We start from the raw sequence: 53,703 nt of genomic DNA on the forward strand, positions 1-53,703 counted from the left end.
CACACATACCACTGGGGGGGACACACTGAAGCCCTGTCTAAGCCATGGTACTTGCTCTCTATGTTTGTCAGGGAGAATGGCCCTTTTGGACTTAGTGGACCTAACACACACTAGAAGAAGCCTGTATACATCTGCACAGAACCACCTGCCCATTCTCCACATGAGGAAATAATACAAAGAGAGGACACACAGTCCCCCTCCCTGTGAACACAGGACAAACAGGACCCTAGGGTGGCAGTGAACCTCTCTTACTAAATAGATGCCACCTCTGTGTCCCTCCAGAGCTGTCACAACATTGAGATGGCTGTTTCTCAACCATGACTTTTCCAATGAATGTGTGCCATGCTTTGAGGTGAGGAATGAGAATTACAGGAGGGATACAATATTAGTTTAGGTGATTCTAGCCAACATAGCAGAACATCACTGGCATCTGCGTGGCTCAGAACAATGGCAGACTCTTCTTATTCAAGAACCACCTGTCAGCAGAGAGTGGGAATGACTCTGCTCCATGCAGTCACAATGAGATCTAGGCTGCCGGGTACCCTCTTCTGCATCAGCTTCCAAGTTCATGCCCGCTGTCCACACCAATGGGAAGGAGAGAAGAGAGTCTGTGGGATCATGCATGTCCTATGTACATCTCTTAAAGTGGCATCACTATTGCACACCTTGCATGGCAGGTCAGTATTGGAGCTGCAGGGCCAAGCATAGGGTAAGACGCAGGTCTTTCCTCCCCAGTATCTCCACAGTCCCTTCTGGCGCTATGAAAGCCAGTCAGCATGGGAGATCTTTCTCAAGTGTCCCTATTGGCTTGAGATTGATTTCTATATGGGGAAGAACATGGGAAGCCCCACCCCTAGCTGTGGAGCATTTGGTAAATGAGAGCAGCTAGAGGAGGGGATAGTTATTATTTCCTTGGGGATATGGCCACTAGTATGTTGTACATGCTTCCATGGGTGACCCCACACGCATGCACATACAAGCAGCACTAATTGGACACAGTAGGGTCCAATATAAATATAGATATATAGATATAGCTATAGATGTAGATATCGAGAGATAAATAGATGATAGATAGATAGATAGATAGATAGATAATAGGTAGATAGATAGATGAGGTAGGAAGAGGGGCATGTTGAAAGTGGGAGCTGGAGAAGATGAATTTGATCAGAATGCATTGTATATAACTATGAAGTTCTCAAATAAAACATTTTAAATGATAATAAAGAAAAATAGAGATGAAGTGGCATACATCACTTCTCTCTCTAGTTCACTGAACAGATTTTAGACCCAAGGCCACACATAATGAACAGTAATGGGATCTGAGAAACAGTGGAGCCTGACCAGAAGGGGATGTGGCCTCCATCAGCAGCTATTCTCTTGGCCACAGAGAGATGAGACCCTCCCATAATACCAGGGCTATGATTATTTTTACTTTTATTTTCTTCCTTCTTTCTCATTTGGATCTTATTTTCCCCAGAGTCTCCTCCAGGGAGCTTGCTGCCCACTCAACCCACCATGCTTCTTCCAGGACCAATTTTAAGCCATGGTGATGATAATAGGCATGCCATGCATAAAGATTTGCATTAGGCACAACTACCTTGAGGGATGTAGTTAGCCCAGCCAGCCATCTGCTAAGGGCCCTTTTAAAGCAGGTGTCCTGGACCTCAAGGAAAATCCTTCAGGCAATCCTATAGAAATCAGGGATTTGAAGACACTGACTGAGACCCTGCAGCAACAAGAAGGGCCCCCAATAGTGGGCCTGGAAGGTAAGGAGCTCCATGGCAGGGGGCTCTGCTGCTGCCCACAGGTGTGTATGTGATGAAGGAGCAGAGAGGTACTGCCCGGATGTGCTGCTCTGAGTGGCTGCCACTCTCAGCCGTAGAAGTTAATGTGCTTTCCTTAACAGAGCCACTATCTCATAGCAATCCTGCCTTTGTGCAGAGCTGTGCAGTATCCAAAGCCACTCACAGACAGCATGGCATTGGCTTCTCTCAGAGACTGACTCAGTGCTTTGCTCTGCTCCTATCTCTGCAGCGCCTCGGGGCTCTCTGCTCCAGTGCTTTTCCATAATCCATTCTCTGCACTGCAGCAGAAAGACTCTCCATCACAAAGCAAGCTGCCCCATTCCCTCGGCCCTGATGCTCAGATGCTCTCCCTGTGCTTAGAATAAAGTCCATGTCAGCAGCACTACCCATGAGGCCCTGATAGTGTGATCCCAGCCAGCCTTCCCATTTTCGTTCCTTTCTACTGCTAGTCATGCTGATCCCCTAGGTAGTGACACATTTGTGTCTCTACCCTGATACCCTCTGTTCCTACAGGGCTACATGCCCTGCTGTTGGTTCTCTGACTTCTCCTTGAATCTTAAGACCAGCTGCCTTTGGAGAATACATTTCCCCCTAACCATGCACACATGCATGTGCTTGTCATGTGCCCAGCCTGCACCAGGCAGACCTCTGTCACAGTGCAGCTTCCTCGGGAGGCTGTCAGCTCTCATGGGGACTGGCTACTGCATCTTGACCTGCTGACTTAGCACTGTACCCATTGTCTAGTAGATGCTCAATAAATGACCAGGGCAGCATTATTTCAAGAAGCCTGCTTTTGCAACTAAAGTAAGTATCAAGGGCTTTAAGAGATTTGTTCAGGACATAAACTGATAAGTAAGCTGCCATGATTAACCTTGATTGGCTTAAGGACTTCCTGGGAGCTTAGTAAGGCAGGCCCCTGAGTGTGTGAGGGAAGGCATCTCTAGAAATGGTTAGATGATGAGGCCACCCATGCAATGAACATATTACTGATTTGTTGGGTTCATGATGGGATGGCATTAGTGGCAGGTGGGGCTTGGAGTCTAGTTGGATAAAGTAGGTCTCTGGGGAGCAGTCTTCTTAGGGGGCTTTGTCTTGTTCTACCTCTTCTTGTATGCTGTATGATCTTTTCTTGACTTTCAAGAAAGAAGAATCTTTGTCGCATGCTTCTACCGCCAGGATGTTCTTCTGCCCAAGCACATGAAACATTTTGAAACCACAAGACCAACTAACTTCCTCCTATTCATTGTTTCTGTTTTGGTAACATGGACAAATAAACCCTTTCTCCCCAAGTTCCTTCAATCATGGTCAATATCAGAGCAATAGAAAACACACTAAAACACACACCCAGCAGCTGATTGGACAGACAGAATTGCCAGCTTTGCCTAAACCTCTTTTAAGCTACATGAAGAGCCTTTGTTGTGCATTGAAAGATAAATGTGTTCCAGGAGCACAGTGCCGTTGTGGTAAAACCGTGAAACTTGGCGTTGGCCATAGACCTGGGTGTAGGCTGCAAAATTCCATCAGCAGAGGTCAGCAAGTGGATTCATATAGTGATGAATTTCTACATAGAGTTTAAAGGCTTAGAAACACATGACCCATTTTAAAGCTCCCCTGTGATCAGCAATAAGAGCTATGGCCCCTAGGACAGTAGCTAGACCAGAGGGCTGATGAGGTATTATCTTTTCAGCAAACCTGAAGCAATGCTGGCACTCTCTAAGAGCAGGACAGAGCTTCTGAACGTGAAAAGACACTCTAGAGGTCAGAAAAAAATCTTATATCCAGCAATGGATTGGCTGCCAGCCATCTGTGGAAGCAGCTGTAGATCCCCAACCTACAGGCACAGGGGCAATCTTTGCTTTGTTGGTTTACTGCTGATTTCAAACAGGATGATGAACAGGAAGACTATGATACTGCTAAAAACCTGGCCGTGGAAATGTGTGTCATTATCTCTGCAATTGCAGGCTACCATCGTCCCACATGACCTCAGGTGAGGAGCTTGGAGAACCCTGGAGGGTGCTATGAGGTTCATATTCCAGGAGATCTTTTAGGGACCAAAGGATCTTACATCGGTATAAAACAATGAGTGGTATTTAATCCCCTGAGGCATTTATTCTGGGCAAGCATAGAGGTGAGAACCTGTGATTCATTCGTGTAACTTTGACTTTTAGGTTCCTGCATGGATGCTTGTCAGTGAGTTGGTCAAAAGGAGACCCTTACTGTATAAGGATTTGATTCCTCTTACATGGTTTGTGCTCATTAGTTTTTGTGGTTTTTTGTATTTTGGTGTTTGTTTGTTTGTTTGAAAAAATGTGACCATCAGATTGACCCATGAAATATTTTTCTTGATTAATGTTTGATGTTGGAGGTTCCAGCCCACTGTGTATGCTGCCACTACTGGGCAGGTAGGCCTGGGTTGTATTTAAAAAAAAAAAAAAAAACCAAGCTAAGCAAGCCATGGAGACAAGTCAGTAAGCAGCATGCCTCCATGCTCTGTGCTTCTGTCCCTGCCTCTGGGTTCCTTTGTTGAGTTCCTGCTCTGAGTTTACTGCATGATGGACTGTGATTGGGTTGAGTAAGCCTAATAAACCCATTCCTGCTTTGGGTAGTGGTTTCTCTATCATGACAATAGAAAGCAAACTAATACACACATGGATGGGAACAGGGATAGTACTTGGAACTCAATTTTCTGCCTGCTTACCAATGATTAACTGCAGCAATCAATTGTGTCAAAGTTCAGACCGACTGCATCCTTGGGGATGTCGGCAAGACAATGCCTTGTGCTTGAGTTTATGGTGACTGTAATATGAACAGGTTGGTCTACTGTAGAGCATGTGAGGGACCACTATCTTCCCTAGATGTCCCTCCACCCCTTTTCTGCGTGCCCAACCCCAGCCTAGTTACTCCAGTAGACACAGAGAGGTGGTAGCCTGGGAGAGCACCCCAACTTACATTCGGAAGTTAGGTCATTCAAACCTGGAGACAACCTATGGAATGGATGTCAATGAACATTTTATCAATAAGACAGTTTTGGAGAACACCAAATGTTTTTTCTATCTCACCCTTGTGTTACATGTCACCTCTCCCCGCCGAGGTTCCTCACCACATTCGCAACTCACCCAGCATCTACCCTTTAAAGAGTTGTAGGTTCCTTGACACCATTTGATGAAGATAATTTGTGATTTGATTTTAGTTCATTGATTCTTGAGGATTGGGAAGGCGCTTCTTTAAGCTTCGGTGTTTGCATCTTGCCTAAGCATTGCACAGTGCACTTGTCACACACACACACACACACACACACACACACACACACACACACACACACACACACGCTCACCCTGCCACCCAGTGCTGAGATCTTTACCACTGTCTCCAGGTTGGAATCAGAACTGAAATATATAAAAACCCACCTCACATCTGGTCATGGGCAGCCTGGCGGGTGCTTCTTTTCCTTCCTCCCTCCCTCCCTCTCTCCCTCCCTCTCTCTCTCCCTCCCTCCCTCCCTTCCTTCCTTCCCTCATGTGTTGTGTGTGTACAACCATATGTGTACAGAGGTCATAGGAGAACATTGGGTGTTGTCCTCTGTCATTCTCTATCTTACTCCTTCAAGACAGGGTCTCCTGATCCTGGACAGGTGCTTGTGACCATACCTAGTAGTTTGTTTGGGTTTTTTCCCCTTCAAACATGGGTACTAAAGATCTGAGTTTAGTCTTTCTGTTTGCACAAGTACTCTTACACATTAAGCCATCTCCCTAGCCCCTGAGAAGCATTTCTAGAGGTTTTGAGGTGAGTGGCTGAGTAGATTGTGCTATTTCTAGAACACGTCTCTCTGGTCTTTTCCTTTAAGTTGACTGAACGGGGAGGGTGGCAGATGAACCTGGGAGCCATCTTGAGCAACAAAAAGCTATGGGAGAGGGGGCCTGTCTTCCTAGGCTCCAATAGTATACTGATGGTTGTGAGTGATACCTGCCTTGGCTGGATTCATTCCCAGAGAAGGAATTGGGGTTTCCATAACCTGGCAAATGAGGGAAGTGGTAGGTGAAGAGTCTGGTAGCCACTCAGGTGTATCAACCGTGGCTCTCAACAGTCTCCAGCAAATATTAGAGACAAATGTTGAATTTTCCTGACTCAATCAGCTGCTAAACTTACTTCCCAACAAGGTTAGAGCTGAGTGCCCAATAAATAAGACCCTATAGAAGCCATGTCGATGCAGGAATACAGATTAGAATATTTTCTTGAAATTATAATTTTTACAATACCTCTTTGCATGACATTTGCACATTTAATATCTCATCTGATTCTTCTGGTTCTGGGGCATTTTATCAAGAGGAAACAGAGAATATCAGGTGCATATGGAGAATACATGATACCTGCCTTGCATTGCTCAATGCATTCTGAATATTTAGATTTACTCATGTTTTATTAGCATATAATCATCATCATAATAATGGGTTTCATTGTAACATTTTCATGCATGTTTATAATGTTTCTCCTGTCACTCTCCCACTGACTGAGCACAGCACTGGGAGATGGGCACTATTGTTATCTGTTTTATAGAGGGTAGTATCTATTCTGGTGACACAGCAGAGAATCATATGGAAAGAATTTGAACTCAGGAGGTGGAAATTATATAGAAAGAATTCAAACTCCAGTGGCTGAGGTCTGGAGCCCTGCTCAGAGTTGCTACACATCTGGGACTCAGACCCAGTCCCATTTGACTTCAGATGCTGCACTCAGTTTGTTGAGGACAGGAGGACATGTGTCTGAGTACCCACCATGTCCTGGTACACACTACTTTCCCTATATCAATTTATCTAGCCCTCACCATTTGGGGAGGCTGAGGTATGTGCTTCCTGAGGTACTCAGGTAAGGTAACTTGCATGAAGTTAGTTTTTCTCACTGTCTTTGGTTTGCAGTGTCACAAGTGAGCACATTTCTGCTGTGCAAAGTCAGCTGAGGTCCCAGGCAGTGGCTTCTGTTTGCTTTGCTGAGCTGTTTGCTCTGTGGGAACAGAACTGAAAGTAGCAATAGTGAGTAGGCTTTTCAGACATTCGGGGACCTCACCGGGGACCTCACCGGAGCTCCTGTCACACAGACATGAAGACAAGGGCCCAGCCTTGGAGGGCACTGGCAAAGTCATGTCTTCTCTGTGCTGCCCTAGGATGTCTCCAATTCTCTGGTTCCAGGTAAGTGATGGGTACAAATGATTCCCTGATCAGTTACATGGCAGAGAGTGTAAAACCACACAATGCTGACCAGCTCTGCCACAAGCCTGTGGGCAGAGGAACATCTCTTGAAGCAATTTGCATGTGTCTGATAAAATAAAATCAACAACTCCCTCTGAATTATCATGGACCCAAGTGGCTGGCTTCAACAAAAGTGCCTGTTAAAGAACTGACATGTTTAAATGAATTTTGCCACGCTGAGAAGAATAGGATGCATGTTTTATATTCTGAGTGAAGCTTTGGTCTGGCTCTCTATGCAAAAGAAGGTTTATTATATATGAAAAATGAGCCAGTTCACATGAATGATCCTAATAAATGGCAATGTCTTGCTCTACCCACCCAGCAGCGCAATATATCTAGAGTGAGTGGATCTCTCAAACTCTTTCTTCCTCTCTTTCCCTCTCCTCCTCTCTCACAGATGTTTGTTCCCAGGAACTAAATAACTAATTTATTTCATCCAAAATTCCACTCATAGGATGGGAAAGAGCTAAAGAAGGTAATCTTAGTCAGCGCTCAAACTTGGGTTCCAGAGAAAGATGTACCAGAACCTTGGCAACCTGACCATCCTCCTTGTGCCTGAGCAGTTCCCACCATGAGATGTGGAAGTGCTCAGGTACCTGAGTGTTCATGAGCACTTGTTGCTGGGGTTATCTCCAGTCCCTCCCGGACCCGCAGCCACTCAGATCCAAATAAACACACAGATGCTTATATTATTTAAACTGTTTGGCCTAATGGCTCAGGCTTCTTGCTAGCTAGATCCTACATCTTAAATTAACCCATTTCTATTAATCTATAAGTTGCCACGTGGCTTGTGGCTTACCGGTACTTTTACATCTCACTTGCTTATCATTGTGGCAGCTGGCAGCGTCTCCTGACTCAGCCTTACTGTTCCCCAAATTCTCTTCTCCGCTTGTCCTGCCTATACTTCCTGCCTGGCTACTGGCCAATCAGCATTCTATTTGTCAACCAATCAGAGCAACACATTCACAGCATACAGAACGTATCCACAGCCAGCACTGCTATGGGAAGAGAGAGAGGTAGAAGTTTTTTTACTCTCCAACTGCTCCCTGATAGTAACTTTTCAATAGTGTGAGCAGCGCCACGTGCTCCATGGGCCTTCTGTTCTGAGCTCTGCATCATGCCAGTCAGCCTCTGTCGAGCACCTTTCCAGGGATCAGGATTGTAAGTCCTCACTCACCAAGTACTCCAGCATTCACCCTTAGAATTAACATGACCCTCAGCTTGGCAGAGAGATTAACTATGCTGCTAAGGCTGCCCATGTTTACTTATTAGCCCAGAGAACCCTGCAGTGCCCGGTGAGTTGTGCCTGGAGGAGAGGGCTCATACAGCCCTCTCAGAAGCAGCATGTTCCTGTACGCAGCCCCTTGTTTATGACAGCATATACAGAGCTGAACAAGACCCCAGACTCATGTTCTCGGGGAGCATGGCAGTGTGTGAGACTTGTGAGAGGTGGTGTAGAGACAAACATCACTCAAGGGAGAGAGTGACTAGTTCTCCTGAGCAGGGGTCCTGGCAAGGGGTAAAAAGGGTGCATCAGGCATAGGAAACTGCATACACAAAGGCCTGGAGGTATGAGAGAGCCTGGCTTGATCCCAAGGCTCTAGGTACATTTCAGTCTCATTGAGTAGACACCAAGGTGAGAACTGTGAGGAGGAGGAGGAAGAACAAGTAGCTGGGGATGCGAACAATATCCTCCAGGTATAGAAGGTTTGAAGTGAAGGGGTGACGCGATGGGATGTATTTATTGGCAAGTTCTCTTTTAGGTAGGGGCTGGAGTTTCAGCAGATAAGAAGTGCAGGCTATAAAACTCGGAGCTGTATCCTATGAGGAGGGGGAGTGTCCCTTTGTTCCCACTCTGTGGAAGGACAAACTGATCCCCAGAGGAGGGAAGAGAATGGCTCCCACTCAGTGGGCCTCCAGCCCTTCCCTGACTCCTGGTTGAATATTCTGCTCTCCACCCATGATCTCTACATGCCATCCCTGAGCACAACATGCCTTGGAGTATCAGACACAAAAATCAAAACAGAAATATTCTGTGTAGGAGCAGAAAGTGTTGCAAGCTCCTTCATATCATAAACTTTGTCATTTCGTTTGCTCAGGTCCCATTGTCACATGGCCTATTGATCACTATTGATTGTCACTGTTGCAGGCATTCACTCTCGCCCTCACAGTCAATCTACCACTTACAGATGTAGAGAGAAGGAAACTGAGGCTCGAAGACTATGTGACTCTCAAGGCTATTGAATCCATTGTGTGTGTGCAGAACTCAAGCATTCTTGCTGTTTTCTGCCTCTCATTAACACACTTCCCAAATCCACCTGACTTGCTAGACACCCAGGATGTTTCTGTAGGACACACATTTGCTGCTTTGAGATGTTGCTTTAAATTCCATGTCTGCAACAGCAAATGACAGAGAGAAATGGGAAACCTTTCCCCCAGAAACCACCCCCGCCCCAGCAAAGTGGAAGATGCTGTTTATACAGGGTTGCAGCAGCCGAACAAATTGTGTGTGACAAGAAAGTTGTTGTGTCAGGCCATTTCCACAGAGAGCCAAAATATATTGATGTGGCCCATCCATATAAGCTGAGGGCTGGAAATTTACTGCTGACCTAATCCTGCTGTGCTTGATGGATCCATCTTTATTTTGATCAGAGAAAGAGAATAGGCGACCTGGACCCAGAACAATGTGTCCTAAGGCTGGCAACAAGGTTCTGTGCACCCCAAAGGAAGGCATGTCCTTGCCTGTACTTCCTCAAAAGGGGCATATTTCCAGTGAAGTATAAAAGGCTGCTTATACTAACATTTTTTTTTGAAATTGCAAAAGGTTAGGATATGAATGTGACTCAGAGGAATCAATGACATGCAAGAGATGTTCTAGGAGATAACATCCAGATGAAAGCGGCACACTAGGTCCCTTCAGGAATCAATGTGGGTCTGGTTGACGTGGGTGGGCAGAAGCACCCACGTCTGAAAAATGGTGCGCAACAATGCACAAGGTCAAGGCAAAGCACAGGAAGGTGATGCTGCACCCGGCACACATCTGTGACAGCATTCACAAGACGCTGGACTGACACACAGCATGTCTGTGACAGTTGTTGGCCTCACAAACAGGACTGGGGCTGGTGTGGTACTCAGATGCCCGATTCCTGGAGATGCCATTTAGTTAAAGACCATGCAAGTGTGGCGAAAGATTGGCAGGGGGCAATGTGGGTGTGGGGCCCTGAGTGATTATTAATTTTCAGTACTTCTCGAGGCAGTTTTATGTTACAGACGAGTTGGGCTTTGCATTCGTGTCTGTTAATTGCATGTCGGGCTTTCATTATGGCACTTTCATACATGCTCATAATATACTTTGACCATGTGCACCCCCTCTATTACTCTTTCTTATCTCCTCTCCCCATATGGAGGCATCTCAGCAGCAGCCAAGCCAGTGGGTTTGTTTCCATAGAAATTCCTCAGGGTGGAAGGTGCACATAGTCGCGTGCAAAGGCCTCGGTTGAACCTGCCATTTATGCAGCTCCATGCCATTCTCAAATTGAAGATGTGACTAGACACTAGCCTTTCCTTTAGATTTGCATTGTGTGGCACTAATGAACCACACTTACCCGATGTAATTTACAAACATACTATTTATTCTGCTGATTATTTCATTATATTGCCACCCCCGTAATGGAAATTGGGTGTAAAAATGAGAGATCCGGTGGTTATAACTACTTCTTGCAAGTTCCCTCTGTAAGCCATCATCTTGCCCATTAACGGGCTCTCAAATCTCGGAGAGGAAAATAATTGTGACTCTTAATAGCAACTGTGCACATTACTTATCCACTTGGTCTCCACTGTGGCCCCGAATTGGGGTGATACTTGGGGAAAAAAAAACAGTGTAACTGCTTGGTAGTTGAAATAGGAAGAAGGTACCCTGCAGAGCTGTCAAATACATACTTAGGAGAAGCCAAATCACAGACAGTATTGTTTTGTCAAACCCGAGCAAATTAGTAGATAGGAGCCCATCGGAGGGCCCCTGCTGGTGTGCAGCATCCTGCCTCAGTAACCACTTTCAAGTACCCACCTGTGGTTTCCAGTAGAGTCTTTGACCTTTTGCTAAAGATCCAACTTTACTAGGCAATTGATTTTTGCCAGTCTCTGGGGCAGCCATGGAAATGGAGCTCACAGTAGTTAATATTATCCTCCTTTTAGGACTTTTGCCAAGTGAAAATGTGTCGTTAATGACCTTGTTTGGAGTGACATCCTGTGTGTTTGACAGTGGAAGCTTTGTGATGTTCCTCCTAATGACTTAATCTTAGAGACCAGGATGAAACAGGCCTTGCAGACACTTACTGAGATGGTGATGGGAAGCAACTGGAGTGGATCCAGGTTGGATCTGCTTCCAGACGTCATGGGGCAAGGGGAGACTGCATGCTCAGAATCAGACAGGCTTAGATCCCAGGACAACTACATCCCGGGTTCACTGCAGCAGATACGTTGTGTCTCTCTGAGCCATTTCAGCATCTGTCCAGGTGACCACAGTCCATAGCTACCATCGAGCACATCTGTGGGATGGGATAAAAACATCTAATACAATGCTTAGGTCTGACATCCTAGCCCCTCAGTAAATCTTCATTCCTTTCTTTCTTGTACCTCCTCTTTAGCTTAAGAAGTACAAGTTACAAGGGCGCTTACACTGATATGCATACTCACGGGAAGAGATGAAAAAAATCATAGCATGTCTACCATGTTCTAGGTAGGGAAACTGAGGCTCCCATAGTTGAAATAATGAGTTCATTCATTCACTTGGCCCAGCTGTGTGCCAGGGACTCAACAAGTAGCTGACTTTACAGTTTAGACATGTTTCAGTTCTCGTGTGGCTTGTCTGCTCTGAAGGTGTGGCTCCTCTGCCCTCCACCCCATTTCCCTGCTTCACTCACCCCCTCAGATGCTTCCTGACCTGCATGGCTCAACCTGATACTGGCCCCCCTCCTCTTCTGTGTCCCTGATGCGCCCTAAGCACTTTTCATGTTGTGGTAGTTTGAATAAGAGTATCTCCCATAGGCTCAGATGTTTGAATACTTGGCCCCCATTGGTGGTTGTGTTTGGGTAGTCTTAAGGAGTGGGGTATTGATGGAGTGCATCACTGTGGCCTAGTTTTGAGGTTTCAAAACTTCATGCCATTTTCAGTTAGATTTTTCTTCTTCCTGCTTGGAGTTCAAGCCCTCAGCTTTCACTCCACATGCTGTGTCTGCTGGTGGCTGCCACAGTTCCCACCATAATAGACGCTTAGTCCTCTGGAAATGTAAGTCAAATAAACCCATCCGTAAGTTGCCTCGGCCAAGGTGTTTTATCACAGTGATAGAACAGTAACTGATACACTTGGCCTGCTTCTCTCAAAAGGGATTAGTCACTTCCCCTCCTCACCTTCTCATGACCAGATCTGTTTCTCTAGCACAGAACTCCCTTCCTGATTTCAGACCCAGGTAGGAACTGTGCCCTGCGTGAGTTTATGTGGCTATCCCATGGGCACCTAGAGCTTAGCCTGCCTCGGCCATCTTCCACAACATCTTGGGCCTCCTATGTTCCCACCACCTAGGCATTCAAGTAGGATACTGGCATCAACCTAAACCGTTTCCTTCCTCTCAGACCTTTCCAGTCCATCCATTTGCCGATCACTTTCTATCGCTTCCACCTGAGACCTTTCTCACCCATTCCTCTACCCTGGCCCTGCTGTAGTTCAGGTTCATATCATGTCACGGGGACTCCTACACCAGCCTCCACCTTCTCCCCAGCCTCCAGACTTAACTAACCTATAACTAACCTCTGCACATCTTCAAGCCCAGCTCTGGCCATGGGCCCTGCATGCATTAAAAATTGCCAAGACACAAGACTTGTTTCTCTCTTAAGTAGATCCTGTGCCGCATACCCAGAAGCCTGGTGTCTTCAGTATCAATTGTTCTTGGCAAATGTTTCGTGGACATTTAAGATGAAAAGGCATCATCTAGTACAAACCCTCAATCTTCAGAGGATAAAAAGGAGGCCCATAGATAGGGAGTGTGTTGCTGAGATTGGATTTCCTGTGTATCCATAGCCCATGAGAGTTTAAGTGCTCACCTATTGGCTATAATTTATAATCCAGAAACAGTTGTGTAAGGCAATACATTTCAGCCACTGTGTGGAGGAAAAAAAATGAAGCTCCTACAGACTGGAAATCAGATCGCACAAGTGGCTGAGACACTGTCTTCTAACCAGAGTTCAGTACTCTTTACCATGGTAGTCCTCATGCCAGGCACTTCCTGGGGGCTCAATACATATTTGTTAGATGAATTAACAAGCACTGAAATGATAAACTACCTGCCTTGCATTCGTGATCTGATCTACATTTATGGGATGGGTGATTGATGGGTGGCAGGGAATGAATGTAATTCGTTTAGGATATGCAACTCTTCTCTTACAATGATTCTTAGAGGGGAGCATCCAGATTTCTTCGGCACAAATGCAGTCAACCAGAGCCTTGCTAAGAGCAGACAAGTACGGAGTGTGGACGTCACCCCAGCACCTGTTGACTGTGAGCTATCCAGCTGGTCCTCCTGGACTGCATGTGACCCCTGTCAGAAAAAAAGGGTAAGATCCCAGGCCTTGGGTGAGTGCCAAGCTTCTGGGCAGGGGTGGGAGGTCAAGAAGGAGACTAGTCTTCAACATTGGTGGTGTCTGGCCATAGTCTATCCTTTAAGATGCAAGCTGTTGGAATGATTCTCCTTTCTCTGTGCTTTCAAACAGCAAACAGTTGCTCCCTTTGGTATTACAGTGGTTTTTACAAAGCTGTCTTTTCTGCATCCTGCCTCTGACCTGCTCTGTCTATCCATCATTCACGGTATAGCCAGGGAAGCTACCCCAAAGCTACATCTGACTAGTCTTTCCCCAAATGAGCCCTAAGGATCAAAGCAAGACTTGTGTGTCACCTAACCTGGCCTCATCTCTATGATATACCAGCTCTTGTAATCTTCCACCTCTGTCACTCCCTCTGTACCTCTGTTCATGTCCCTTTCTCAGCTAGCAATAACCTTTCCCACTGCCTTCACTTTCTAACATGACTCAGACTTGATTCTCTGCTCCAGGCAACCTCTTCTGTGAAGCCTTCCCTGACTGCTCATCAGCCCTAGATCCTCATAAAGCAAATTGTGCATGCTTCTCCAGGTCCCCCTACCCTATATCCTATATCCTAACATATATCACACTGTGGCCTTTACTATTTACTGCCATAAACAGAAAACTTGTAAGGGTGCATGCATGTAACAGGTGCTTCATAACACCCTTATATTTGAGCTCACTCTGCTCTCTGATATCTTTGCAAGGAAAATAAGGTGGCTGTCACATATTCTGTTAGACGGATAAATGAAAACTTAGAGCAGGTAAGTGCTTCTTGGAGCCCTCTGGTAGCAGATAAGCCTCAATTCAGGCCATGAGGTCCTCTCCCTTGTGATGGAAGAGCTGACCCAGGACCCCAGTCCTGAACAAAGCAGATGTACCAGAAGAGAGAGAGAGAGAGAGAGAGAGAGAGAGAGAGAGAGAGAGAGAGAGAGAGAGAATGGTTGCCATTCCTTTAGCTCCTTGAGAACCCAGACCTATCATGGCAAAGACTCTGGAGAGGCTGAGGAAGCCAGCCCAGGGCAATTGCACAGTTAATTGGATCAATGGGGAAAGCCAAGCACTATCATTCTGTTTCCAGAGTAGGTTTTCTTGCTGAAGTTATCAACATTGATCCAATTATCTGGATAATTGCTTCATCTGCACCATAAACCAGAAGGACTGAGCATGAGCCAGCTAGCCAGAGATGCTCACTGTGGACTTCCTCAGCTGGATGGCTGGGGCTCAGTGAAATCTCTCAGCCCAGACTTAGAGGTGCATTTCCTCCATCCTTTCCATCTTCCTCAAACCTACTTTGCCTTAAGAGCCTGGGGGTAGTCTTCTGAGAATCTCCTTGTATATGTGTGGCTTTATTTTTATCGTTTAATTGATTTACAGTCTTTGTGCTTTTTTATGGAGTATAGTTTTATAATTTGATACCTGTATGCACTGGGTAATGATCAAGTCAGGGTAATTAGCCTTTCCATCACTCAAACATAATTGTTATCTTTTGCTTGCATGTAAAGAAACTTCAACATCAATGTTCCTAGTTACTTTGAACTATACAATTATTGTGGACTTATCTTCTGTATTATAGAGCATTAGAGCCCCCATCATAGTGTTTTGATAATCAATAGCCACCCTTCTTCTTTTCCCCTTCTTCCTTTCTAGTCCCTAGCAACCTCTAGTCTATTCTTTACTTCTGTGATGAACTATTTTTGCTTCTACAAATGAGTGAGAACCTGTGATTGGCTTTCTCTGTCTAGCTTATTTCCCTTAACATGATGTCCTCAGATTCCATTCAGGTTGCCACAAATGACTGGATCATCCTTTTATACATGACTAAAATTCCATGGTCAGTTATATCATTTTAATCCATTCATCTCTTGATGAACATCTTTGTTGATTTCTTATTTTTGTGATGGTGAATCTTGTTATAATAAACATGGGAGTTCTGGTCTATCTTTGATAAAGTGTTATTACCTTTGGATATATACTCAGTATTTAGACTGTTGGCTCATATGGTAAATCTATTTTCAGGATTTTAAAAATATTTTTGAAAATTCTTCTTTCTTCTTTGTCTTTGTCTTCATGTCCCTCCCCCTTCCTCTTCCCCTCGTCCTCCTTCTTTTGCACAGCCTTAGTACTGTTTTCTGTAATCCATGATGGTTATATTATCTTACGCTCCTATGGACAGTGTGAAAGACCTTCCACTTCTCAGCATTTCTGCCATTAGTATATTATCATTTAAACATATATGTAGAGATCATAGGTCACTTGCCCATTTAAAACTCGGATTATTAGGAATTTTTCTGTTCTTTGAATTCCTTATATATCCTGGGTATTAGCTCCTTGGCAGATGAAGTTCGCAGGTATTTTCTTCGTTCTCTTTTCGTCTCTTGAAGCTGTTGATCATTTCCTTGGCTGTACAGACATGTCCTAGTACAATCTGATCCCATTTGTCTAGCTTTGCTTTTGTTGCCTCTACTATCTGAAATCCTGTTTGCTCTATACTTAGGTGCTCAAGTGTTTCCCCTGTGGTTTCTTCCAGTAATTGCATAGTTTGCGATCTTACATTAGGTCTTTGACCAATTTTAAGTTTTCTTTACTTTTGTTTTGGGTTTGGTTTGGTGTTTTCTGTTTCTTTGTTTTGTTGTTGTTGTTTGTTTGTTTGTTTGTTTGTTTCAAGACAGGGTGTCGGTGCATAGCCTTGGCTATCCTGGAACTTGCTCTGTAGTTCTATGGTGGAACTGGCCTCCAACTCAGAGATCTACTTGCTTCTGCCTCCCAAGTGCTGGGATTAAGGGCATGAGCCACCACACCTGGCAAGTTAGATTTTTATATAAGGGTCTGTCTAGTTTCAGTTTTGTACAGATACATTTCAGTGTTCATTCATTTGTGCTCACTCTCTCTCTCTCTCTCTTGTTCTCTCTCTCTCTTTCTCTCTCTCTCTCTCTCTGTGTGTGTATGTGTGTGTGTGTGCTTATATGTACTTGTGTGTATGCACACATCAGGCTCCATCTACCTTTTTTGGCATAGGGTCTCCCACTTGCCTGAAATCACCAAGCAGGGTAGACTGTAGAAGTAACTGTCTTATTAAATAAGAAACACAGAGCCGATGTAAAGATAAAAGCCCAAGAGGTCAGAGCTAAGAGCCTTACCCTTCCTGCTTCAGCAATCCTCTTCCGCCAAGAGAGACCTACTTCCTGTGTGTTTGTCTTTATATAGACTTTCTGTTCTGCCTTCTCATTGGTTGTAAACCCAACCACATGACTGCCTCGTCACTGCCTGTCTGTACAGACCTCCAGGTCTTCTATGGTTGGTATTGAGATTAAAGGCGTGTGTCTCCAATGCTGGCTGTATCCTTGACCATACAGAGATCTACCTAGCTCTGCCTACCAAGTGCTGGGATAAAGGCGTGCACCACGAACACCCAGCTCTGCTATGGCTTACTATTAGTTCTGACCCCCAGGCAACTTTATTTATTAACATACAAATAAAATCACATTTTAGTACAAATAAAATATCACCATAGTAGACTGCCTGGCCAGGGAGTCCCAAGGTTATGCCTATATCTACCCCTCACCTTTGTCACTACAAGCACATACCACCACACCTGGCTTTTTAAAAGTGGGCTTGGGGTATTGAGCTCAGGTACTCCTGATTGCAGGATAAACACATTACCTACTGAGTGATTTCCCTTGTGTACCCAGTTTTCAGCACCACTTATTTTTAAGAGCTGGTCCTAGAGTAAGTGTTCTTGTTCTAGAGTAAGTGTTCTTGTTCTAGAGTAAGTGTTCTTGTTCTAGAGTAAGTGTTCTTGTTCTAGAGTATGTGTTCTTGTTGCCTTAGAAAACTCTGCTGGCTGTAAGTATGTGGAGTCACTTCTGGGTTTTCTCTCTGTGCCATCAGTCTGTGAGCATGCTCACATGTCTGCCCCATAATTTTTTGACCACACTAGCTTTGTAGTATGTCTTATGTCTTGAGTTGTGATGCCACTTGCCTTGTTCTTTTTGCTCAGAATTGTCTTCACAATGTTTTCTGGATGGTTTGTGCTTCTAGATAAATTTTTTAATCCCCCCCCATACTAGCTCTGTAAACATAGTAATTCATGTGTGATAAGATTCCATCAAATCTCAGATTTACCTTGGGTAGTGTGGACGTTTTAACATTATTTCTTCTAACCCATGAAAACAAAATGTCTCCTGTCTTCTTAATTTTCATTATGATAATCTTTTACTTCCTACATTAAATTTATTTTTACCTGTCTTACTATTTTTGAGCATGTTGTAAACTGAATGATTTCAAGCTCTTTTTCAGTGTGTTTGTTTGAAGCATACATAATGCCATTGGATTTTGTATCCTGCAACCTTACTGTATTTATAAACTGCAGCAGTGTTTTGGTGATGTCCTCAGAGATTTTACATACAAAAGCATGCTACTGACAAATAGAATCAATCCGTTTACTCTCCCCTTTCAATTTATCTGCCTTTTATTTCTTTCTTCTGCCTGATTGTTCAGCCTTACACTTCCAGTTCCATGTTGGATAGGCATGTTATTTTGTCCCAGATTTTTGAAGATACACCTTGAACTTTTCCCCATTTAGTATGATGTTTGCTATGGGTCTGTCGTATATGGGATGGACATTGCATGTATATTGTATGTGTATCTTGTCGTATATTGTGTGTTCCTTCTGTACTTCATTTGTTGATGGCTTCCTAGTTTGTTTGTTCCTCAAAGTTTTATTTAACATCTGTGTCTACCTTCTAGGAAGAATGAGTCTCTAAGGATAAGGGGGATGGCTGTCTAGATTCCCTTTTGTATTTCCAGATCTACTGTATAGATGTCATTTAAGGAGTAACTATGCCTTATGTCACTCTGAAGGGGAGGGTGGCACTCTACTTATTTTCCACACATTTCATACCAAAACCTTGACTGCTAACATTAGAAAACCACCTAAATGTCATCACTTCTTTCTGTCCCCCCTCACCCAGCTTGGGGTCCCTGGTTGCCTGCCCTGCTCTCCCACTCTCCAGCTCCCCTCATTCTCCTTCTTGTATTCCTCTCCATCCATAATGAATTCATCTCTGGTTTCTGGAATAAGAAAACACATCCTTTAGTCGATCAGTGTGACCAGAAACCTTCCTCTACCCAAGTTGTTCTTGGCCGTCCTTTTCCTGCCCTCCACGTCTACCTGATGGTCCTCCTCAACTCTCAGGTCTCAGCCCTGATGTCCTCACTAGAAACCAGTCGCCATCTCTTCCCTTTGCATTGGGAATTTCACCATGAGATTCCAGAGCACGTTGCTGCACTTGCTCAGTTCTGCACCCGCTCTCTGGCCTGTGTTGTCACTGCCGGTGCCTCCTGCCACCAGGGGTGACCCTCTCCTTTGGAAGGCAGGCCAGGACACTTAATCATGATTAAAAACCAACCAACAGGCAAGCAAGCAAAAATACCTACCCTTTTAAATATGAGATAGATTAATCAATATTCTCAGAATAAATGAACAAGATGAGAGAGATGGCAATATTGATTCCTAAAATTGTGGATAATAAAAATGAAAAGTAATGACAAGAAACTGGGTACCTACTTTGTGCCAGAAAAACATGAGCTTGAGATGATATATAATGATATATGATACGAATGAATACATAATTCATAATAAATATATAATGTAACAAATATATAATTACATCATTTAAATTCTAAACTGTACATTTAGGTAATTCATTGCCCCCAGCTTACAGATGAGTAAATTTGGACTCCAAAGACAAAGCTACTTGCCCAACATCATACAACTAGGAAGTACTAGCATCAGCTGGAGTTTCAGAGCACATACTTTTTCATTTATATCACACTGATGCCTTAAGCAATACATGACAATACATGAATCTCTCATTGGAATAATTAAGTGGAGAGTCAGTTTATTGTTAAACTGACTATATGAGCCCCTTTATTGACTTTTTATTCCAAAGCCCGGGCCTTTTTCACACTGAACAAATCTTGGCAGGCCACTGCAAACAGAGATTCAAGACGAGTACCCCAAACTCAGGGAGGATGCAGTGCAGTGGGAGAAACAGTCAGAAAACTGCCAGCCCTGCACAGCCCCTCAGTGTATGTGAAGGAAGCACAGGAATTGGGCACGTAGCCATCAGCCAACTGTATGCTTTCCCTACACCCACAGCTTGGTTGGTGACCATCTGTATACAGTATCCTTAGCTCCTGAGGTCTCTGAGGTCCCATCATTGGCTCACTGTGTTTCTGTCTGTTTCTACAGTACAGACATGCTTACTTGCTCCAGCCCTCCCAGTTCCATGGAGAATTGTGTGACTTCTCTGACAAGGAAGTTGAAGACTGTGTTACCAACCAACCATGCAGAAGTCAAGTGCGATGTGAAGGCTTCGTGTGTGCACAGACAGGTATGAATGAGTGTGGAAAGGAGGAGAGAAGCTTGAAAAGCGGAGAGTAGCTTGTGATGATAGAGGGCCAGACATACAGGGTTCATGATCAGGGTTGCAGGACAGGTCAGGGAGACCCCTTACTGCAAGCCTCGACCTCCTTTTCTGTGTATCATCCCATGAAAACATGCCTACAGTAAGGTAGTATCATTATTATCCCCATTTTGCATCCTGAGAAAGTGAGGCTCAGAGAGGTTACTTGCCACAAATCATCCAGCAGGTCAATAGAGGAACATGCAGGTGAGAATCTGGAAGCTTGGCTGTATTTGCTGACTTTAGAAGTTAGGTATGCTGGAATCAAAAGTCCTAAGTCAGTCTAAATCTGACTGTGTGCGCTAGAAGATTTTATTTAACCTTTTTGGATTTTGATTACATTAATATAAATTGAGTGTTATATTAGTTACTTTTCTATTGCTAAGATACCATGACCAAGGCAACTTATAGAAGAAAGAATTTAATTGGGCTTACAGTTTCAAAGAGTTAGAGTCCATGATAGTAGAACAAGGGCATGGAGCAGAAACAACTGAGAGCTCACATCTTGATCTGAAGGCAGGAGACAGAGAGAGCCAACTTACAATGTCAGGAGTCACTGGAAATCTCAAAGCCCACCCCTAGTGACATATCTCCTCCAACAAGGCCACACCTCTTAATCTTTCCAAATAGTTTCAACTGGAGATCAATTATTCAAGCATATGAGCCTAAGGGGGGACATTCCCATTCAAACCACCACAAGGGTGATGTTAATACCTTATAAACTGGTCATAGCATCATATGACATACGGAGGTAAAAGCTCTCTATCACATATTAGCTCTGCTACTGCTCTCAGAGCCCTAGGGTAGGGTGAAATATGCCAAACCTGAAACAGTTGAGAAGTATGAACAGGATCACTTACCAACAAAAGGCTTTGGAAACATGGGCCTTGTTATTTGCATTTCGGTATCAGTGAGTCTACCATAAGTCCAAATGTGTGATGGAGTCAGTAAAAATGTTGATTTTCCACAAAGAAGAAAAGGGAATATGGAAGACAGATGGGAAGATTGACCGAAGGAAGGAACATCACACAAATGAATGATTATCTACTGCAGAAGCAAGTGAAAAACTGTTTTCTCAACTTATGCACTCATCTAATCCCAGTAAGTCTGTCTCCACGTCGTCAAGTCTCTCACACAAACAGACATACTTTGCCCTAAAGTATCTGGAGGGGAGTTCCATTCACTGTACTCATGTGGATTATGGTCTAGAGCTGCCAAAAGACAGCAGGGATTATCAGAGCGATTTCCAGGGCTTACTGCAAATGTAAAATTCCATCCAATAAATCTGAAAGACTTTTTTACAGTGTACCCAAGGACTCATTATGGCCAGTGTTCCATGGTTTTGCCTAGAGCTATAATGGCTATTCATGCAGGCTTTACTTTAAATGCCTTGTAAGAAATATTTGAAGACCCGATTGTTATTTTTCTGCCTTTTATAACCGAAGGAAATCGGTTAAAAATGACTTGATGTGTCTAAGGAAGCAGAGCTACCTGTCTTGTGGGCTTTATCTCCCTGAGAATGCACAAATACAAAAGCAAGTGAAGTCATATGAGAAAAAGTTGAAGGGGAAAAACAGATGCTGCAGCTGAAGGCAATGTGTGTCAGGGAAAGGATTCACAATTAGGCAGGTAAAGGTCCCAACTGTGCCACAAGTACTTACTTGGCTCTCCAAAGCACTAAGTCTGGCTATGATAGGCTTTTGCAATAGTTTCCATGAGTTGGTTCTGTTTTATTCACTCACTCACAGCTGTGTCATGGCGGGATAGCTGTGATAACTTCTCTCCTTTACAGATGAGGGAATTGAGGCCGGGAGGTTGGGTCAGAGACACAAGATGGCTTAGCTGGTGCCATTCAGAGAAGCTACCCACCACCTCTTCCTAGCCTCAGTGACAGGAGGAGGGGTATTTTCACACTATCAACCCGGTGGTCCGCCCCTTCCCTGCTTCTTAGGCACATTGATTCAGTTTCACAGGTGGTTCCAGATACTCTCTCCTCGGTGCCTTGAAAACTGTGGCACTGAACTCCTTGGGGGAGAGGAAGGGGATGAACTATTAGTGTCATTTTCATTCAGGGCAGATACACGAAGACTGATCAGCACAGGCACTAACGGCCTAGCCACACACCTGGTACCAGCAATGCCTCTCCTCTTATCACAGCCATGTGAGTGTGGTCCCCTCTCTCCACCCCAGGGAGGTGTGTGAATCGCAGACTCCTCTGCAATGGGGACAATGACTGTGGAGACCAATCAGATGAAGCAAACTGTAGGAGGATTTATAAAAAATGTCAACAGGAAATGGAGCAGTACTGGGCAATTGGCAATCTGGCTCATGGGTGAGTTGCTGCAGTCCTGCTGGGCAGATGGGAAGGCACAGTGTTAAATGGAATTCTGACGGATGGACAGGGGAGTGGAAAGGGACACTTATTGCTCTCCTTTCTGGAATAGAAAAGCTGTAGTTTAACTAGGTCCTCTATATATTCTCTGAGGTCAACTATATGTTGTTCTAGATGCCATGCCATGAATAGGCATGGGTCACAGGAAGGTTGACCTAGGAACATGAAGACTGTTGAAGGACTAGGGTGAGCCTTGTCCTTAAGTCTCACAATTTGTTGTGTCAGAGGAATTCTAAGCATGACTCTTGAATCTTACTGACAACTTATGTCATAGGTTTAACCTGGGTCTGTCCCTAGTTCGCAGCATGAACCATGCTGAAAAGAAGGGGGTTCTGAGCACTTTGTGAAGTAGTGGGTTTCCAAGATAGGTCTGTAGTCCATGTGTGTCTCAGCCTCTGGGGACATAAGCATTGGTCCAATCTTCTGTAAGGTCAAAGGAGCAAGGTCAGAAAGGACCAAACAGGCCCAGCATTCATTCTGCTTACTTGCCACATCCTGCCGCATCTAAGCCGGCAGATGGATGAGTGAGACCATGACTTTCTGCATGATAAGAATCACTGTAAAGGATGCCACTGGCAAGCAAGGCAGTGAATGGGAATAGAAGTTACCTCCTCCCTAGACAATCTTGCCTATCTTGACCCTTAAAGACTGTCATTAGAGAGAGACTCTTCACTGGGATGGGAGCTCTTCTCAGGATTGAGGCCCTCAAAAGTTAAGTGAGCCCGAGGGATCACATAGTCAGAAAGAAGCAGAGAAGACATCCAAAGTCAGTAGTGGAGTCCAACTAAGCCTATAGGAGAGGGGCTTCCCCTGGGAGGAGCAGAGCACACCAGCAAGAGAACAAAGGGCAAGAGACAGGGCTGGGTAGGTGTGTTGGGAGTGGTCTAAGATGAAAATACTAAGCTTGTGAGACTAAAGAAATGGCTCGGTAGTTAAGAACTCTGGCTGCTCTTCCACTGGACCTGGGATCAATTCCCAGCACATACAACTGTCTAAGAGGATGTGATGCCCTCTTCCGACCTCTAGATACTGTACCAAGCATGCACATCGTGTACAGACATATATACAGGCAAAACACTCTTACACATAAAATAACAACACAAGGTTTTAAAACAGAGAGTGTTGAGTTGGCATGAACCAGACTCCCAGGGCCTTGCTTGTGGAACCAGGACTTTTGCGTTTCATCCAGTGGGATCTGCTAACTGCCAACAAAGGTAACCCAACCCTAAATCCTAAGCTTTCCACCCCGTCTGTGCCTTCCTTCCAGGATAAACCTGTTCACAAACACTTTTGAGGGCCCCGTTCTCGATCATCAGTATTATGGTGGAGGATGCTCCCCGCACTACATCCTGAACACCAAGTTTAGGAAGCCGTACAATGTGGAAGGCTACACCCCACAGGTAAGGGACAGCCAGGCAGCTGCTGCTGGCAGTGAGGGAATCACTGAGCACTCTGAAGCCTGCTAGCTGTGCAGCTTTTCTGTACCCCTTTCTCTTGGAGCCCCGGTGTCTTCTGATATCCAGTGGGTGTGCTCTAACACAAGACTTTGTGCTGACAGTGTGCCGGGTAACGCAACAGCAACAGGAACTATAATGGCTGTAATGTTAGTACAATAGTATCAATAGCTACACTAAAGAAGGAGCTTAGGATTTGGCGTCACATAAGTGTACTGGCTTGTCTGCTCATTGCCTACGAAGTCCTAAATGCTCAGCACCTCTCTTGTCCTATCTTTATATTGGAAGTTATAAACTTCCTCCCTGAAGTGACATGGTAAGTGAGATTATGTGGCTGAGCGGACAGCATCATACCTGCTGTCACAGGGAGTCCTCAGCTCATGTTAACACTTGTTCCTATTGCTACCGTGTCTTTGCCTATCAGGCCAGGCATTGATCTGAGTACCTAAATTCATAAAATGATGTCCTCCCGCCGGGGCGGGAGCAATGGCTCAGTGATTAAGAGCAGGAGCTGCTCTTGCAGATGACACAGGTTAAGTTCCCAGCACCCACATCAGGTGGTTCACAACCATCTGTGACTCCAGTTCCAGGGCATCTGGCAGCCTCTTCTGGCCTCTGTGGACACCTTCATTTACAGATACACATACATACACAATCATAAACACATGCACACACAAATAAACCTTTAAATAATTAAATAAAAAGCTGCACCCATATAAATCTGTACTATGACTCCTATATACTCCCAGACACACCAATCACAGAGTAGACTATGGAATACACTATGTAGATACACTACCAGAACCCTTGCCATCTAATGGGAAGACATTTTACTTTAGGCCAAGTTCCTTTTCCACTCTGCCCTCAGGTATCTCAGCTATAAAGTAAAGGGGGGTTTGACTGAGAAATACATCTTGGTGGTGGTTTCCATGACCAAAAGCATATAGTTCTGAAGGCTGGGCAACTTCCTTTCTCCTCATCCTCCATTTCTGGTCCTTTATGCAATACTTATTGACCATCAAAAGGAGGAAACAGCCTAGGACTAAACAGACCTTCCATCAAGTTGTCTAGTCCATTCTCTCAACCTCTGCTTTCCAAGGACATATTACAGGAGCCAGATCCCATCATGTGCAGCTTCCAACTGTTACTCTCCTTAGCCAGCATTTAGTAAAAGCTCTGACAGGCTCCTGTGTGAGCCCAGTCCTCAGAACAGGTCTAATGAGAGGGACAACTGTCATCTCCATTTTGTATATGGAGAAACTGGGTCCTAGAGAAGCCAACTGTTCCAAGTCATCCACCTTCTGAAAGCAGCACCAATATTCCAGAAGCCCCCCTTTAGGTCACAACGACATCATTGCTGTTCCCTTCCTGTGCTGTGGGACTTTATAGAAATTACAAGTATCCAGATGCCCATGGGAATGGAAGTGGGGATGACTGGTCAGTTCCCCTATTCAAGGACAGTGAGCACTAATGACTTAGCATACAGCTCTGTTGAGTTCTCTAAGACAAGTGGTAACTCAGTCTCCCTCACTCCCCTGCTGCTGCCTCCATCCCACATCATCAGTGCACCGCACTCCTCCTGGCACCTCCTTCTTGCCTTGTGACTTCACATCTAGATTTGCTCCTTCCAGCTTAACCAGCCAGCTGTCCCAGAATGACTCTCTTGGCTCATGCTCACAGTAAGTCACAGTTCAGAACAAGAGTTTCAAAAGCCTCCATTGTCCAGAATGTTCTTTCACGACACCCACTCGTTTCCCTCATTCCTGCACCTTCTGATTCATCTATACCAGTGTCCCAGCACTTGCTCAGACCCTCCTGCTTTGCTTCACGCCTCTGTTGAAGACCAATCCACAGCCCCGACACCCCCGACACAGCTTGAACTGTAGTATTGAATGTGTCTGTCTCTCTGGCTGGAGCAGGGGTCCGGAGGCAGGGATGCAAGCTGTCCCTGATAGTTTTGTGTTTGCAGAGTCCCTAGCAGAGCTCTGCTGTACAGCAAGAACACAGTGACTACCTGATGACAATTTCAACCGAAGCATATTAAAAAACACATTTTCTTTTCTTCCTACAGACCCAAGGCGAATATGAATTTGCATTTATAGAATATGAATCATATGCAGATTTTGAACACAATGTGACAAAGAAAGAAACCAGCAATTCCGGTTTCAAGTTTGGTTTTAAAATAGTTGGCATGTTTGAGTTTGGAGTTAAAGAAGAAAGCAATGGAGGTAGACATTACATTCAAAGAACCAAACGATTCTCCCACACTGTAAGTACCTGTCTGCGGCTTTGATTGGCTTATTTTCATTTATTCTTTGAGAATTTCATAAACGTATTTTGACCATGTTCATTTCCTTCCCCCAACTCCTCCCAAGTCCCCCTCCCCCCACACCGCGCCCCTTCCCACCCAACTTAGAGTTCTTTCTTGTTCTTGAAAGAAAATCAGTTTATTGCTTTTAAATGTATGTGTGTTCTTTTATGCTCACAGATGTGTCTGAATTCCACATTATCCCTGGTCCAAGTAAACAAGAAAGTTTCTGTTGTCCTGAAAATACCCTCGTAGATAACATCTTAGTCTCACATTGACTTGCTTTTTGGAGATTGTCAAGCCTAGTAATGTTATTTTCTGGGTTTTTTGTTTTTTGTTTGTTTGTTTGTTTGATTTTGGTTGGTTTTGTTTTTTGTTTGTTTGTTTTATAAGCCCTTCCTTTGGTTTTCAATAAGTTTATTGTGTAGATTTGCCCCCAATGAAACCTATCCTGGAGGTTTTTCAACCCACTGTAATTAGACTTTTGTTTGAGATAAGTGTCTAAAAAGTGACCCCACTCTTCTGTGACTTCCTAGACATCTGGTGGGGTTGCCTTTACCATCACCCCCTCTTTCTCTTGCTTTCTTTCTACCTCTTATCAGCTCCCTCACCCCAGGTTACTAGCCCAGGCTGCTCTGCCTTGTGCTTCCCTCAAACACAGTGGCTTGACTCTCACCTCGCCCCAGAGATATTCCACAATACTAATCTAATCCTTGTCTAGTCCTTGACCACGAGGTAAGCATAAAGCCAGTATCCTGGTGGGAGAAAAGCAGTGGTGAGGGAAGTGATTGGGGTAATGTGTTAAAGAAATGGGTGATAGGCTAATAGGCAGACTTAAGACTTCGAATTCTGGGGTAAAGAAGTATGAAGTTTTTACTAGTTACTGAGAATTTTCACACAGGAGTGATGTAATAGACAATTAATCTAAGGAGATATGAGAGAAAAGAAACCAAGACCTAAAGTCTACAGTGGTTTATATGAAAACAAAAGAAATTGTGAGGGCCTCTGAAAGGCCCCTGCTGCAGATATAGTCAGCAGCAGGAAACAGGTAGTCGACATTAATAGTCTGTCACTGTCTTCCGTCTATTGACTTGTCATGTGGATCGGGCCCTTTGGGGGACAAATCTGTTTCCTTCATCTCTAGACAGGATGGTACATAGTAGGCACTCCCCACTGAGCTATAGGCATGAAGGACAGGACTGACCACAGGCATTGACTTTATTATGAAGGGAAACAGTGGGGACCCCATGGCCTGCCTTCTTCTCCTCCCCATCCTTACCTCTCTGATTCACATAGCCAGTTCTGCAATGCTAACATGTATATAATTTGACATGAGTCTTGGGTCCTAAGACAAATTTTACAAGGTTTGTTTTGTTCACTTAGATGTATTATCTCAAAAATCAGGTATCTTTCTGGGTTACAGTGTGATGATTTGGTTCATATATGCAAGGTATAGTGACCAAATCCAAGTAATTAGCATTTATGTCTCTTTGATTTGTAACTTTTTTTTGTTGGGCACCTTCAAACTTATCTCTTTGAGCTCTTTTTAAAATATATAACAAATTGTTCTTGCCTTCATAGTCTCAGTCTAGTGGGAGATGTAAGCTTGTAAGCAATATATCACTTCATCATTTATATCAGCCGCAATGTAGCACAGTGTAAGTTCTAAAGGAAATCAGAGTGAGGTGTTCTGCAAGCTTAGAAAAGGAGAGTTCCTGGGACTTCCAGGGATGGTATTAAATAGGCAAGAGCTAAATGGAGAATTGAAAGACAAATAAACTCATATCCAGAAGAACTTAGAAGCAGAGGAAATGGTCATTACACGGTTACCTCATGCAGGTTTAGGGGTCAGTACAGAGTTGGATAAAGGCCGATACACAGTGTGGCTGATGGAAAATGGACAGGCATGGAGAGGAACACTCAGTGTCAGGGCAGCTGACAGCAGACAGAGAACTGGTGGATGGAATGTGAAGGTTATGTATCCAAAGTAAGAGAGCCGATTCTCTTGGAAGGCAACAGTGAGCTAACGCGGCCATGTTTGCTTATTTTTGTTTGTTTGTTTGGTTTGGTTTTGGTTTTTTGTTTTGTTTTTGTTTTTTGCCTGAAGGAGTATTGTCATAATGTTTTCAGAGGTTTAGGATCTTGGCACTGAAAGCAGATTAGTGAGAAAAGGGAGAGCAGAGAGGAAGTTTTATAATAATGTGTCAACTGTAATAACAGTCAGAAAAGACTGTCAGAGAATGCCTTTGTGTATGTGGGAACCGTGGACTATCGCAACGGGAGTGAGCATGCTCTAGTCAGCTGTGTTGTTCTCAGGGGATTAATGCAAGGAACATTTTTAAAGGCAAAAATAAGGAGGGTTGCAAACAACAGTCCTTGGCCACAGGGTTGGTTCTAGCACCATGGGTGGCACCATTCTGAAGCTGGGCAGTAACTGGTCAAAGGCCCCGTGAAGTAGTGTATTTTTGTATGTGGTTGCTGTGGCTGTCTTCCATGGCAGCTCCTATTATTAGGCAATCATGAAAGAGTACCCTTCCTTCATAACTTCCAGGCCTGATGTATTTTTACTTTCCTTCTGTTAGAGCTGCCACAGTCAACTCCATTTTGGTTCTGACAACTTACATAAAGCTGCAGAGAGGGATAGAGCAGAGGAGATTTGGCAAAGGTGTGAGCCAAGTACTCAGTGACTGCTTAGGCAGTCATGGTAAGAGAAAAAGGGTTCTGAGTCACTGGACAGGACTAGAATGGGGTGACAGCAAGCCAGGTTGGACCAAAGTTGGTGGTTTTAGTGACAGTTCATGCAAGGCTGAATAGCTCTTCGGAGCTGAAGGGATCAGTTGGAATAGAGTAGCCCCAACCCCCATCCCTGCTTTCCCCCATGCAAGGACCTAGATGTAACCCCATGCAAGTCCCATCACCTCTCATGTGGTGATACCAAGCTCTCATCTGGCAACACCAGCATTCAGTGTATGCCATACTTCCAGGGGACTCCAGACTTTTCCTGGAAAGGACCAGAGTAAATAATTGAGACATTACACAATACTGAGGGAGGGTCTCTGTTGCAACTCCACAACTCTGCCACTGCAGTGTGACAGACGCTGCAGACAATATGTAAGTGAATGGGAATGATAGTGTTTGCAAAACAGGCAGGAGACATGTTCTACAGGCCATGGTTTATGGATACCTGCCATGGTCACCTTCCCAAGGAACTATTGTTCACCTTGAGTGGTATAGGTTTTTGTTTTCAAAAGACATAGGTGAATGGTTGATGCTTACAAGTTAGCAAATGCTGGCCCTATCTGTGTGGCCTCAAGTGGCCACATTCTCCCTGTAGTGCAGGTTTCTGATTCTCCTTCACTATCTTCATTTGCTCCTGTAACAAGATGCAGTCATCCAAGCCAAAAAGGATGCTGGAATATTTATGAGAACTGAAATCTTCTCAGATATCCTAAAGGAATCATAAGCATGATGACCCCGGGCAAGAACAGTGGATGGTATTTGTAAAGTTCATTTTCCCATTCACAATTCCTAACTGTAAAGGTCTGTTTTTCCCATGTTGGTATTTCGTCTAGAAAAGCAAGTTTCTGCATGCACGCTCTGTCCTTGAAGTGGCCCATTACAAGCTGAAGTCTAGAAGCCTCATGCTCCATTATGAATTCCTCCAGAGGGTGAAGAGCCTTCCCCTAGAGTACAGCTACGGGGAGTACCGAGATCTCCTTCGTGACTTTGGGACCCACTTCATCACCGAGGCCGTGCTTGGGGGCATTTACGAGTACACACTTATCATGAACAAAGACCTCATGGAGCGAGGAGGTGCATTGCCCAAGGGACACACCTGTCCTGGACAGCACAGGGATAAGTGACAGAGTCTTACACTAAAGCTTGGGTGGAAGAGTCTTGAACTGTATCCTCATTTTCCTCCCCCTAACCTAGCTGTACCTCCATAGAGGCCTTGGTCTTTATCCTTCTCTTTTGGGCTTGGCCATGTTGGTCCTCCCAGACCAACTCTCTCTCTCTTTGGGTGATCCTCCTTTCCATAGCTTCTGTATCCAACAGGATCCAAGCTTGAATACCAGGTCACATATTCATCCTGGATCACTGGATCACTGCACCTGGTTTCTTCTGTGGTTTCCACATCTCCGAAATGGTTCCACCATCCAGCCAGAGGCACAAGCCAAAGGCTTAGGAATCAACTTCAATTTCTTTTCTATTCTCCAATGAGTTTCTTCAGATCTACCTCCAAATTTCTTTTCCATTTTTCATGTGTTTATATATGTGTGTATATACATCATGGGTTTTTTTTGCATGTGTGTGAGCACATGCATGTGTGGGTTCATGTATAAATAATTGCACATGCATATGCAGGCCTGAGGTTGATGCCAAGAAACATCCTCTGTGTTCTTCCACAATAGCAATTGGAGCACAGTCTCTCAATCAATCCTAGAGCTTGTTGATATGGCTAGTCTCCCTAGCCAGCCTGCTGTGAGGATCCCCTGTCTCCACATTTAGGAGCTGCAATTACATGCAGGCCATGGTGCCCACCTCGCCTTCACATGGGTTTCTGGAGATCCAAACTCTGTTACTTATTTTGTAAGACAAGCACTCTGACTGTCCTTATAAGTCCTAGTCCTTATATTTGTTTTATAGTTAATACCATAGGCTCATCCTGTGACCAATGGTTCATTCACACTTGAATTAGTTAGGCAAGATCCAAAGTTCTGTCTTTCTACCACCTTTGGAGATGATGCCCAGCACTTTATTTATTTTTTTTTTTTTTGGTTTTGGTTTTTCAAGACAGGGTTTCTCTGTGTAGCTTTGAGCCTGTCCTGGAACTCACTCTGTAGCCCAGGTTGGCTTCAAACTCACAGAGATCCACCTGGCTCTGCCTCCCGAGTGTTGGGATTAAAGGCATGTGCCACCACTGCCCAGCGATGACACTTTCACTAGTGAGGGCTTATACTACTGTGGTTTTCCAGACTAATGGTCAGTCCCAACACTCCCCTCTCTTTCCATCTTGCCCATAAACATTCCAGATCTTTCCAACTGTCTTCAATTACCAGTCTAGGCTGTGAATCCTGCTTTCTATTCCAGTATTCTGCCTCAGGACTGAGCACTTGCTTGGTTCTGTGAACTGTTTTAGGTTACATGGTTTTTATCAGCAGGGCCAGGACTTAGACTTCCAATGTACTTGCAAGAGGACATAGGATGTAAATGCATGTCTTCAGGACTTGGGTCTACCAAGATCAAAGGTAGTGTCCTCCAACAGAGTTGTTGCAAAGGTTCTGTCCATGGTTTCTAAAACTGCCCCCTATAAATGGCCTAGAGAATCATACAGTTCAGAAATATTCAATTGACGTCACCCTCAGAGTTCTCCAGAGTGCTGCCAAAGACAGAGATTAAAACCCTGCCTCATTTCATGCACAGTTAAAAAATTTGCATGGCCATGGAGGCTCTTTTTCTTGTAATACCTATTATCTCAATGAGATTTGTATTTTAAGGGTTCAGACTACTCTGGGGAAAATTCTGTTCTACATTAATAATGCTAAAAAGCCTAGTAGTCAACAAACCTCTCTTCCTCAGCCAAATTTAAAACAATTTAGAAAGGTCTTACATAAATTTCAGCAAGCGCCAGGGAAGAAGATACCTTGGGGAGAATTTTGGGAGGATGAGGTAGGAAGGGATCCTCAAATAAGTAGGGGAAATTTGTACACCCACCCCCCCTGGTACTTTCAGACTTATATATGCATTACTTCAACCAATTAACGCAGACCTCTTCCTCCTTTATCAAAGATTAGAGAAATGTATACCAGGGCAGGCAAGGGTTGGAGCTAGCTCATAGCCACTGGATCCGTCACTAGGTACCTGTGCTGGCTAGTCTTGTGTTAATTTGACACAAGCTGGAGTTATCTGAGATGAGGAACTTCACTTAAGAAAATGTCTCCATAAGTTCCAACTGTAAGGCGCTCTCTCTCTCTCTCTCTCTCTCTCTCTCTCTCTCTCTCTCTCTCTCTCATCTTTTTTACTTTATTTATTTATTTATTTGCTTTTTAAAAAACAGGATTTCTCTGTAAAACAGTCCTGGCTGTCCTAGAACTCACTCTGTAGATCAGGCTGACCTCAAACTCACAGAGATCCACCTGCCTCTGCCTCCCGAGTGCTGGGGTTAAAGGCGTGCACCACCACTGCCCAGTTTGTAGGGCATTTTCTTAACTAGTGATTGGTGTGGGAGGGCCAAGCCCATTGTAGGTGGAGCCAGGCCTCAGCTGGTGGTCCTGGGTTCTATAAGAAAGCAGGCTGAGCAAGCCATGGGGAGAAAGCCGGTAAGCAGCACTCCTCCATGGCCTCTGCATCAGTTCCTGCCTCCAGGTTCCTACCCTGCTTGAGTTCCTGTCCTGACTTCCTCTGATGGTGAACTGTGATGGTAAGCTAAATAAACCCTTTCCTCCCCAATGTGCTTTTGGTCATGATGTTTCATCACAGCAATAGTAACCTTAACTAAGAGAGTACCTGATGAGGAGTCTGAGTTTTAAAGGCCAGCTCTGAACACATGACCTCTTTGAAGGCTGCAGCTACCCTCAGAGACACTGAGGAGGAGGCTAGAGCAGGAACTTGGGACTGATCTCTGTGGGGTCTCTGCCCTGCCCCCTGTACCTCTTGTCTCCAAATTGAGGACATGTTTATTTGAACCCAGGACCCTAGGACACCAGGAAGGGTTAGGGTTAGAGTCAACCATAGGAAAAGGGACAAAGTGAATGACCTAGTAGATCATGGACATCTTTCCTTTTTCCTTCAGATTACACGTTTGACGATGTTTCTGCCTGTGCTGGAAAAGATTTCCGAATTGGTGGTGCGGTCTCTAAAGTCTACCTCAAATTGGGTGTGTCGGAGAAGAAATGCAATGGTATTCTGAAAGAAATCAAAGGTAAGACAGGCTCATGTAACTTCTGCCCTTGTAGCCCTTTCTCTCCCTAGTACCATTGGTCGCAGGCTTTCTTTAAGCATGGGATAGTCCAAAGCATTTCAATGAAAATAATAATCTAATAAATACTTCCTACTAGTATAATGAATAAACACAAAAAAATGAATGAGGTTGAATTCCCATTTTCACAGTGAGCATGTGGGGTAGGTAAAAGGCAAAAAGGCCAATATCTAGGCTGAAACTTTAAGGCTAAGTTTCCAGAACCATGAATTATAACCAGAGTGTGAGTACTACTGCACATAGTGCTAATAACAATCACTCTACTCTAGGGGCTGGGAGTGGTCCTGGCTAGAGATAGAATGCTGGGGGCCAAGGCAAGGTGGCAGAGGCTGGGCCTTACCTGACATAAAGCATGCCAAAGAGATTAGGAAATCTGGCCCAGCACCATCCATATGGCAGAGGCCACAGGGCAGAAAAAGCCAGGCTAGAGTTGGGGGTAAAGGCAGCCTGGGTGGAGAGCCAGGGTCTAGAAGCAGATACCTGGATGCAGTATGGGGAATTGGGAAGCTAGCCTGTGGAGAGTAGGACTGAGACTGTGTGGCAGTGTTCTGATCCTGCTTTCCCCCAGTCGTCTTTGTACGGGTCTGCCTGCCATGTGAAGATTCCCACAGTGGCAGCAGTATACAAGTATGCAGCAAAGCACAAAAGCAGGAATTAGCTGCTAGCTGGAGCAGCCACTTACACTTGAGAATGAGTTGCTGATATTGTTGATTATTTGTGCATTGTGGTGGGGCAGGACACATTAGACTCTTCTAAGGAGTCTTGTAGCATAGTGCCTATACAGGTCCCTGAACAGAACATCGCCATCACCCACAAAGCCTCACTAATTACAATGCTTTTCTCCCTGTCTGCCCACTTGCTTGCCAGTCTACTATTTTTCCATATCTATCTGTCATCTATTTATCATCTATGTGTCTATTTACCAATCATCTTTCTGTGTATCTATTATCTATGTACAACTCTCTTTGCCTATCTATCTATCTATCTATCTATCTATCACCTACTTCTCTCTGTCTCTCTCCCATATACTAATTCAATAATTAGCATGTGTATATGTTCATGATGAATCTATCCTTGTTCTCCTCATTTGTACTATGCATGATTGGGTAAGTTTCTAGTTGCCCTATCACTTCCCTATGGTCAAGAACAAGTCTTCTTCTCCCATGTCTCCCAGACAAGCTCACTAATAATCATGGGATCTCAATTGTTTCTTTAGCTGAAGTAAATTCCAAGGCACAAAAGTAGACCCTCTGATTCTGTGCCACTCTTCCTGTCTGTTGCAGACAGAAACAAGAGGAGCACCATGGTAGAAGACTTGGTGGTTCTGGTACGAGGAGGGACCAGTGAGTACATCACCACATTGGCCTACAGGGAGCTGCCAACAGCTGAGCTGATGAGGGAATGGGGAGATGCCGTGCAGTACAACCCAGCAATCATCAAAATGAAGGTACATGTGGCCACTATGCCCACTCCACTTCTGTGTGGAACATGGTTCTGAGAATCTACTGTGAGCTATGTATGGAATATGGAGATCATCAAGACACAGACCCCTATCTTGAGCTATGTGTATTATAATAGAAAATAGATGTGAGATGGTTAGAACACACCACTCCATGCCACCTAAAGATTCTAAGCACCTCCCTTGGTCCCCAATTTACTAAGGAAATTAGCATGTGCCATGCTGTTAGAAGATGCCAGAGGAACACAGAGATGTGACAAGATGAAAGAGCCACCTAGGAAGGACAGTAGGTCAGCAGCATGCATACCCATCTATTAGGAGAGTGCAAGATGTGATGATAATAACCAATGTGCTTGAAGCACCTACTGAGTTCACAGCACTGATGGAGCATTAGGAATGGTATCTAGAGTAATGCTTTCAGCAGTCTGCCTGTCAAATGTGCTTGCCTTCTTTTGTAACAAGTCAAGGGTCAGGAAGGTCATGTCCATCTGTGGCTGTTCAAGAATCTGTTAGGTCTAGACAAGAGAGTCTGTCTTCTTTCCTCCCCCTATGGGCTTTGGGGAATAGAAAAAAAATAATGATTCTCACCACCTGACTCCCACACGAGAAGAATCCTGCAACTGTAAATAAACTAAACAGATGCTTGTTAAAACAGGACTGTCACACACATCAGCAATAGTAGGTCCTTGCCTGTGGGGACAGCTGCACAGTACCCATAGCATGCCTGACATCACTCTCTTCTTGCTGGTGCCTGTACTGTCATTGATGGACCATTGTCCATCCCCTGAGAGTTCTCTTTGCATTCAAGGAGGGAAAATGGGAGACTGGACCTTGATGCGAGACTCTGCAGTCCTGACCCCAACCATTTTTCCAACAGGACCTGCATTTATGTGTCAAACACAGATCTCCACAGAACACGAAGGCTGTCACTCAATTCTTGCGTCTGTATTTATTCACTAATGACACTCACAGCACAGTCACTGACAATCACAAGAGAGATACAGCTGGCCATGGGTTGCAGGCAGCTCCAGAGAAATTCAAGCTTGACTGATGCCATGGTGACATTGCATGGCATCACAGCCAGGTGTGAGAGAGAACGGGGAGTTCAGAGGAAAACAGACATCTGAATTTTTGTCCTGTACTATGATATCCTATCTGGTAATTGTTAAAACTGAGACCTAGGGAGGATGGCTTGGTTTCCCAGTGAGGCCAAATGTGCCTGTCTGGGCTAGGGACTGTTGAGGTCAAACTGGTTGCATCAAGTGGGGCATGATAGAAGAGAGTGTTTTAAGATGCACAGCAGGACAGACACAGAAGTGCAGGAGACTTCTATGCACCTCTGTGCATGTCACCTGCTCTGCAAACCCATGTTTATCCGTCTCCCGCTTCATGCACTCTCTGTGGTCTCAGAAACTGCAGGCTGCTTTCACATTATCTCAGAATAAGGCTTCTCAACAGAGGCAGCTTTCCAGGAGGAGTGATGGCTGATTTTCAGGACAGCAGAGCCCACTGGATAAACAATTCCTATGCTACTGCCTGAATATAATAAATTGTCCTATGAGAAGACCTGAGATGAGATTTCTGCAGATGCAAGGTATGCAAGCAAGAACTAGCTCATGTTGTTTCCTGGTAAACACAGACAGGGAGAGGTGGCATCTTGTTAAAAGAAGAGTTAGAGATGGCAATGGATAAATAAAGAGATTTTTTTAAGAACAAAAAAGATGGAAATTATGTTCAAGCTGCAGAAAATGAGCATATGCCTATAAAATAGAAAAATAGAAGTAAATTTGAGAATGCATTTGCTTTGTGACAACAATAAAACTCAAGAAAAACGAGGAATTTATGGAATAAAAATAGAAGCTGAGCTGTTTAGACACTAATCAGATGAAAAGAAAGTAGCTGGATGTGGGGAACCAAGAACTCAATGGCAGAATTAAAACCCACATTGGAAACTATAAAGAACAGAATTGACACTGCAGAAAATTGAGTCAGTGATGTGGAAGGTACTATAAAAATGCTCTTATAATGTAGAAACAAAAGACAAGGAGATTAAAACAGCGATGGAAAAGAAATATGATGGATAGAGTACAGAAGTAGAAACCGAAGCCACAAAGACTCCTTCCTGAGCAAGCAACAAGATTGAATGTGCGCATACATCCATCAGGCACATAGTAGAGAATCTGCCTTGCCCTGACAACCCAGGATGAACACGGTGTTGAAACCTGAGCAGAAGTACTGGAAACAAAACAAAACAATACTGCAACACCCTGCTGACATGTTTTGCTTTTAGGAACAAATGGTTCCCCAGGAGTAAAAATCAAATGCCGAAGCCATTCCAACATGCAGTGTACCAGCAACTCTAGTCTTTAAAGGAAAAAAAGCTTTGTGACCTGGTGAAATGTTCCTCAGTGGGTGAACTCCAAAGGCATTTTGAGACAAAACAAAAAGGGTTGTCAGATTTAGCTGATAAAAATACAGAGTAGCCGGCATTGAACTTCAGATAAAGAAGGAATGATTTTCTTGGTATAAGCATCTCTTGTGTGTTGAATGGAACATAGTTATTCTTGAATTATTCCTTATCTGACTTTTGAGTGGAGCTGGGAGTCTTGTATTTAACTGGTAATCCTAATCATTGGTCTGTCGTCTGCATATGTTTCTGCAGTAGTGAGGTATTAGGGTTGAACTAAAGCTTATGAAGACATTGCATCACCTAGGGCAGAAGGAGAAAATGTAAGTGGTGCTCACACAGAGTCAGAATAGCCTAGGTCATACTGCAGAGAAGCAACCATACCTGAGCATCTTAGTTCAATATGAATCAACTTCCCAATTACACATGCCCAAGAAGCGTTGAGAAGAGTGCTCTGCCCAATATGGTCATTCAGACACCCAGATGCAGCTGATAATGGCTCTGAAGATCACTAGAAGTCTGAAGTTACTTCACTCTGTTCCTGCTCACCTGTCAGTGGTCAGAACAAGTCACACTGAAAGCCTGCTTCTGGGGACCTACAGCCCTACTGTGTGAAAACCTTCCTCTGAAGACTGTAGCCCTACTGTATGAAAACCTGCCTCTGAGGATCTATAGCCCTACTATGTGCAAACTTTCTTCTAAAGAGATGTATCCCTACCCTGTGCAAACCAGATTTTGGAAGCTACAACTCTCTGTGTTCCTCTGCTGAGATGCAGCCCTACGATGTGCAACCCTGCTTTGGAGGATCTGCAGTCCTATCACATGTAAACCTGCTTTTGAGAGGCTATGTTCAAAAGAAGAGCCGAAATCTTTGATAAGCAGAAGCAAATTCACTCAAAAGATTTTCTTAAAGCAAAAGAAGATATAAAATGCAATGTGTTAACACTATTCCAGTGAAACCATGTCAGTTAGGGACACAGAAGGTAAATTTCTCATTGTACAAGCATCAAGACTTGAGTTCAGTCCCCCAGAACCCTTATTTTAAAAAAAAAGCTGTGTGTGGTGGGCTGTGTTTGTAACCCCAGTGCTGAGAAGGCAGAGACAGGCAGACTCCTGGGCTCATTGGCCAGCCAGCCTAGCCTAATCAATGAGCTCCAGGCTAGTGAGAGATGGTCTCAAAACAACACAAGGTATATGGCTCCTGAACATCACACAGGGTTGACCTCTGACCTCTATGTCATCAACATGAACACACACACACACACACACACACACACACACACACACACCACAAAAACAAATGTTAATTAGTAAGTAGATAGATAATTCACCAATAATGATGATGACGATGATGATGATGATGATGATGATGATGATGATGATGATTTACCACAAATAAGAGCCTTATTATGTGAAAAAGACACAATTCATAAGAAGGATACAATCTCTAGGAAAATGGACACCCATCAGTTTGCTAATCAATAACCTCTCCCAATAAAAGTAACATTATAAGTCTTATTTTCACCTACCAAATCACAGTGATTTAAAAATCTGTAATCCTCAAAGCACTGTGAGGACTGAGGGGCCTTTTGTGGGGTAGGATGACTCTAGTCTAAGAAGATATTTTAAACCAGTATCTCCATACTGTTAAAAATGTTGATGATATTTGATCCAATTTTAATTTTTTTGTAAATAAATATGTATAGAGACAAATTGGCCTTAGATGCTTGTAGTAGCATAACCTAAAAGGGCAAAGGTATCAATTGGAGGCTGAAAAAACAGGAGCTGAATAAATAACCAGTCCGTCCATGTATCCTGAAGCTGTAGAAAGACATTTATCAACACAGGCTGAGTCACACAGAGAGAGCCTCATAGTATAAGTGAAAAGATGAGATATAAAATTGCATTTATGCACCAACTTGGTATGATTATCTAACTGTCCACAGGTCTAAAAAAATATCCTGATTAACGGGCAACAAACCACGATATTAACAGTCCAAGCTCACCCTTTGTCAGTCTACTTAGCTTTTCTGTGCCCTAGCTTTCTCAACTTTCCCAGGAGGAGACACGGGACTACCCAATTCTCAGAGTGCTGTGAAGACTTCTGGGATGTGTATGTAGTCCAGCTTCCTGTGGTGGCTAGCTGTGGTGATGATTATTTGACATGGTTAAGAATAGGGTGCACTGCAGAGATTTGCGTAGAGCTTAATAGACGTTCTCCAGCCTCACCTCTAAATGGTGTGATAAATAAAATTTTCCGAAGGGCAAGTATGTTAAAGACCCGAGTGACCATTGTTCTAAAGACTGAGGATCTAAGGGAGAGATGCAGAAGAAAGAGGTAGCGGATTGAGGGGAAGAGAGAAGAAAGGGAGGGAGTCAAAAGGAGGCAGGAAAACACACTGTAAGCAAATAATGGGCACAGCCATATTGACCGAAACGTAAAGGGTTGCCTTGAAGCCCCACTGCGGTTTCTGCTTCACCAAAGCAAACTGCCATAGCCTGCAAAGTTTGGAGGACCCATGGGTGAGACTAGTGATGGGAACTCCTGAGTCACCAGTATCAGTAATCAACCTAAACTAGTAGGGAACACACAGGCTTTGGACTCCAATTCTGTGGTACCAGGATTGTCATCTTCGTGTTCTTGTTTGTTTATCTGTTTGTTTGTTTTTAATGAGTCGTGTAACCACCTGGAGTTTCCCCTCAGCCGACAACTGCGCTAATCATCATCATCTTGTGAGGATGGGCCCTTTTCTAAAGCTCTTCAGCTCCCGAGGCAGTGTATGTGGAGAGTTTATCAGGTTTGGCCGCTGGCTAGCGCTGTGTCTTGGTAGGAAAACACCATGGTGGTTAAGGTAGGCTTTTCAAGGGGCTCGGAGCAAAAGCCAAAAGCTGACTGTTGAGAACCTTATCAGTGGAGTAAAGCAAGCGCCCTCCCTTCACCCTCCCCCCATGTGTGACCAGCAGGCTGGTCTCTCTGAAAACAGCCTCTGGATCAATTCATTGACCACAGACCGGTGAGACAATGGGACCTCCAAGGGGCCTTGCTTTGCCCACTGGAGCGAAGGTCAGCATCAGATGCATTAAGAAATGGAAGCAATTTTCTTCCCACTGGAGGCTTCTATTAGGCATGATTGCCTGCATTTAGACAGACCCTAAACTCTCCAGGGCTGAATTAGGACGGGATCACAAACAAAATCTGGAGAGGAACCAGGCCCTGGAGCTGCATCCCTAACCGAGAGGAACAGAACACTACCAAACAGCAGTTTGGCCCTGGTTCTCCTCCCACCCTGAAGTCACAGCCCCTGACGCGCATGTGCAGTGACCAGCACCTGCGACGTCTGCTTGTACTTTTCTAACCTCTGCCCCGTCTCCTGTGCGCACTGCCTCGCGCAGACCCACTTCAGCTAGCCATCCTCTTTACCGTTAATCTGCGGCTGTGCCCAAGGACAGAGAGGGCGGCTCCAAGCCTCTCTCCCTTCCAGCTTACTGTCAAATCGGAGAAGAGAATGGAGACTCCTCATGGAAAGGTTTAAGGATCATAAAGGAACGTTTGGAAAGCAGAGTAGTATCAAATGACTAGCTCCGAGGCCGCTGAGGGAAGGGTCTGGGAGCCTTGGAGTAAGGTTTCCTACAGTGAGCTTTTGGATTATATGAGTGATTCCAATAAAGTTCAAGGGAATGATGCAGGGAGAGCCTAAAGTATGCCAAAGGGTGTCGAAGGATCGCCTTCCAGGCACACCGAGACAGATGAGCCCTCTCTGCTCCCCTCTGTGAAACCATATGGGGCAGATGCGCCTCGACCCACGGTGGGGTTGTGTCCAGATAAACCTATCATGAATCGAAAAGACCAAGGCAGAAATGCATTCGACACACCTGATCTGTGGAGCACAGCTTGGCAGCACGGTAGCCTGGGAGCTTTGGGCTTCTCATGACCCAGGAGCTGACTGGGCCGGATCCCCTGACGCTGGCTCCCGTGTGGTACTCCCAGGAGAGCCTGTCACTAGCCTGGAAAGCTCACAGTGCACTTCAACTAAATGGGAATCACCCTCTTGCCTTCCGAAGGTGGCAGCGAGAGCTTTATGTTGGATCCATGTAAGTCAGAGACTGTCTGTAAGTCTCTAGTGTACACTAGTGTCTATCTTCATCTCTGGCTTCGGACGTCCCTGGGAATAGAGATTCTCATGTTACAGTTATTTTAGATTTGTGCCTACCCTTTAGTCCGTATTTCTTGTTAATTGATTTGAACTTGAACAAATGAACTTCTGTCTCCCAGGTGGGGGAGACAGAGAGGACAGGTATCTAGCTGCAGGCTGGAGCACCTGTCCTGTCCTGCCGGGATGATCTTGCATTTTCTGTGTACTGCCCTTCCTGTCCATTCCCTGTGGCTTTGCTTTGGCCTCTAATTGATGTGTGTTGTCTCTTCTGTCCCAGGTTGAGCCCCTGTATGAGCTTGTGACAGCCACAGACTTCGCCTACTCCAGCACAGTGAAGCAGAACATAAAGAAGGCACTAGAGGAATTCCAGGTGGAGGTCAGCTCCTGCCACTGTGCTCCTTGCCAAGGCAATGGAGTCCCTGTCCTGAAAGGTACCACCTTAGAGAGCACTGGGGTCCTTTGTGGAAGGCGTAGTTTGCAGGGAGGCTGATTCTGGGGGCCGCTGTTGCCCACTTCTAATTCTCAAGGAGTCAGAATAGTGGCTGAAAGAGGGGTCTGCTTTGGCCGTCAGAGCACCTGTACTCTAGCCTCAGGGTCATCAAGGGTGACAGTAGCATTTAGCTGAAACTTGGAGCTGTGAGCCTGTGGTCTACCTTTAGGTCAAGTATCGATTTAGCCAAACTCTGGACAAAGAAGAGAGCCTGGGCTGACCCAAAGAAATCCTTTGTGAATGTCCTCCCCAATGTGAGGTGAGAAGATTTGCAAGTGGCATCATGGACAGACTAATAGAACTTGACTAACTCTCAGGGTCATGCCCAGGATCCCTACAGTGGGTGGGACAAACCGGGAAGAGTGAGGTTGTAGTCTCGGGCTTATTATGGTGGGATGTCAAGACAGAGGAAGGGTTCATTCCAGCACCCTAAACAGGACAGCAGGAGCCTTGGTTACTCCCCAACTTAGGGAGCTAGCCAGAGTCAGGCAGGGATTATGCCCATAGAGCAAGCCCAGAAGGTCACAGGAGAAAACATGTTTGAGGGGAGGGAGATTCCAGGCCAGCAGTGGCACTGAGGGATATGTGTGGAGTTTCTCAGATGGGGCGGCTAGGAGACAGGGTATGGCCTGCAGTTTCCTCCATCAGATAAGGTCCCCTCCATGGTGGTCATTTCCCAGGAAGTGAAAGGAGATCAGCTCATCAGCTCAGAGTTTGAACCTAGGATTACTATTGTCTTTCTTGCCTTACAAGAAAGTTAGAACTAGAAGCTCTTGTCCACTGGCTTGTGGAATAGAGGCAAGGGGTACCATGGAGTCAGAGGAGGACATTCACAGGGTCTGTCCTGAGGAGACATTCTTCATGATCAGATGAGAGACACCCGAAGGGGGCAGATTCCAGATCAACATAGAGAAGTACTTCCAAAGGCTCAGAATTTCCCAAAGGTAGGTAGGGTGAAACTCAAAAGAGTGGGAAGCTCCCTCGAGGCACTCAAGCAGAGACTAGACTATTACTTGTGAATGATGACTGGCCTCAGCGACTGCTAATGCAACGTCTGATCCTGAAAGCTTATAAATGTGAGTCAAAGGTCAGCTAAGGAGCAATTTTCTCAATAGCCCCATATAATCCTCATGATGGCAATGAACACCCCTTGATGAGGACCCCCCCAGGAAAGGAGCTAGTCTTGACACTGTACCTTCATGTTACATACATCCCACCCACTCTCTGATCCACATAGCTACCTGATGGAAATGCAGTTGCTTGGAACTGAGCTCCTGAGTCCTGATTTCACTCTCTCTCCCTATTTTCTTTAGGATCACACTGTGAATGCATTTGCCCTGCTGGTTTCCAAGGTGTAGCCTGTGAGGTTACCAATCGGAAAGGTAATGAGTCTTCCAAAGTTCGTTGGGTATATAGACTCTAGGAAAATGTAAATAATGACTAAAAAGAATAAGAGCAAGGTGGTGTGTAGACTAGGAGACAGCTATTGTGGTGTTTAGGATCCTGGCTCCTTCAGGATTTTATCATTTCTACTGTTGAGAATGCACCATGGTGTAGGACTGCTAATGTGTGAAATTCCTAAGCCTTCTTGTGTTGTTGTGGAAATCTTATGTTCTTTTTGTGTCATTCAACTTTCAAAATCCAGGGTGTGTGTGTGTGTGTGTGTGTGTGTGTGTGTGTGTGTGTGTGTACATCTGTGGAAATTCCTATAACATGCCCCATACCTCAGGGGAATTAGTCAATTCCTACTGTAGATGCCCACAGGATTTTGAAGATATGTACACATAGCCCTTTTCACATTGTGTCTCCTCCCCTCCTTCTATAAGTAATGCCATATCCCATTGACTTCTGCACCTCCATGACTCAGGAACACTTGTCTCTCAATGATTGATAGATAGATAGATAGATAGATAGATAGATAGATAGATAGATAGATAGATAGATAGATAGATGTCCCTTCCATCTCTCAAATTCTTTGCCCATTCTGTCATATAAGAGTTATCAAGCTCATATTTCTCTCTCATTTTTATTCCTTTCTATAAGTTTTTGATGATACCTTTAAAATTGACATATCATATCTAATAAAGCATTAGACATCCTCTGTGCACTTTGCTATGTACTGGGTACCTTGGCTGGGTTCTTGAACTCAGCTTGAGTTCAGATTTCATCACCGTCATTTAATAACTCTGACTTGAACACTTGATCTCTTTGCATCTGTGAAATGGACATGATCCTATTTACTACCTCACAGTTCTGACTTAAGTTTATAATGAGGCAAATAAGTCATTTAGAATGAGGGCTAATACACCGGAAAAGCAAATTAAGCATAGTAGATAACATAGCTCCCATCCATGAAAAACTATCCAGTATCTTATAACTGTGAAGTGTCTAATCTGGAAACCATCCATCTACCCATTTCCCTCCTACACTCACATCTACCCATCCATCCATCTGTCCATGCCTGTGTCCACCCACCCACTTGTTCATCATCTACCCACCCATCTATCCCCCAACATATTTTATCCATCCGTCCATCCATCCACCCACTCACCCATCTATTCACATATTCATGCATTCATTCACCCATCCATCCTCCCACCACCTATACATGCATCTACGCATCTACTCATCCACCTATCCATCTATCCATCCACCCACCCACCCCCACTCACCTATTCATCTTCCTAATATCCAATACATATTTGCAGAAGGCCTACTATATGCCAGCCTACATGTTGTGATTCATTGTAACTAAATCAGGTACAGCCCCTGTCATCACAAAGATTGTGATGTAAGAAGAAAGAGTAATGCTATTTGAATTATTTCACAAACACATTTAAAGTTTCTATGCAATAACTGCTACAAGTGTTCTGAGAGCTTAAAATACAGAAAAGTGATGCAGATTAAGGATCCTGGGCTTCTGCGAAGAAATACGTGTTTACTGGGAGCTAAAGGGCTAATAGGATTGATAATGCCAATGGAAAGGCAAGAATACCCTGGGCAAGGAATAATTGTAGAATATGTAAGTACCCTATGATAGGAGAGAGCAAAGAAAACAGTGGCCAGAGAGAAAGAGCCTTGTTTACAAGGGAGATATCAGAAAGTCAGATTCCCAAAGCCTATTGGCTTATTTACCCAGCCCTAGCCCTCCTCCTAGAGCAAGAGAGTTTAATAAGGACCAATTCACTCTCATTGTCCTTCTTTCTTATAGATGTCCCCATTGACGGGAGGTGGAGTTGCTGGTCCAACTGGTCTGCATGCTCTGGAGGAAGTAAAACAAGACAAAGACAGTGTGACAATCCACTCCCTCAGAAAGGAGGCGGGCCCTGTTCAGGCCCTGCTTCAGAAACACTCAACTGTTAGAGGAGGGAGAAGGACCCAGCCGGTGGGTGACCCAGCACAAGCTCTGGACCTCATAGACTTCAGCTGGCTTCCCACACACCATCTCCCACCCATGGCTGCCACAACAAAAGGCAATGCCACTCTGTCCTTTAAAGATTTTAGTTTGTTCGATGCATGTTAATTTGAATAAAGAGTGGGTTAAGCAAAACCCTCAGTCCTTGCCAGGTAAAGCATTCATTGTAAACCTCTCTTTGCCCACTCTGCACTCTGGCTACCCTCACGTAGTCTAGGAGCCAGAAACTATCTTGGTCACCACATAGTAGGTGTCTAATCATGAAACAGTCAATAGATGAGATGTTGTTCATCCCTTGGTAAGCATAGTCTTGTTTAGTAATAAAGACAGCCAATATCTATGAAAGGATTTCCATGTGCCACTGATCCATTCCCATGACAACCTTGCAAGACAAATAAATGGGAAACAGACTTGGGAGAATATAGTAACTTGTTCCAGGTCAGACAATTATGAAATGGCAGAATCGTGCTGCCGACGAAGCTCCTGAATTTTAAATTCTTACCTAGGAGGCTTGTCTCCTTTTCTGAATGAGCACGTGGCTAGCAAAGAGCTGTTCATGGAATACAATGCAGCTGAAAACTGTATTCTGTGCGCGTGTGTGTGCATCCACATGTGAGCATGTGTGTGTGTATGTGCTCTTGTGCATTTCATGGTACTGCCCTGCCTCTGGCTGCTACCTTGTCAGGAGAGTGACTTTAGCTTTGATGCTCAGTAGAGGAAACAAAGCGTGTGGCAGCAGAAATCAGGGAATTGATCTGGATGGTGATCAATAACAGAATGTGACTGGGAGCCAAGGGCCAGAAAAATGATTGCCGCAAGAGAAAATGTTTACAGTCAAAAGAGGAGGTCACAGTGGCTGGAAAATGGGTCAAGGGGCTGTTGGCTGTGGGGTAGTGTGCCCTGGGTCCCAACCCCACCCCAAGTGTAAGAGATGATCTGCACATTCCCCTTTGTTCACTGGACTTTTGTGCAAATACTATCGGGGTGGGGGGATGGGAGCTTGAAGAGGTCAATAGGATGGTGACTGGTGTCCAAGCTACCAATATCTTCTTTTAAATTTTTTAAATGCTAAGTAGTTATGCTCTGTATTTCTTATACATTCCCTCTTTTCATTGCTTTGGTTGCCCATGGACACATCTCCCTGATTGAGGAACTTCAGGTGAGTTTCTTGAAATAAAATGGATGGGGAAAAGCAGTTTGCTAAAGGTAATTTGGTTCATCAGATTCATTTGCAATCAATTGTTTTCAGCCAAGTCACTTGCCTTGCATCTGCAGCAGCTGGATTTGGTCCTGGGTCCTGAAAGCTAAACACGTCCATGGTACCGAAGCTTTTCTCCAGTCTAGCCTTGGCCAGCTATCTCCAGTGGAGTCAGGAGGAAACTGGGAAGGAGCTGAGGACTCACTGCCTGGGGCAGGAGCAGGCAGCATGGCAGTTCTGTCTGCTTTCCTGCATCCCCCATCCCCTGCAATCGAACTGACGGGTCTGGGCCCTTGTTTAGCTTAATATTATTGCTTTGCTGTCTGCTGTTATTTCAACAGGATAATGCAATAATGTTTTATCTCTTTCATTATACGGAGGCCGTATAATTTTCTTGAGTTATAATCTATCTTCTTTTAGGATTCCCCCGAGACAGGGAAGAGCCACTCTGTCTTTGGTTGACGGGAGGCTCCCAGGAAGCTGACAGTAGCACATCGAAGCAGGCACCACCAAATTAAATTCTGAATCTCAATCACAGCCACCACTTCTAATGGGAAATTTGAGTTGATTATGGAGATGACAGCCCAGGTTCACGTTTATTGCATTTAGCAGAAATTGTTTATCCTATTAAATGTGGTCTTGAAGGAGAGACAATTGAATTGTGAAGTACCACTGAATACCCGGGTGACGCCCAAGCACTGCTAAACTGTGTAATAATTATATTCTTATTTGTGGGCTGAACTTCCCCACGTGGCTCTTTCTGCAAACAAATGCACTTAGGAGGAGGTTGAAACATAATGTAAGAATTAAACAAAATAAATGCAGACTGTGCTCTTGGAGTCTTGGCAACTGTGGCTCCCCACCCCCCCATATACCTGTGCTGAGCCGAAATATTGTACAGGCAGAGCCCAAGCCGTGTGGTTTAGGAGTGGCCTTGAACTGTGAGTTCAAGTACAGCCCAAGGAATCTGTGTTTGCATGTTTGCATCCAAGAGGGGGATCTTTGAAAGGCCATGAGCTCCTCTGCACACTGAATGCCAGGCTAAGAGGCTTTCCCGGGTGACCTTGTAATAGCATAACTTCTGTGGGGATAATAACTGTTATAATTACTTTAACAATAGTAATAATAATAATAGCTGCCGATTACAGTGGTTTCCAGTTTATGAAGTCTTTAACCTGAATCATCCGTTTAATTTTTATCTAGGTTTAATGGGGTAGAATTTATGCAAGCAGCAGATGACAGAGCGAGTTTCAGATAGAATCCAGATCCTTACCAAGAGTGGGCAGACAGCAGCAAGAGGGGATGCGGGGCCAGGAGGGAGCTCCTGAGGCTGGACCACAGGCAGAGAAAGGGCCATCTCTGTCTTGACACTGAAGCCAGGTGGTGGTGGTTCATGATCTTGATCCCAGCACTTGAGAGACAGAGGCAGGCAGATCTCTGTGAGTTCAAGGTCAGCCTGATCTACAGAGTGAGTTCCAGGACAGTCAGAGCTAAACAGAGAGAACCTGTCTTGAAAAACAAAAAGAAGAACAAGACACTGTAGCTCTCAAGCATTTATAGGAAATCCTTTTGGAGAGAATGTGCCTGGTGCAGAAAGCCTTTAGCAGGATCCTAGGGGACCCGAATGCTCTCATCAATGGAGAAATACCCATAGGAAATTACACACAGCAGCATGAACTTATCCTACTCAACTCATCCATTGGACCCCACTCCAGATTAGCCTTTTGTTTTTGTTTTGTTTGTTTGTTTTTAATTTTTTGTGGTGATGTGCAGGTGTGCATAATGTGTGTTTGCCTGTACTTGTGCATGGCATGTGGTTGTCAGTTGTTTTCAAATGTCTATCTTTTTTTTTTTTTTTTGTAAGATAGGCTCTGCTATTTGATTTGGAACTCAAGTTTTGGCTAGACTGGCTGACCAATAAGTCCTCCAAATCCTCATTTTTTCTGTCTACCCCTGACCCAGGGTTACAGATGCCTAACCCAGGTTACAGGTGGTAACCCAAGGTTATCACTATGGCCAGCTCTTATGTGGGTGCTAGTAGTCTAAATTCACATTACCTACTGAGTTATCTCCATAGCCCCTAGTTTTCCTCAAAGCTCGACTACCCACATACAACCTAACAGTAGCATGTTGGAATACTAATGGTCAGCTCTTTGAGACACCCTGTTTACTGAATTTACTGAAAGTCCTTTCCTCTTTGAATGACCTGTCTGTCTTTAGTGCTGGACAGATGCTTACATGAGGTATTCAAATGCTTAAGTGTTCATTCATGGAGACAGAGGCATGAGATCACACTTCTTAGACAGAAGTAGCGACATTGTAAGGAGAGGCTGCGTAGCAGAGCGTGCCACAGACATGTTCTGAAGCCAGTGCTGATATCTGGGGCTGGGCTTAGTGATGGATTACTCTATGGCCTTAACATGCTCTGTACAGTAGGTGCTTTTTTTTTACTTGTATTTTTAAAAATTTATTCTATGTGTTTTTTTACACCATGTATCTTGATCCCATTCATTTCTTTATCCCTTCACATCTGCCCTCCAACTCTGCATGCCCACCCAAGTAAAGCAAAATTTAAGGTAAAAAAATTAAAATAAAGGAAAAAAATTAAAAAAATCTCATCATGGAAGCTGCAGTGTGACACAGTGAGTCACACCGTAAACCCTTTGTCCATATATCTTTACTTGCAAGTGTTCATTGCAAAGAGTCATTGGTCTAGTTCGAGGTTTCTGGTTTCTACTACACTGTCAATGCTGAGCCCTCAGTGGACATCTTCTTGGATATCTTGTTACCTTGTGTTGTGGAGATCCTGCAGCTTTGGGTCTGCAGGTCAGGTTCCTTCACGTGTCCCAGCAAGTCATAGATGGGGTGGATGTTGGGGTGGACCAACTCATAACCCTGGGTCCGGGCCTGGGCAGCTGTGGGGTTGGTCTGGCAGATGAGAAATGGGGACAGCTCTTCCAGGTTTACAACTTCAGGACTGGCTTACCTGCACCCGCACTAATAGGGTTGACTCTCCTGTTCTTATGACCACAGGATCAGCTTTCCCATCTGCCCCAGTCATTGATGGGCACGGGGGGGGGGGGGGGCGCAACTCTCCCCCGCCCATGCCACCACAAGACAGATAGGTAACAATGGGGACAGTTCTCCATGATTCAGGGCTGCTCACCCGCACCTGTGCTAACAGGGTTGGCTCTATTGTGCTGCCCCGGCCAGGTGCAGGGCACAGTAGGTGCTTTTATCCCCTCCCTTGTAAGAAGGGCATGGTACGTGTCTCCTTCTGGAGCAACATAGGCGTCAGGTAGATCCCCGGGCCCAGAAGAGGCCCTGGGCCCAGTAAACACTCTTTATTTAGCTATACCACTGCCATGATCATATTCAGGGATTCTCAAACTATCACTAAGAACCCAGGTTGTTGGTTTTCATTTAAAACTGCTTTAAAGATCTCTCAATGCTAAAACCTTCTACTACATAAGAGAATAAAAGGACATAAAATTGCTTAGCTCCTAGGGAGATCTTAATAAAGGCCATGGAGGGCTTTTCCCTCCCAAGCTCTGGGTTATTAAGGGAGATGTAACAGCATAATAACTAATATTTGCAGAGACCATTTCCAGCGACAAAGAACGTCACACACCTAATCCAGGCCTAATCCTCTCAGTGCCTGCAAGAGGCAGATTTATTGTCTGCCTGTGACAGGTGGCAAGACAGCCTCAGAGACACTGAATGACTTCCCTGAGACCACACAGCTCCAAAGCAGCCTGTGCAGTCCAGTCCAAGGCTGCTGTGGCTGTTCTGCATAGCCTTCCACTACAAATAAAGCAGACCCAGATTTGTCACAGGAACATCACTGGTATGCCCACTCACTCACAGTGAGGACCTGGCCTGCCAGCCCCACAGAACACAAACCTAATGGATGTGGGGGGGGGGGTCTTTGTGGCAGACAGAAGACCCTTTTTTCCCCAAGTTATATACCCTCTCTTCTTTAGTGTCCTTCATGCATGTGACACATGTGTGATCATTTTATGACATGGCATATACTAAGGGAAGGCATCACTCATGAGTGTTTGGCACAAGGCAGATGCTAAACTCACTTCCTATGCTTGGGTGCTGTACGAAAGGGCCCTGTCCATTTCCTGCCTCTTTTTACTTCCCTGCCAACTGCTTCCTTGAGCATGGACATACATTTTATAGAGAGAAAAGAGAGAAGGAACTATGGTCCTATGTACAGAGGGGAATTCTTGGAGGATTTTCAGCAGGAGTCAAGTGTCTGGCCTGACATTGGCCTTGAAGCAGGAATCGGCACAGAGCCCGGGCACTCCCATTATCACCCCAGCAGCGGCTACCAGTTATCTCAAGTCCACACCTTGCAGCCCCAGGTGTCCCTCCATCCATCACTGGCCATTGTCTGGGATCCACTCAGCTTCCCCCACCAGCTCCTGCCCAATGACTCCTTGTTAATAATCCAGTTTGTTCACATCCCGAAAGTGATCTGATTCTGGCCCCTTTCATCCCAAACACCATCCATCCATCAATTGCTGGCTCCACATGCTTGGTTAGGAAAATGAGAGTCGGGGAGGGGGCCAAATAACAGATAAAACTTCTCAGTGTTATCTCTAAAGAAATAGAATGGATAAATAGATCTGTCAGACATGTATCATGCCACCTGACAGCCAAGTCTATTTGTTAAAAACAGGTTAGGATGGGAGGATTTATCTCACATTTTAAGCTGTTAATACAGGAAGGAGACATATTTTTCTTTATCTCTCCAGTGGAAGGGGGAAATCCCAAGGCCATGAATAAGGGACCTTTAATGTGATTTGATAGACTTTCTTTCACTAAGGTGGAAAGGAGTAGGCTTGCTCTTTAATTTGTGCCTCCAGGATGCTATGGACTTGGCTGTCCTCTAATGCTTTGTGAAGGTCATGGGATTCGGGAATCCTGCTCTGTGTCTTCCTTTGAGACTCTTTCTTACAACTTTCTACAGCCAAACACAAAGGCCATGCTAGGCTCGGCCTTTGGTACCAAAGGACAAGAGGAGAATGGAGGGATATATCTTAGTTGCTGGGGTTCTAAAAACCAAGAGGACATAAGAAGTCCCTGTCTGTCTTGGAAGTCACTGGATGGGACAGACAAGCAGACTATGGTGATAGGACATGGAACATGTAGGAAGACAGCCACACAGGGTCATATACCTGATGATCTGTGGAGTCATAGGAGTAGCTAGGCTGGCTTTCTGGGAAAGGAACCTAAGCCATGCCCCAAATAATCTGGGAGGAGGAAGAAGCTGGGATCAGAGGCAGACATGAAGACTAGTCACAGAGGTCTTTGTATATCAAGTGGATTTAAGGGTATCTAAAAAACACAATGAAAGTACAGTGGTATACAGGCCTTAGATCAGACAGTCAGCCATGAATTTGGCATTTATGATTATAGAGCACAGAAATCCCAGGAAGGTGGCCAGGAAAGGCTATGAGATGCAGCACCTGCTACTCACAGGAAGGCTCATGACCACACGTGAGGTCCAACTCACTATCCGCGGCTTGAGATGGACATGCACCACTCAGAGCTGGCAGAACATCCATGGGCTGCTAGTTTGTGACTTACATTGGGCCTCTGTGTGTCCCCTCCTGTGACACGTGCTGCTCTTCTACCTGTCACTCTTTCAGGGCTCAGCTGGCTGGCTGTCTTCCAGCTGTCTTTCCTGATTCCTAGACTAGACTTTCTCTAGGTCCCCTTGGGCTTCCTCTAGTTAGAGACCCATTGCCATTGTCCATAGGCCTCCTCTGTTGGACTCTAAGTCCTTGTTCTCATGGGTCTGTGTAAGGCTCAGCACCTCCAGCACCCAGCAGTGGCCTGTGCACTAGATATCACTGGAAGTTAGCCTGACATTTTATTTTCTTTTTATTATTTCTCTTTTCTTTTAAAATTTATTTTGATTATTACTATTACTATTGTTGTTGTTGTTAGATTAGATTTTTTTCTGGAGGCAAGGACCACAGGCTAAGGAATGTAGTCACTCCAGAAGCTGGAGAATTCATGGAATAAATGGTCTCCTAAGTCTTACAGAGGATCATAGCCCTTATGGCTTTATTTGTATGTGTATGCATGATTGTACTGATAAATATTTTTCTTCTTAAAATATTAGATGTATGTGGTACTATGTTTAGAAGAATATTTTCATACATGTGTATATTAAGCATATTCCTCCCACAAAATCCTCTCCTCTCTCATTAGTTCCCTTGGTTCCCCTAGACAATTTTATTTCTACATTTTAAAAAAGATTTGAAAAAATAAAAAAAATAAATAAATAAAAATTAAAAAAAAAGGGCGGCCGGGCGGTGGTGGCGCACGCCTTTAATCCCAGCACTCGGGAGGCAGAGCCAGGCGGATCTCTGTGAGTTCGAGGCCAGCCTGGTCTACAAAGTGAGTTCCAGGAAAGGCGCAAAACTACAGAGAAACCCTGTCTCGAAAAACCAAAAAAAAAAAAAAAAAAAAAAGATTTGTTTTTTATTTGTGTGTGCGTACTCACCACATGCGTGCAATGCCCACAGAAGCCAGAAGAGGGCATCAGATCCCACATAGCTGGAGTTATAGGCAGTTGTGAGTCTCCTAAAGTGGATGCTGGGAACTAAACATGGGTCCTCTGGAAGAACAGTAAGTACTTTAACCAATCCAGCCCCTCGCTTCTACTTTCATGTCATATATACAAACATGATTTTATGTATCTATGTACAATCCAGGAACCACCAATAGAGGAAATCTGGTTGGGCTTTTGTTTTGCTTTGGTTTGGTTTGTTTTTTGGTTTTTTGAGACAGGGTTTCTTTGTGTAGCCCTGTCCATCTTAGATCTCACTCTGTAGACTATGCTGGCCTCAAACTCACAGAGATCCACCTGCCTTTCTGGAATGCTGGAATTAAAGGTATGCAAAACTACCACCTAGCAGGAAATCTGTTTTTTGAGACTGGCTGAATTTAATTAATATGATTATCTGCTGCTGCATCTATTTTCTTCAAACAACATAATTTCATTTTGGGGGGCTGGAAAAATTATTTTCTTTGTGCATTCCTCTGTTTTTTGACACTTGGGTGGGTTCTACAGCTTAGCTATTGTAATTACAACTATTACAACCAATTAACTTTATTTATATCAGTGAGTCCTCTTTCAAACTTCAGGCCCTCACAATATTAAGACAACAAATTTGTATGACTATAAAAATAGATTTTCTTTGAGACAGTAACTGCTTCTACCCTAAGCTGGTCTTGAACTTGCTCCATAGTTGAGCTTCTCTTTCTCCTGCT

At 44.5% G+C, this 53,703-nt stretch overlaps 1 protein-coding gene across 2 annotated transcripts; it reads left to right on the forward strand.

Moving 5' to 3' along the window:
- Positions 1-6,899: 6,899 nt before the first annotated feature.
- C8b (complement C8 beta chain) lies at positions 6,900-45,308 on the forward strand. Of its 2 annotated transcripts, XM_059256014.1 has the most exons (12): positions 6,900-6,988; positions 13,501-13,657; positions 19,938-20,079; positions 22,342-22,483; positions 23,811-23,943; positions 26,069-26,266; positions 29,878-30,118; positions 33,099-33,227; positions 34,568-34,731; positions 41,582-41,735; positions 43,108-43,176; positions 45,006-45,308. In XM_059256014.1, the coding sequence occupies exons 1-12, from the start codon at positions 6,900-6,902 to the stop codon at positions 45,155-45,157; spliced, it is 1,770 nt and encodes a 589-aa protein (XP_059111997.1). In that variant the 3' UTR covers positions 45,158-45,308. The 2 variants fall into 2 exon arrangements, with proteins under 2 accessions (XP_059111997.1, XP_059111998.1); XM_059256015.1 differs by lacking the exon at positions 26,069-26,266.
- The last annotated feature ends 8,395 nt before the right edge of the window (positions 45,309-53,703 follow it).

Source organism: Peromyscus eremicus, chromosome 2 (genome assembly GCF_949786415.1).
Source record: "Peromyscus eremicus chromosome 2, PerEre_H2_v1, whole genome shotgun sequence".
Classification (NCBI taxonomy): domain Eukaryota; kingdom Metazoa; phylum Chordata; class Mammalia; order Rodentia; family Cricetidae; genus Peromyscus; species Peromyscus eremicus.

Excerpts from the sequence above, each read along its gene's own strand:
- C8b (XM_059256014.1), top strand. The coding sequence starts at position 6,900 with ATGAAGACAAGGGCCCAGCCTTGGAGGGCACTGGCAAAGTCATGTCTT. Across the intron at positions 13,658-19,937 it reads ACCCCTGTCAGAAAAAAAGG|TACAGACATGCTTACTTGCT; the intron begins GTAAGATCCCAG and ends CTGTTTCTACAG. Across the intron at positions 22,484-23,810 it reads ATTGGCAATCTGGCTCATGG|GATAAACCTGTTCACAAACA; the intron begins GTGAGTTGCTGC and ends CCTTCCTTCCAG.